Source organism: Phoenix dactylifera, chromosome 18 (genome assembly GCF_051530095.1).
Source record: "Phoenix dactylifera cultivar Ajwa chromosome 18, Ajwa_hap1_PhDact_Kaust_v1.1, whole genome shotgun sequence".
Classification (NCBI taxonomy): Eukaryota; Viridiplantae; Streptophyta; class Magnoliopsida; order Arecales; family Arecaceae; genus Phoenix; species Phoenix dactylifera.
The window spans coordinates 18,762,965-18,834,389 of record NC_143207.1 but is presented as its reverse complement, the minus strand read 5'-3'; the positions used below and the strand labels follow the sequence as shown (position 1 = coordinate 18,834,389).

Here is a 71,425-nt window from a genome sequence, read left to right as displayed (position 1 = left end):
TCATTTCTAAGCCCTTATATCTTTATGCTTTTCAAAGATAAACAGAATCTCTGTAGCTACAAAGTAAAATAGTGTATGACATATTGTTGATTGAAGTGAGGACAACATTAACGGCAAAGTGGAAAAATAAAGACACATTTAAACAAGTCTAAAAAGTACTTACATATTAGGAAGTTTCACATCATCATAAACATGATCTAACAATAACATAGTTTACTGTACTTCAAGCAGTTTTAATGGTTTTCAAGAGAAAGTAAATAAAAATGTAAGATTAGAAATATGGCAAGTGGAAACCCAACAATGCCACACAAATTCATAGTCTGTCAAGCTGTATTTTAATGAAATTACTAAAATTATTTCTTTTAAAAAATAGATGTGGTAATGCAAACCATGAAAACTATGCAAGAATTATTCTACATGTTTCCCATGCTAGTGAAAAATTGGGGGAAAATATATCCATACAAAATACCCCTGTGAAGATTCAGAAAGGTATTGCAGTTCCTCCACTTACCACATAATCATCGTCCAATCTAAAGAGGTAACTACTACCGATTCCCATCTTTTCGTATTGACGTTCACGTATATCTGATACCTGCAGGTGTCATAATATTAAGCTGGTGTTCAAAATTAAGAAAGTCAACATACAGAAATGCAGAGGAAAAAGGCTGACCCGGCGACGGATAACTTCGCCTACATATTCAATTACAAAGTCTTCAGCCTCGACAGGCTCAAGGGCCACAAGACCCCAATCATGTATCTTGCTCCTTTGAAAGCGCAATCGTTTTTTCCTTGCCTAAGAAAGAAATAGAATGATAAGCAAAAAAATATGTGAAGAGAACGAAAATTACCTGAACAAAAACTCATATTTCAATTACCGTCAACTGAGTGACTTTTAATAAGTCAGCGCCCTCTGCAGCAGCCAGAAGGTTTCGTAGCTTGACCCTATTTGTTCTTGCAGAAGGGCCTTTAACATTTGAACTTTGAGATGCATTAGACATAGAAGCAAAATAATTCGTTTGAACACGAATTCCTCTCACACGAGCCCTGTCAGATGGAGGTGCATTCCGTGACCATTTATGCCACTCCCATCCATCAATGGAAGTCCGAGCACAGCCATCTGACTTGGGGCATGGAAGCGAGGGTTTCACCCTTCGGCTTGTCAAGTGCTTGCGCCTTCCTTTTTTCACTGAACTCATTGTTGTTAGTTTTGAAACTTTAGATGGGATATCTGATGCTTGATCCATCTCAACTCTCCTTTTCAGACGAGACAGTCTTCTAGCTGTCAAAATGCAACCAATTAAACCAAGAAAAACAGGAAATATAGAATTTAGACAAGTGAAATGACTTAGAACAGTAAGAACACAATAAAACAGGATCTATACTTACATTTTGGAATGTCATTGGAGCAGAATACTTCTGAACCTTTCTGGACACTCAAATCACAATTATTCCCACACACAACCTTCTCATATTTATTTGAATCCTGTTCCAAACTTGAAACTTTCTCCAAGTTGGACTTAAAAACACCTGAGAAAACCACTTTAACTGCATCATGTGACTCTTTACTACAAGTATTTGCATCCCTTGGAGAAGTTGTTGCTTCAGGATTACCAAAACTAGGCAAAGTCTTTTTTCGAATCTTCCGAGTTATTTTCCCTAATTTCCGAGTTCTTTTCCTCGTTAAAGTGCAAACATCCGGTGAGGGCAGAGTTTCAGTCTTCCATTCATCTAACTCTTGAGAAATCACATCCACAGTCCTGGAATCTACTAACTCAGTCATTGATCCAGGCATCCGCTGATCTCCTATGGTGTCCCTAGGTAGCTCTACCGATCCAGCATTCTCCGAGGCAATGCACATGGATGAAGACCCAGCCTTGTTCCTGCCTAATTTTTTCTTCCGAAAGTAAGTGTACTTTCCAATAAGTGAAGAAGTACCAGCCAACTCTGAATTGTTTGAGTGCCTCGATCTTTCTCTAAGTTTCTCTAAAGCTGCAGAGGAATCACCATCATTTTCTTGTTCGACATGATATGCTCCATCCTGAAATGGATGAACTCAAGCATGATTCGGTGCAGGACAAAAAAGAAAGAAAGAAAGAACTATTGGAATCATATAACAGAAACAGGATCAGCTAATCAGCGAAATCAACCACATGGAAGTCATGCAAATAATATGATAAGGGGCGGAAATGAAAGACAATGAGAAAAACATAATGCATACACACATGGAGAGAAGAGTACAAGAGAAGTGTACCCCAAATAAGCGATTCAGGTTTGTTTTGTCACTGTTGACACCTGTGGCATTTAATTCAGAATTCCTTATAGCACCCCAAGAATCAACACATTTGTGAAGAATGCCAGTCATATGAGAGGATTTCCACCCATTAAGAACCTCGTCATGTAACTTCTGTCGGCAAAGTGCCAAAGTAATATATTTCTGAATAACAGGAATATGCCCCTCTAATTTTGAAGGTCGGAACTTGGTTTCTTGAACTACATCCAGAGATGTAGGCCACTCCTCCAGTCCAGGGGGCGGTGGTTCGTCAACATTTACATCATCAGGGCCAGTTGTCATAGGCAGGTCCAGTTTTTCAAAGGCACTTACATAACTTGTAGAGGGCACACTTGGTGGTTCTGTTTAGAAGAATGAAGAAAGCATCTGCTTAGAAATGATATCTTTACTTCTAGGCTGTACTCAAAAAACTAAAGAAAATACTATAATCCAAAGTTACCAGGAGACTCCAACGTTATATCATTATCCATGCCATCTGATTTGGGCAAATCTGTCTGGCAATCAGATTCTCTCACATCAACCTGTTGCTGCAATCAAAAGATATTGCCAATTATGCTAGAAGCTTAACCATGAGGATCAGGTACCTGCAACCGAAGTTTCACACCAACTCTCACCCAAGATGGTGTCAATTTCCAGTATCAGCACACCCTTATTGCATGTCACTCCATTGAAGTGCCATGGAGGCAAGACCTATAGGCAGCATAGGTGTGTGACACTGGAGGCCATGTCATCTTGGATGGAGCTAGGGTGAAGCACTAGATGCAGGTTAATTCCTCTATCATAAGAACAAAGCTATATTAATGAAAATAAGCAAAATTATAAAATATTGCATAATGGGGCATCATGAGCAAAGTTACCTGATTCAAATTATCTTCTAAGGCCAAATAAAACAAATTTGTCATTTCCTCTTTTATAACCTCTTCAAAATATTCAAATAAAGATGCCTTTGCTGATATGTATAAAGCATTCTCTACACTTCGCTGAGTCTTTGTTAGAGCACCAGACAATAAATTGACATGATATATACTGTTTTGCTTTGTCTCGACTTCTTTGGCAATGGAACTAACATCTGAAATTGATGGAGAATGTGCAGAAATATCTGCACTTCCTGTTGCCGGTCCAAACCCAGGAGGAGCACAAGTATCTGCACTTCCCATCACAGGTCCAAGCCCAGAGGGAGCGGATGTATCCCTATTTTCCATTGCAGGTCCAAAACCAGGGGGGAAATCCATGTCATAACCAGAAGTCTGTGGTTCAGAGACGACCTGGGAAACCATGTACAACAAAGAAAAATGTATAAGAGGCAAAGAGAGAAACCATTATTAGGAGCAAAATAGCTTATCTACAAAGATGTGTTCTAAAAAAGGCACACGGTGTCAACTATTTTAATAACCTTTGCTTGCATCTCACTGAGGCTTGGCATATCTTGCTCATCATAAGAAACAGTAACCGGTGAAGGTGAAATTGCAGACCAGCGCTTTCTTTTAAGCCATGCACTGCAGTAATCTGCAACAGGATCGTAGAAGACAGCATTCCACAAAACTTTCATACAATCATAATAAAAGATTTTGCGGACTGCTAACAGTAACTCTAGAGAGTTAACAGAGCTACAAGAGATACAAGCACTTGTAGATGACTCTGCATGAGATGCCTGAAATGAATTTATCTCCTTTGACATGTTAGAGGAAACAGCAACCTTGTTTCCAACTGTGCCGGACTTCCTCTGAATCACAGTGTGAGTCTGTAGAAAACAGAAACCAAAAGAGTTAAAGCCTTTTCATGATATAAAGATCATGGTATGACAGTGTTCTTCCTTCTCAATGGTAGCATTACCCTTTTGTCAGATGAATAACACATCTTAGCATTCTGTTCTGGCCTACAACTTCTCTGAGCTTTCCTCAAAGAAATAAATTCCGGTATGACACCGCTAATTATTTCATCTAGCAACATCCGACGGGCAGCTTTCATTATGCCAGCATGCAACTGATTAGAGACGTCTTCTAAAATGTTAGATATGAAGCTGTTAAAAGAACTGGCATCATCATTGTTGGCGCCCTCTTCTCTTAAATCAGCATCCGACACAGTCTGCATGCTTACTCTGCTCCATTCGTCAATTAAAGATGCAAGAGTGAACGGCCCAAACTTGTTACCAACATGGTGTATCTAACAAAAAAAGAAAGAAAAAAGGAAAATGGAAAATAATTAAGCTAAGATAATGGCACATGACAACCATGAAAAGTCAATTGCTAGGCAGAGCAATACTCAAGCAAGGACTTGCTTAAACCAGAAACATCATAAAGGTTGTGATATATGTATTGACAGCTCAAAACAAGTAGACGACATAAACATGGGGAACCAGCAAAATATTGTCAACGCAACCGGTAATTTTCTCCTGATTACTTTGGAGTGTGCACATAATATATCTTTTGACATCCCAATTTAAAGAACATTTTTGAGATAATTAAGTATTGAAATGTTTGCTTTTTTGTGGGCAAATTACCAAGAACGAATAAAAAAACTTAAAAAATTCTCTCTGCAAATTGCACACATTCCCATTGCAGAAGGCCACTCTATTTAGTATAAAATTACAGAAGCATAGTTCTTCTAATGCAAAAAGTATGTTCAGGATTATGTCCTCAAATACTTAAATGATGCTAACAGCTGCAATCCATGGAGAGGATGGATCTTATCAGGAAAGGAAGAAAGAAAAAAACAAGCCGCATATAACAACAGCTAATGGACAAAAATATCACCATCGCAAACACATTATCAGGTTGCTTGAAAACAGCAGCCAATAGTAACCCGTGCCAAAGCTTTTTTTGGAGACAATTATAATTTTATGCTCATAAACCATACCAACTATCTAAATTAGCAGTGTTAAAATGGTATACCTCGCATATGTAAGGGCCTGTTTGGCTATTTCTTCAAGATTGGGCTGAAAATCCTGTAGGATCTGTGAATTAGGCCGTCCATTTAAGCATGGCCATGTATCAACGAAACTCTACCCAGCCCAAATCCTATAGAAAGAATAAAAAAAAAAGACCTCCATAGGTCCATTTTTCTCCCTGCAGCCCAAAAGGATTTGGGATGGGGTTGGATAGGCTTTTATAAAATGGAAGCTAGAAGGGCCAACAAGCCCGATTCCTACAAGATTTTCAGCCCAATCCTATGGAAATATCCAAACAGGCCCTAAGGGTTTTATCACATGAAACATCAGATCATCAAGCTTCGCAAAGGATGCACAAAAGTGCATTGCCATCAAACTACTGTTCTAAACTCCAATGAATCAAAATATTTTACAATGGCACGTTTTAAAATTTTCCTGCTTCGACTAACCTTCTGAGTGAACTTTTTACCTCTAAATCAGTCTGATTCAAGCCAAGCATTACAACATAGAATCAGGAGCCCAGTTTATGCAAATGAAGCCATCAGAAGCAAAGAATGCAAATCCAACAACAAGCATAAGAACAACTTTGCATATAAGCATGCCTTAGACATCTGCCAGCATAACAGCACACATTAGAGGAGCATATCGCATGTGCACATTTTGAGTATTGAAATTGTTTGCAATTGTTATGATTTTCGACTGAATGCTCTTTAGAATAATGTAGATCGTCTGAAAAATTGTATGCAGTATGTTATTAATATTCAAAGGTTTAGGGTTATAGTTCATAAGTTATAGTTCACAAGTCTTTCATAACAAAGAAGAAATCTGCACAACCACCAGGTTTGTGAGAATGAGTTTAACATTTTACTTAAAACAGAAATGTTGGCATAAGAAACTCAGAAATCTTAAATTAGGTTAAAAATATATCAAGTATTCAACATGTTTCTAATCCAACGAAAACCACAACCATTTTCCTCCCAAAATTGGACACCCTCAGATGAAAATAAAGAGAGAATCCCAAGGGAATTTCAGTTTAGAGAGAAGAAATTTGCAATGCAGCCACACTTTTATCCAAAGTTTGCTGTTTTAGTACCAGACCCATACCAGTACCATCCTATTACTGTGTCGATACATCCGGTATGGGGATTGGTCTAGCATACCAACATTCGATAAGCCCCACGTACCCGTTCGGTACTGGTACGGTACCAACTGGTACAGCAAACCTTACTTTTATTAGTAAAAAGTAGATCCAAGATGAATTTGCTCAAAAGAAGTTTTGCTGACGCATGATGAATCAACATCACGAAAAGGTGGTCAAATATTGTTGTATGCTTCACATATTGCTAGGATAAAAATGCTTTAGGACCAGGCTCAGATAGAGCATACATGCACGGAAAAATGAAGACTACAAGCACCAATCCTAAGCCTAGCCAAGGAGGTCCTATCCCCCATCTATCAAGCTTGAACCCAGCCTGAAAATGTAGTAACCAAGCTGAACACTTAGAGCCAGCACCTGCAAATAAAAGAAAACAGAGAGAGGTACTTTGCAAGGAAGAACACCATGTGATGTACAAGTTCTGTTTGATGGAGTAGATAACTTTGGATAAAAGAGAGAACTACTCCATTCAATCAAGCAACAGCTTTCCCTCACCTTAACTAGCAAGACGCCGGGTCCTCACTTTCCCTAGGGGTTGCCAGAGGACAAAAGGACAGATTTATTTTGGTGAGAGATAACCATGACCATGGCCCATCATTGGAAGTTCTTAATTCATATCACAAATTATTTTAAACTTTTCAAGTAACTAGCATTGTTGGAGAATGACTAATCTCAGCTCAAAGTGAATGCACAGATATTGAGATGATCTAACCTTTATTGTATTAAATATTTATTAGCTTGCCTATCCTTAACACAAGTTGATCAAAATAAGTAATCCTGCCTAAAAAAATTATTTTAAGCCTAAACAGCATCGCAATGTGTAGATATTCCAAGCCGGAGAACAGCAAAACACGGTGTTTATAGAAAAAATAAGAGATTGACCAACCAGGTGACCATGATCTATCAATTCTGCATGATTTTCTTACCACCAATGAATCATGAAGATAACTGCTGTGATGCCAATAGTAAAGTTCTGCAAGTGAATGTGGGCCATGCTTTCGACCTTCCTCATCCTCAAACATCCAGCATGACTCTTCACTTGAAAGTGACTGAACCAGAAAGAACCCATCAATCAGACAACAATTATGCAGTGGACAGTCCAAAAAATAAGAAGTATGAAGGAAAAAGAATCATTACTAAATGATGTTGGAAATATAAATAAAGTAAATAAATGAAGCAAAGTTACTAATCGATGTTGGAAATGTAAATAAAGTAAAGATTGCTGCTTCTGGTTTCAGAAGGAAAAGAAGTAAATACCGCTGGAAGCACTGATGATGCACGATTCACTATTCCATCATTTGTATTTTGCACTTCAGAACCATGAGCTTTATATGTAGAAACTGGATCGGATTCTACCTGTTTTTTCGCATGTCCACGAGACCATGACCGGCAGCTTGCAAGGTTGCTAGTTTCACTCGATACTGCAGTTAAAAAATTTAAAGCACCACATGCATTGCTATGAAATTGCTTTAAATATTTCAAGGGCAGCGGATTGATGAGACTTCCATTTACAACAGGATAAACTGGAAGGTCTTCTGGCAAAAACCCTGTAGATAAGCCCTCATATAGCTGTTCTTGAATATATGGCCCACACATTTGCCCATGTTCATTGATGTACATCCATCCGCTCACAGAGAAGTTTTGGGCATATCCACCATAACTTTTGTCCTGGCCCACTAAAACACCTGAGCCATATTGTTGGGAATTCTGACAGCTATTGTTTGTAGACCTAGAACTTCCCTCCATTGCAACATATGAGTCAATTTCTCCAAGTGGATGACAGACACAGAAGGAGCCGTTTTGCTTATCTGAACACCTAAGTGTAAGAGTACATACAAAAAAAAAGGGTAAGATGATAATTTTAAGAAACTGAATGGCCAGAGCAGCAAGCAGCAGCCATACCGATAAGATGAGAACCCTCCACTGTGTCCATGTGACAAATAATCATCAAAAACACCTAAAGAGGCTTGCCCTTCCATGCAAGACAATTCAGTTCCTGATGATTTCAGCCTTTTCCTCGATGCAAAGAGATGACTGCCTTCATACAAGTATGATTCTGCAGTATCAAGCTTGGCATCGCTACTGCAACAAGTAACGGAAACCATGTCTGGCAAAAGTTCCTCGAACATCACCTGAATGGCAAAAGAGTCATCTAGGACATCAGCTTAAGATGTTAAACAAAAGACTGACGCTGGAATTCAGGTTACCACAACACTAGGACAAAATAATTTGTATGAGGGTTTTTAACACATGATATAACTTTAACTTTAGTTCAAACTTGAATGTTAAGAAAAACTAGAATAGCTCATGAACCCTTTATTTCCTTATTACTTTGTCATGAATTGTACGAAATAAAAATTTCCAAACTGAAAATGGTTCATTGCCACAACGAAGAATTACATATCAACATGTATGTAGGCATCAAAGGCAACAATTCCCACAGTAAATACAGGAGTCCAGATACAACAGCAATAGGGTATATGAATATGCAGATAAAAACATAGTCAAAAGCATAAAATAATCTTAGCGTCCTAGCCTCACTGTCCAACTAATATAAATGTCAGACATGCATGTCCACAGAACAGCACAAGCTCCTATGTCCACCAACTCATTGTTGGCCTCACAAATACAAGAAACATAAGTCCCGGGAGCATAAGATATTAACGCTACATGGATTACAAACATAACGCTACATGGATTACAAACACAACGCTACATGGATTACAAAGATATAGAAAAATCGGAACTATAAAATTTATACATGTAATGCAAAAGTAGAAGCATACAGTGTGTAGTCTCAGGTATAATATCCAAATCTTGAATAGCAAATTTCTTACATTTCATGCTCCAGATTTGTATGAATTACATGGTTCATATGGTGGGGTTTGCCAATTAAAATTTTTAATGCTCCCATACCAAACTTTTGTGTTTAAGTCCACATACAGCAATACAGCAGTGATGAAAGACTCAAGCTCCCTCTTATTGGCTGTCGAAATGGTCCAGGTTTTATGTGTGTGCCTCCAAATAACAGCCCCAAGGCCCCAAGGAATAAGCTGTCTACCTTGCATGAGCCTCTTCATGAAATGTATATAGCCCCTTTCATATAAATCTATAATAAACCTAAAGATGCTTATCAAGGGCCTTGCCTCTATGTGCGAGGTGTGGGTAACCTCAGAAAACCCTTTAAAAAATGCAACATATATGGACAGCAAGGCTTAGTTGCAAGACAAAGGGGAGGAAGATTATAATCTAAAAATAAATAACAAAAGAAACAACAACATTTCATGACTGTAACTTAAGAATTTGAGTGCACATAATAGGTTCCCAAGCATGAAGCAGAACAGAAATAGTAGAGACTGCACCAAAGGAAATCCACACATTGTCAGATCTAATAGGAGAAAAGTAGCATATTTCAAAAATACATTACAAAGAAAGAAGAAAAATAAGGGCAACATCTAACTCGTATACCCGATATTATTTCAAAAGTAAGAGGGAGAAAGAATCCAAGGAGAATCAACTATCAGAAACATATTATTTCAAAAAATCATAGAATAGTAGAGACCAGAGTATTTAGAAGCTCATAGAAACTGAACAATAAGCAATAGGAAATAAGGTGAAATATGCTATCCACAGTGATTTTGACAACAAATTATGCTCAACGGCCAAAGAGTAACAAATAAAGTAACAAAACGGAGAGGTAATCTATAGACCAAAGCACACTTATCAGAATAAGGATGCACGGCATTTTGAAATAACCATAATACGGATAAAATGGAGAAAAATGCTTTAAATGTCACCATACAAGGATCACCGCAAGGTGAAAAAATGAGAAAGATCCACAAAAATCAGTATATAGAGGCACAAAAATAACTAAATGCATATACATAAGGATAAAGAGAGATAAGACCATATTTGCATAATTGCATATCATGCAGCAAAGTTATATGAGGATAAAATTAAGCATAACCCTGTAATAATCACAGCACGTGTCTATAACAATGTTCTTTATGGAATGAATGAAAGGTGAATGGTGTTAAGTCGATAGAGGGGGCAATTATCAGGTTTTTGAGCTTCAGCTGACAGAAGCTAAGGCATATCAATACACAGGACGTTGGGGGGTATCGAACAATATATGACATATAGGTCCCCGGCAAGGACAGAGTTTAGGATAACAGCCATAGTTAAAAAGAGGAGTGAAAGCAGCAAGAACTTGGACACAGGTGATGAAGAACAAAGCATGAGCATCACTTATCGCTAGTGAGGTAGGTTACAAAATAAGAGAATAGTTGGAATATAAGGGATTTCAATACACGTCTCATTATGCAAAATTGGCCTTCCCTAGGAGCTAGAGGCAAGACATTTACCAATCCGGCTGCAAATCGTTACATAGCACCTTTAAAGGGCAAATGTAAATGAGGAATAATCAAACATTAGCTGCAGATAACGGTGGCGAGTAAATAAATAAATAAACAATTTTTACTAATCTTTAAAAGCAACATTCCAATCATGCAAATTCTACGCCAATAAGATGAAATTAACGATAATATCAACGTCAAATGACGAAAGAGACCTGAAACCGTCGCCCTAATAGATCCAAAACAATATTTGACAGGTTAAACAAGAAAACTTATCACGATAATCGATGGCGATCTAGGGTTTTTGTGGAAACAGATTCTTTTTCTTCGATATCCCTATATAGGTTACCTTTTATGGCGGACTTTTCCGCTAGATTAATAAACCAAACACATATACACCTTTTTCTCGCAGATACGAAATCAAACCAGCAATTGCATTCAAAACACCAAGAATCGAGAGGAAACTCACCGAAGCCGAGGGGGAGGAGCCGATCTGAGAGTCGCCGTGCGGCCGAGAGAGGCAGATCTGCGGCATCTGGAGATCGAATCGTCCACCGATTCTGAGACGGGGAGGCGATCCCGACGCGCAGCGAGGCAAAAAGGGGGCCTCAAGAAGACATCGGCGTTAGGGTTTGGAGGAGAAAAAGGGATCGGCAGGGACGGGAGCTTCTACTCTGAAAGAGGGTTATTAAGGGGGGCCGGATATAAGCCCATTAATAGCTTAGGACTGGGCGCGGGACACGTGGACCACAAGGGCCTAGCGGCTTGGGGCAGGGTCTTTTTCACATCCGTCCGATGGGAATCAGTCAGAAAACGAGTGGCTGAGATGGGATAGGATGAATCAGTTGATAAACTTACCAACCGGTCCATTGTTTACACTTCTACGCTTGACATTTGCATTCGCAAGAAAAAAATCTGAAAACTCATTAAAAATTCCGAAGTGTTCATCTGAAATTCTGAACCCCGCTGCCAATGATGGGAGCCACAGCTCCTCCACGGTACAAGGAATTCAAGAGCGAACAAAATTCATACAGATAAAACAAATATGCAATGGACTCCCTATTTTATGGTACTTTCTCTTACGCTTATCCGAAAAGAAAAAAAAAAAGAGTTATAATCATTATCTTATGCTTAATTCAAGAGTTCCTGATACATACTACAAATGTATTTAATATACATCTAGTAATAATTCAGTACACATTTTAAAGATAAATCGATATACAGTTTTAAAAGCATATTTTTAGCTAGTATATACTAATGGCTGGATAATACATACAAAATAGATTAATTATTTAAAAAATCAATACACACCTCTAAATAAATTAATATATAATTTTCAAAATATGGCATTCCTTAGTACCGACACAATTTTTTAGCTTTGTCTAACATAAGAAATTATATACATATCATTTCATAGATTTCATGAACTCTTACATGCAAAGATTCTAAAAAAAAGGGAGATTTGAAAGAGGAGAAAGAAACTCGGGAGGAGAAGGAAGATCCGGGCACCCTTCTCCCACCTTTCCCTTCTCTTTTTGTTTTTATTTTTTTTCCATTCCATTTGTTTGTTGAAATGCGTTCTAAATGATTAATGATTTTGAAAAATATATAAATATATGGCAAGTCAGAGTTATAGAGATTGGGGAAGTAATTCTAAATTTGTGTTGAATTAGAGAAATATTTTTTCTTTTGTTAAATATGTTGATATTGTATGTTCTCAAGCAAAGATATAATATTGAGTTTTTTTCCTTTTCCTCTCTCTAACTGTAGGATAGGGGTGTAAACAACAATTAGCTTGAGCTCCCTTTGTTCCATGCAATCTCTAGCTGCTTACATACCAAGACAAGAGATTTAAGTTGTAGGGAAGCTCTATGTAAATCCTTACAACTGATATCAATAGATTGCGATCTTAATCTAATATTGATACTGTATAATTAAATTAAATTACAAGTTATTATTAGCAAATAAAAATTAAATTATATATATTTACATGCTTATTTGAGCTTAATCAAGCTGAGAACAAATGGAGATAGGTTTTTCTCAAGGTTGTCTCATTTACTACTTTAAGCAAGCCCTTATCAAGGAAATATCAGGCTGTTTGGGAATGGCTTTGCTCAGTTGACAAGCTCACTTGGTTAATCCTTTGAAACCATTCACTCTTTGGGAAGACGAGGAAGGAAATACCAGTAAAACTTAGTCGGCACTTCAAACGGCTCATAGGAGACCCTGGAGGCACACCTGGGGTCTCACTTCCTCTGGGACTCATTGATCTATTTGGTGCATTCTTCTTGATATATTGTGACCCAATGCTGGTGAGTTTCATATACTTAAACGACATCATGTCTATATGGAAGCAAGTTCAAACGAACTTTAAGAACTTTGGATATTAAGGACGTTTGTAAAGAAGGAGTCGCATGAGCGGCTTCATGTAGAAAACCAGCCTAGAAGTTATGCTTGAAAATGGAATGAGCATGACCAAAAAAAGAAGAAATGACTCTTTACGACCCTTTCTATTGACCTTGACTAGGGCTGATATAGGTAGAAGGGGTAAAGTGCATAAAGAAGAGATTATAAAAAGAATAATCAAGTCTTTTCGATGTACTTCTGTGTTAGTTGTCAAGGGATTCTGTGATCGAATGCCACGTTTCCTGAAGACTTTGCTCCTTTATCTGCTCTTTTGTTTTCTCAATGCGGTCTTATTCTCCTGCTTGGGCATCCAAATTCCATTTCCTTCATTCATCGTCCGCTCTCTCTGTGACGATTGACAAATATACATGCCTATCTGCCGATTTTGTGAGGAATCACTTTGCAGCAAACAGATTTTCATTTTATTTTTATAAACTACATGTTGTAAATTTTGCTGCAGAATCCCCTTGATGAAGTGTTCTTTATTTTTGTTAAAAAAACGAGGAGAATCGATTTAGCATTGGTTTGTGATTAATAGGAGCTTTCTTGAAACCATCAAGAATTACCTTTTCCCTCAAGCCTCGGTCTATGGTGTCTATTCTTATCTTCTCCATTATTGTGTTTGCTCGCATTGACTGCTTGCCGATTGAAAGGGTTGCATGCCAAAGAAGTCTGCTGAGGGGAACAGGAGGATGTTCTAGATTCCAGTATGTCTTTTTGCTGGATGCCAAAAGAAATGCAGATGATAGGTTCTCTTCATACACTAAGAGGAATGCTAGTTGCTTATGCACAACAGTTAGGATTGTTCTCCTTTTTCACAATGGCATATCTTTGTCTCATATATGTTGTTGGAATGCTTGTAGTCTTTGAGAAGGATGGTGTTAAGAAGCTGGCGATTGACAACATCTCCTATGACTTTGTGAAAGGTGCCACCGTTGATTGTGTCGAAGAATCGATTTGTTCTGCATTCATGGCTGGCCTCCTCTCTTGGTCACCGAATGCACTCTTAGATATATATAATTATTTTACACATCATTTAGTTATAAGCTATATATGCTCCATTTTTGCTACTTCTGCCGATAACCGTTGCATGCAATCGTTGTTAGTTTGAAAAATGGTCACAAAGGAGTTGCGATGCTCATTGCATTTGTTTTATGTGTTGAGGGATTATTAAAAAGAAAAAACAAATCTAAAGCTAAAGTTGATAAGTTTTATTGAATTTCCAAATTCGCTTTTTAAAAAAATTGCATCTAGGAGAAAAATAGCGAAAAAGCAAAAATGTGCACGTAAAGGAAAAGAGAAAGGGAGGAAGAGAAGAAAAAAAGATCTCCCAAATGAGGAGAGAGAGTAGCATGCCAAGAGAAAAGGAAAAGGAAAGGAAAATGGTAAGTATGAAAAGTTAAAATAGAGACCTTTAAGGTCCTTGGGTCCAATGACAATTGCCGAAGTCCCCTAAAGGCCTGCTAGGCTCCACGAGATTCATGATGCACAGGCAAATGGACAGCTAGTAGAGGGTGCTTGGTTGCCCTAGCATTGAAAGATTGAGTAGGTATCAGGTAGAGTGACATAGGGGAAGAAATGAGCAAGCTGAAAACAAATCTTACACTGTTTATTTCAGTCCATAAGCCTTTCTTAAAACTGTAGTTACAGAATAGGTGAGCAGTTGATTCTTCTTGACCTTCACAAAGCACATACTTTGTGTCTGTTTCTACATTTATCCGGGTTAAATTATCCTTTGTGGGTGGATGATTTTGTGTTAAGGCCCAACAGAGAATTCCAACTTTTAGTGGAACTTCAATGCTTTCAGCAAATTGAATTCTGCCTGAGTTTATCATGGCATATGTTGAGGCTTGGGTTGTTAATCCATGGATACAACCAAAATCTAATCTCAGTGAGCCACTTGCCTGCTGATCCAACGGCAAACCTGTAGGTTTCCTGTATCTTGAGTGAAGCTTGATTACTGGGTCCTTCCACAGACTTTCTTTGAAAAGATTGTTAGGTACTTGATGATTCTCAGTGACAATTTGTTGCCTTGCTAAGCAAAAAAGGTGGAAAGCCCGTTCATTTTACTTTTCTAAAAAAGATGGCAAATATGTATTGTTTAGGCCAACTCAATGGTGCATCAGAAATGAAAACCTATGGGATGGTGATCGAGTTAGATATTAATGAAACAAACTTGAGGGCGACTCAACATTCAGCTAGTAAAACGATGACATTTAATGCGATAGCCTACAAGGTAGAATCCTATAAAATTTGAGGGTTGAATCATCATTTATTGCTGAGGAAATTTATCATATAGTTATTTCAACTCATATCATTCTCCTATTTAAATTTTAAGGTAGGTGACTAGTACCATATTTCTTGTGCTTTCTGATCCTTAAGAAAACGTGAACTCACGGAGTTTATGGTTAAGACATTGATTCTGCTCTCATGCTACATTTCTCCCCATTATTGCACAAACATAAAGCAACTTATGAAGTCCACCAGTTCTATCTCAAAAAATAACATTTGAATGGTTACTATAACTGAATCAATTTTTTTAGATAATAATTTGTTTTCTTTGAACATTTTTATGCCAAATCTACATCCTTACTCTAATTGATCCATGTTGAGCATTAATGCCTAACATGAAATGAAATATTATGGAAGTTAGTTGGCAAAAGATGAACAAAAGAATCAAACGAGTTCATGTTTTATAAAATATTGTTAGACACAAAAAACAATATTACCAACTGGCCTATTTAAAACAAAATTGGTCCAGAGGGACAATGGTATGGAAGCATGCTAATGAGTCTCAAAAAGATTGCCATAGATTTGTACAGAGTCCCTTATAAGTCTAAGATGAAGACACCAGGAAAAAAAAGGGGAAGAAAAATGAATGGAGAGCGAGGGTAATTTTTTCCAGTCTACTCACCTCATACCCCAACTCCAATTCCAAACAGTTAGTAGGTGACCTCGACTTCCAGTCTATCAACTCAAAAAGTTCAGGTCCATGTCTTCACACGCTCAGTAGGCAAAGCAGCAACAACATCGACAGTTTCATAAACCTTAACTATGGATCAACATGAACAAGCTTGGGCCAGCAAGGATTGTCCATGTCTTTCGCATACACAGTAGGCAAAGCAGCAAAAAACATCAACTGTCTCGTAAAGCTTCACATGATTTCTGTTGTGTTGTTTCAAGCATCATTAATATGAGAGCTAATAGACAATAATGAATGCAGCTTGGTGCTTTTAATCTCCTTTTCCTTGTAACCATTATAGGAGGGAGGATAATTCTTAAGTGTAATTTGTTAGAATGGAGATCCAGCATTAAATTTCTGTTTCTGGTTCATATCATCATTTTTTATGTATGTTGTTTTCTTTGAACTCCCTGTGAATGAATAACTGCTCCTGTAGATACTTTTGTTTACTGTCCTACTTTATCAGAAAATGTACTTAAATGTTCTCTTCCAGTGCATTTTGTCAGCAACAACATTTTCTATCAATCTTACTCCATTGGCTGAACTGTTACAAGCTTTACCTATCCTGTCTTTAGTGCTAATTATATGATATTTGGTTTGTGGGGGATGGTGCATTGCTGCATTGGAGTCTGCATGGAGAAAGTTTCTTGATATATATGTTTAAAACTGCTGCATAGTAGTTGATAAAATTCAGTGTAATGGGCAGGTTGGTAACCAAACCCAAGTGCAGTTGGGGGGCTGCAGCTATGAAAGCTTCTTTATGGTCAAGTAAGTGCTAGGCTCCTGGGGGCAAAACACCTCCTTCCATTGCTGCACATATGTTTTCCACTGCTTTTGACTGAGATGCCATTTCTTTGCTGCTGTTATTGATAATATCAGCATGTTCAATTGAGTTGCGAAAGAAGACCAATCAATCATTCTTTCCTGTGATGTGAATGGTTACATGCTCTTGCCTAGTCTTATGTGGTGATAATTTTGAAGGGGCAGGTTGGATCAAGGTGAGACTCTTCCAAACCCATTTCCATCCTTAATCCCATCAGATTTGCCTGGGCCTATATTATTTACCATTGATAGAAGTCAGAAATGCCAGACTTCTCTCTCATCTTAGGGAATTCTGTGGAATAGCGCCAAAATCAAATTATAATTTTTTTTGCATGTTCTGGTCCTCTGGATGGTAAAGTTAAACATAGAGGTTCTGATCTTTCATTAACAAAACAAAATACTGTCTCGTAAGTGTCAACCAAGATAGTTAGTAAAGCATGTCTAATGCAGGTTACTACTTATGGTAGCCTTCCCTCTCTCTCTTCCTCTTAAGACTCGTTTGATTTGCAAAAAAAATGAACAAAAAAAGTACGATCAATTAAAAAAATGAAGAAATATCTCAAGTTTAATTGGAATTTTTTAAAAAAAAGAGATGAAAAAGTAGCTTTTCTATATAAATAAGATTTCCATATTTCATGTGAAAGAAAAATCTATATGGGATATAATAAAGACTAATTTCCACCAGCTAGAAATTGAGGTATTTTTTTTTCAAAATTACTCTTGAACTTTTGGATAGAATAGGATAAAATCTTTTTCTTTATTAACAGTATAATAGGTATTTTTCATTACTTTTTCCAAAAATTAGATATTCAATCAAATATAAGTAATTCTCCAATATGCCCATCTTTTTATTGTCAACCAAACATACAAAAATTATTTTTCTGAATATCAACTTTCAAAAAAAAATATTTCATCATAAAATAATTTTTTTTATGAACTAAATAAGTCTTTTTTAAAGTAAAAATAAAATTAAAAAAAAACAACCTTTTAATGTAACTACTCTCCCTTGGTGGAAGCTCAGAGGCAGGGGGAACGTCGGTACGATATTTTACCAACTCACCGCGTCGGCACAGGCTGTACTGATCACATGATTACTGACTCTAAGAGTCAATACTCGGACGCAACAACCCGGACTAGGTAAGAGTCGTAAGACGTGATTCAATTGTGTAGCTGATGCAAACAATGCCAGCCTAAGCACAAGCTTTCATCGACCACGGATGCTCTCTATTTTCCCATGAGTTGCATGCTTGTTTTCTTTAAGATCTATGCCTTTCTCATCATGTTTTCAACATCTAACACGCGGCGGAAGTGTCGCCTGAGTTAGATGGCGAGCCCCATCATGGTGACGACTCCCATCGAACTGATTCGCGTGGGATGCCCATGCCTTCCTCTCGAATTCTCTCTTCACCACCCAAAAAAAAAAAAGGCGCGCGCCAGAGAGGCGCATATTTCATTTCGCTCTTCCCGCGGATTCCTGGTCAACCCGCCAGCTGCCGACACTGCCCGCTGCCCGTTTTAAGCTCCCATCCACGAAACCCAACCCCGGAACCAATCAGATCGTGCCACGTGTGTTCCGAGGCGGGATGAGAATTTTCCCTGCATTACATTCGGAACGTGACGTCTCGTGTCCGTACCAACCGGAGGCATTATTTACCATTATCTTGTATAATTTTATAATTTCTTACCAAAAAAAATAATTTTAATTTTATAATCAACTGGGATCGGGAGTCGAGACAAGAGAACAGCGACACGGCCCGTGGAAATTATTTGGTCCGAACTTTTTTTAAACAATAAAAAAATAAAATAATACGAAAAAAAAAACTCCAGGTAAAGCCCGAGTTGTCGGCAGGAAAAGTCCGGATCCTTGCCAGGCTGTAACGAGATTCCGACCGTTGGATTCGTAGATCGGGCGGTCGCTTGCGAACCTTGCTGAGCTGGATACCTCCCGCGGCTGGGGCCCACGTTCGTCCTGCCCTCGCTCCTCTGCCGATTTGTTCTGTGCTGCTTGATATCCTCACGCAACTCTTGTTGTAGATTGTACTCACCTGGGCCCTCAAGAACGGAGGAACGCCGAGGGGAAGAAGCTGCGGTTGGGATGTCAGTGGGCGCGTATATATTTTTGTTCCACCTCTTCTTCCGTATCTTTTAAGACTATTTATTAAAGTCCTTCTTTCCATTCCTCTTCTCTTCCCTGCTTCTACCGAACTTTTATTAAAGCTGAGGGCGGGGTGGCCCTTTCAAGTGCCTCTCCTTGCTCCTCTCTCTCTCTCTTTTCTTTCAGCTTATCAAAGTTGACCTCCTTTAATATCTTTTTCCATGATAACAACAAGTAACAGTAATAAAGATAATAACAAAAGTTCTTATATAAAACATCAATTTGATTTTACGAAGCATTGTATGTATAAAAACATTAGTTTACATTGATTTCAAGGAAACATTTTACTTTATTATATTTGGGAGTGGCAACTTTCTTCAGCAAGAAGTTGTTAACTGCAGTAACTCCAATATTAGATACTTGAATTTGATGATAATAATAGTAATACTAATAATAATAATATTAATAAAATATTTCAGAAAAATAAAAGGCTGAAAAAAGATTAAGTTAATGGAAGATGAGTGGGATTGAGAGGCCGGACCAAGTGAATTAAATGTCTACTAGTCAATATCATGCATGTAGGTTGGGCTTTCAATATCAGCACCTAAAATTGGACTTATATAATTAAGCTTTAAGATGCATTGTTATGAGTAGTAAATCACTACCTAATGATTTCTGACTCATGATCTTTCTCCAATATTTCTTTTCCTAGGTTTCTTCTCCCGGCGGTGGAAACAAGGAGGAGGCTTAAAAAAACTTAGAGGAGGGGTTGTTGTCAACCAAACAAAGAGAAAATAATTAGGGAGGCTTCCATATATAGTTCTATTTGGTAAATAGGTATCACACATAGCATAGGCCATTAAAACTATTATTTTAGAGTTATTTAATGGTAATTAGAAACTTAAAAACATAAAGGTGGCGGCTCAACAGGTGGGGGCGGAGAGAGAGAGATGGAGATGAAGTTTGGGTATGAGAAGAGCTAGCCAGCTACGTTAAACTACGTAGAGGGGTGTATAAAAATAATAAGAAGAAGAAAGAAAAAAGGTTAAGCTAACTTTTAGGCCATTGATTGGAGAATCTTCTTGGGAAACTTCTATCAGTAGTGGGGAATAGCAATTATTGGGGTTCAACAAATCCGCTTTCCTTCTACTAATCCTATAGGCTCTCCTTTGAATACCTTTATCCGTGATTGAATGGCATGGATTGGAGGAGGAAACCCAAGCAAAGAGAATAAACATGGAGCTACCGCTGATAAAAAAAGTGGCACACAAGACTGACATGGGCTAGCAGAAATGTTGGAATGGTTTAGTCGACTAAATTCTAGCTGCCTTGTTCTCTATCTCTGTCTCTCTCTCTCTCACTCTCTCTCTCTCTCTCTCTCTCTTGCTGTGCTGAATAATAAAATGGCAAAGAATCCTCTACAGCTAAGTTGCAAAAAACTTCAATAACTTGGAATGTAGCAGAAATTATGAGCCGAATAAAATTTTTGATAAAAATCTCTTTCTATTTTGATAAAGAAGTTATTATAACAAATATTGTTTTTTTGGTAGTTTATAACAAATATTATTAACTTCTATATATATCTACCATAACTGATGGAAAAGCATAACGGTGCCATGTACTTAAGTCACTGATCATAAAATCATATGTTTTTGATTGCTACTATGTTACAGTTTTTGAAAAAAAAAAAATCTGTGTTGATATTATTTCTCATAAGTGGTCTTATCTTTTTAATATAACAAGCAACAAGAAAGTAAAACAAAGGCCTTTATTAGTTTTTGTACATTATATGAAGGTCGTTCAGTTTTATGCATGTAATACATGCATGGCGAGAGGCCTGAAACTGAAAGGTGGCGATCGATTACTATAGCGTAATTAGGATAGCCGTTACTTGTGATTCTTGCTTGCTACAGTTGAACGGAACTCCCCTGCTTCGAAATGCAATCGTTGCATGTCGCCTTTCTAATAAGCATAAAACACCACAACCAAATAGAAAAGAGAATCTAACACAGTTTCCGAACCTTGCTAATACCATCGATGTCTCTGCCTGGAACTGGCTGTTAGTTAGGACCTGGGAATTGAAGATGGCAGAGACTGCCTTCTGATCTTGCCAAGAATACATGAATTATAAATAAAGTAGAGATGCCATGCAAGCCCAATATTAATTGCTTCACTACTGTTGAAATGTTGCTTTCTACACGATCCAGTTGGAAGCAGCACTATATATAAATCATGCTGCTGCATTAAAAATGTTTTGATTAAAGTCATTGCCGAAGGAAATGGGAGAGGAAAGATCGTAAAAAGAAAGAAAAGTCTTCCATGCTTGTTAATGAGAGCACTCATCCTTTTATCCACCAAAGCATGTGCATATCAAGGGTGGAGTAGCATCTAATCCTAACCTCCTCATTCTTTCCTTTTCTTATTTGACAGCAAAGTTGAGTTCGTTTTACAAAAATCTCCAAACCAAGCACAATGACATGTAAATTAAGAGAGAGAGAGAGAGAGAAGGTTAGCACATATACGTGTCCGCGAGTGCATCATGGTGGTCCTGCATGGGGGCGAGCGCACCATCAAAGAATCCTTCTGCTTTTAAGGGGACGAGTGGAAGACTGGCTACCAACCGAGCCCCCCATTGCCTTGATGTCACCTAACTAGGGGCCATATAAGGAAGCATGAGGGGCATCGAGCATTACTAAAGGGAGATAAGGTCTCATTTGGGTTCCAAGGTACATGAAAAGGCTCCCAAGCTAGTCCGGAGTTGCAGTGCTCTTCTTCAATTGGAGAATATTTAATGAGAAAGCCGCAATAAGATAAACCCCCTCGCCATGACCTTCAGAAGAAATTGCCAAGTACCAACCCCCTTTTGCTCGACATGCATCCTTTTCCTTCTTATAGAGTTGCCCGTCCAAAATCTAGTGATGGCCTGTCCATACTTTACAGTGTCCTAAAATTAGTTTTTGTGGTGGGATGTCTCTCTCTATCTTCCATGGCCCGTTATTTTCTGATGAATAATTGAGCCTTGGGCTACTCATGCAGGTTGATCGATCATGTTCATGGGATTCAAAGACATTGTATGCATGAGCTTGATGGTGCAATCCAACTTGCACTTCAATCCTAAGTAGTCAATCTTCACCTGAGGGGTACTTGGGATCGGCAGAGAGCAGTTAATCTTTGTTATACTTGTTTATTCTCATCCAGCATTCTAGTCTGGCAATGGAGAGCAATGTATGTGCATGCAGTGGCCTGGGAATAATCAAAAGGTTGATGGGGGTAATAATGTACAAATCAGACTTTGATTATGCAGATATTTTGGATACAAAATTAATAAAGATAAAGAATGTCAGATTTTTTTGCTTCTTGTGTATTTATTCATGTGCAATGACCACAAACTTGTATAAATTTTGGATATTCTCTTTACAATATCTGTATATTGATAACTTGGCATGAATTAATCATGAATGATATATAAATAAATTACAATCCATGTGTTTTTGCTTTATTAAAATTCCTCTTCATGATCGATTGTGGCTTAGATCTATTAGAGGATCTTTTTCATACCTCAAGTGAGAGGACTTAATATTGCTAAGTGATTGAGATAAAAAATAAAACATAAGAGACAGCGAAAGAACAAATGGATTTGATTAATATGATTATGATTCAATATATATGCAGGCTAATAAAAGAGACCTGTCCACCATCAAGGAATGCTTCATATCTTAAGATCATAAGAACAGGATGCATAGCGCATGATAAACTCTAGAAGATGTGGAATTGAGGTAGAAGGATGTTCCACATTAATGGAAATACGCAGTATTAAAATAATGTAAGACAAATCTTGAATGAAGCCTCCTTCCCTTTATGACATAGATTGGTAATTATTTCCCATAATAATTACCTTTCTTTATTTTTTTTCACTAAAGAATAAGTAGGTTTCTTGGCAGTTTTTCCATCATAGTAGCTCCCTTTTTGATGGTTACTAGTGATCACCTATATAAATAATTCCCTATTATCCCTATTAACTCATATTAAAAAGTTAATTTCAGTAATCAACTACCCAAATATGCTCTCTTGTATGAATGACAAGTGACAAATTGTAAACTGACCACATCCATGCACGAATAATCAATAAAATTTAGGTTGATGTAAATGTTATTTATTATTACTTCTAGTTTGTCATTCCTATTTTGTTTTCTAAATGTAAACACCATAAATAGATGAAAAGTTATTTATTAATTCATGAAAAGCAGAAATGCTAAGAAAAATATTTGGTCAGCAAAAGTAAAAATAATTTAATGTATTAATGATTTATAAAATATTGTTATTATGATCATATGGGGCATTCATCGATTTAATATATATAAGACATCGGTACCAAATATTTTGCCAACCACAACTAGTTTAGTTTGTGTCCTGATTGAAGCACATCAGGATGCGATTGTATCACCTTGCTTTTTGATTCTGTTGGATTAATTATGTCATCCCTATTCAGCACACTCTAAACGAGGACATGATTGCAAAGGTTAATAAACCAATTTAATGAGGTCAAGCACCAAATCTATATGCAAAATAACAGTTATAATTTTAATTTTATCATGTCAGCCAATGTACCAATATATAATCCCTATCTAGTGTGCACCATGCGAGAACAAGTTTCACAAAGTTCGACATACCATGCCATGGGGCATATGAGAAGATGACTACATGCCATGTTGTTTTCAACTTTCCCTTCAAATTTCACCCCACTGGCCAGTTCACACTGGACGAAGGCATGACTCACAAACGTTAGCGAATCATGACATGATATAAAGGCACGTATAAAGGTGGATGCGTGTCAAGAGAAATCCAACGAGTCCCTTGAAATGCACCTCAAGATTCACCTGCTTAGTGAGTGCACGCTAGATGCGGGCATGACTCCTAAAAGTTGGTGAATTTTGCCATGTTACAGACATGATAAAAGGTGAATGAATACACGTTACGTCATGAGAAATCTAACATCCTTCCGACACGTTGACACGACAGCCACAGCTGGCAAAAGCTATTGGTATTGCTGTGGCAACGCTGTTTGAAGACGATTCTATTATCCGATGGAGGGAATCCATTTCCTGAGAGTAAGATCAGACAGTTCTATCCAGACGAGATGACTCAGGAAGAGTAAGATCCTCACTCGGCCGTGACTCGGTACCAATCGAGGTCTTCTGCCTTGAACCCTAAGAAAGCTAGAGCGAATAGGCGCTTGTGCGCTTGCAGAGTGAGGATCGGGCTGATCCAAGAGTTCTGGTTCCGGTTCGAGAACCACTTCTTCCTCTGCAAACAAAAAATGGGGCACACCAGCCCTGTCAGTGGAAAAGGAAGATGACATAGACTATGCCGTTTATTCAAAAGAGCCATCACAGCTTATGAAAGAGCAGCTTGGAAATGGCTAATTGGCGTGCATCCAACTCCTAATCTGATCAAATTAGAAGGTAGAATCAAAGCAATTTCAGGCTATCTCAATTAGTATGTTTAAGTAGATTTATAACATATCGAAATCTTTTAATCTTTTTACTACTATCTCTATGGTTCTCAAGTTTATTACATATCAATGTACTGATATATCATCCTCAAACAGGATGCTTCAGAAGAGGACACGGCTCACGACTATCAAAAAAACATGACCGGGGGATGTACAGAGACGGCTATTTGCCATGTCGCTTCCAACTTTTCCTTCAAACTCCACCCTCCAGCTGGGGTACATTAGGATGGAGGCATGGCTCATAAAAAAGTTAGTGAATAGCGTCATAATATTGATAGGCCGAAAGATGACTGTATGTCAGAAAAGCATCCTACCCCTCCTTGAGTTTAATCTTTTCCAGTTAATTCGTAGGAGCCGTAAACAGTATTATTGTACACTTTAGTCTCCTGACCCAACCTAATCGGTGGGTTGGATTTTTTTTTTTTTCATCGGGGGCATACTTGACAAAAATATACGCGGCCAATAAAAAAAAAAAAAATCATGCAAGAGCTCAAGCAATGAACACATGATTCACCCTAATAAATTTTCAAAGTACCAAACCGGAAAAAAGCAACTCAATCTGCAGCGTTGTTTGTCTTCCTATAGACATTAAACATGCATGGCTTGAGTGGAGCAGCGACATTTTTCCAGCAGCACATTTCTGATTTCGAACCCACTCGATCACTATAACCGAGTCCTCTTCGAAAAGAATGCGATCAGCACCCATCACCAGCTTCGTATAAGTGATAGTCTTCCATGTAGTTCTAAGCTCGATTCCGAGTTCCGACAGACGTATTAAAGATTCGCCGACCTTCAACCGTCACCAGTCCGGCGTTGTGGTCTCTAAGTCGGATTGTATCTTTCATGTGAAAGAATGGTTCATCTTTGTTTTCCCGCAATATACACTATTGAATCGCATAATAGTCGATATGAGAATAGATGAAAAAAAGAGTTCAAAGTACTTTGAGATTTATACAAGAAGACATGATCCAACCGTCATTCTATTGTATGCGGAAGATACAATCCGAACTCTTAATTATTCAAAGCCATTCCTCTCTCTTCAGTCTGCATTCTAAAATTATCAGCTAGCATTTGCTTTCTTAATGAATTTCTCACTCATCAAACACCAAATCAAATGCCTAAAATTAGCACTTAATCTTTCACTTGCCATATTGGCTAAGACACCGAGATACCTCTCTTCTATTTATCATTCCCCAGCTTTCCATCTTGATGGACATGAGATCCTTTGGCCAAAGACAGCTCTAAAAGATGCGAGCCAAGCCACGCACTTTCCCGCAGGCATGGTGAGCTGGAGGAGGGAGCAAGAGACGGGGTTTGGTGGGACCAGGAACAAAGAGAGAGGAGCAGCGACCCGGAAACAGACGTGACCGCTGGAACCCCAAACGTGCGTGCTGAACTGACCCTTGGGCCTTTCGTAGCAGCAGCAGTAAAAACAGCGGTGGTTTTTTTTTTTTTTATCTCACTTTTATCCCACCCACCACCTCTTTCGCTGGTTTTGGATCTCATATCACGCTCTCCTCTGTGTCTGTTTCTCCATTATTTCGACCTTGCCACCGGCTCTCCTCCTCTTCCTCCTCCTCCTCCTCATCATCCTTTTTCCCATGTCCTTTTTTTTGGGTTTTAACCCGAATAAGTGCGTAGCCGTTTCGGGATTATAGAGTCCACGGGGCAATCTCGGTTTATCTTTTTCCTCTCTCGCAGCTCCACCTCACCCCCTTCTCTCTCTTGGCAGAGGGTTAGTTTTGACTCTATTAGCTGTGTCGGCGGAGGCATTGAGATAAAAGCTCTCAGAGAGGTGCAGGTGAGAGCTGTGTGAGAGAGACAGAGAGAGAGAAAGATAGGGAAAGAATAGAGAGAGAGAGAGAGAGGAGGAGGAGAAAGAGACAGAATATTTATTTAATTTCTTCAATGATTTCGATTAGTTTAGGTTGCTCCTAATCCCAGCTGCTGGTTCTAGTATTATTTCTTGGTTTTTAATTTATTCTTCTCGTTTAGCCTTCCACCTACCGTGCTTTTTTTTTTATTGAATTAAGCATTCTTACCTGTCGTTCCGAGGGGTTGCTCTCGTGTGTTTTTTTTTTTTACTGAAAGTTGGGATTTTTATTGTTTTTTCTTCACCTTGGTCTGTGTCTGTCTTTTTTTTTCCCGTTGGGGGGTGGTAGGAAGCAAGGAATAATAAGAGAGAGAGAGAAGAGAAGAGGGCAGGGGCCTCCTGCCATATCTCCCACAAGGCTTCCCCGTCTTAGGGTTACTTTGATGGGGGAGCTCTGATATCGGCCCTGGGTGCCAAAAGGGAGTTCCTTTCTCCGAATCGAGGGGTAAAAATCGCTTCTTGCTTCGTTCACGCTCCCGTTTCTAAAAAAGTTTGGATCTTGTAGCTCGTTTGCTGGGAAAATCGGTAGATCTAGAGGGAATTTGGGTTATTTTGGAGCGAAAGTGAAGCATCTCTCCGGCACTTTCTGGTTTTCGAGGAAATGGAGGCTAGCGCTGGTCTAGTCGCCGGCTCTCACAACAGGAACGAGCTAGTCGTCATCCGCCGCGAGGGGGAATCGGGGGTAAGTGCGGGTCTTTGTTTGCTTGGGTTTTAGGTTTTTGTAGGGCTGGTGCATTCTTGGGTTTGGGGTTGGATCAAACTGTGGGGATTTCGAAGGTTCTTTTCTTTTGGTCATCCTTCCTTTCTTACTTTCTTTCTGGCTTTGCAGCCGAAGCCGTTGCAGCAGCTCAGTGGCCAAATCTGCCAGATTTGTGGCGATGATGTCGGCCTCACCACCGACGGCGAGCTCTTCGTTGCCTGCAATGAGTGTGCATTTCCTATCTGCCGGACTTGCTATGAGTACGAGCGCCGGGAGGGGAACCAGGTTTGTCCCCAGTGCAAGACCAGACTCAAGCGTCTCAAAGGTAATGCCTTCCTTCGAGATCTTATAGTGTTTAATGAAGTTTTTGATCTCCAACCTTTGATTTCATAAACAAGATTGCTGCTTGTTTGTTTTGGTTTTTTTTTTTTGGCTCAGTCTTTAGGAATTGTTTGTGTTGGCAGGGTGTGCTCGAGTTGCCGGCGATGAGGAAGAGGATGACATCGATGATCTTGAGAACGAGTTTAATTTCACCGGAGGGGATAAGAACGACATGCAGTACATGGCTGAAGCCATGTTGCAGGGCCACATGAGCTATGGCCGAGGGGGTGATGTAGATATGCCTCAAGTTGTTCACACAATGCCTCAAGTCCCTCTGCTCACCAATGGCCAGATGGTGCATAGTTTGTCCCATTCTTTCCATTGACAATTGGTTGGATCTTTTTCTCCTGCTGGGTTACTCATGAAGGGGTTTTCTTCCTTTCAGGTTGATGATATTCCTCCGGAACAGCATGCTCTCGTCCCTTCTTTCATGGGTGGTGGAGGAAAGAGGATTCACCCACTTCCTTTTGCAGATCCCGGTCTTCCAGGTATATGGTTTTTGCAGTCAAAATTGGATCTTTAATTCTTGTTGAAAAAAATTATGACAGATGTGCCATCTTTTGAAGCTCAAGTCCTGATCCATTGCGCATTCTAATTTATAAAGTCCCCATTGGAAAAAAAAAAATCTTTTCTTGCAGTGCAACCCCGATCCATGGATCCTTCTAAGGATCTGGCTGCTTATGGCTATGGAAGTGTGGCATGGAAGGAGAGGATGGAGAGTTGGAAGCAGAAGCAAGAGAAAATGCACGCGAGGAACGATAACCGTGGTAAAGATTGGGATAATGATGGCGATGGGCCAGATCTACCACTGTAAGCTCCTGAAGCTTCTTTGATATCAGTTAACTTGACGAATCACTTTGAGATTAGTTTATAGCAATGGTGTGCTCTTGCCACCAAGTTCAATAACTGTTTTGAGATTATATAGATGATAATGTACATTATTTATTGCTCGACTATAGACCTCAATAGATCTAGAAAGGGCTTACAGAATTGAATAGGTCCTGGAACTATATCTTTCAAGTGTTTCATTCTGTTACAAATGATAATTAAACTGCACTGCATCAACCCTTTCCAATTGATATTTCTTCCCTAGTTATGGACAATCTGATGCACTTCTGTAACCTCTCCATACTTAATTCTCTTGATCACATGGTTATTCTCATGCCAACCATGTGAATTCCTATTGTTTTTGTTGTTTGTGCAGTTATAGTCACTTTCATTGACCTCTAATGGTTCTGGCTTTTCTATGGTCCCGGACTCCTGAAAACCATCTTCATTTTTTTAAATATGATGGATTATATGATAATGTTGGTACAGAAAATATAACATAAGTTAGAAACTTTTCTGCAAAGTGGCAGATATTTATTTTTTCTGGTTCTTTAGTAGGATTGTTAGGGGAATGATGGAATGGGGGTGGACACATTGTTCAGGAGGCAGAATGAACTTGTTCAGTAGGCCAAATTTCTTTGACCAAGACCTGCTGGTTATGTGTAATGAAGCAGTGAGGATAGACCATAGATTTCTTATCATAATTTATGTTATGAACTATTATATGATATTTAGGGCAATGATGATTTTTGATTTTGCTATTTTCTTTTGTCAAAAATTTAGTCGAACTAATTTATGTTTCATGCTCGATCAGCTATAATATTTTTTTTTCCTTTTTCTCATTTAAGCTATATTTCCTGATGCTGAATTATTGGTCTTGATATGTTGCTTGTCTAGAATGGATGAAGCTAGACAACCATTATCAAGAAAGCTACCCCTTCCTTCCAGCCAAATCAACCCATACAGAATGATTATCATAATCCGGCTGGTAGTCCTGGGCTTCTTCTTTCATTACCGAATCACGAATCCTACTCCTGATGCATATCCATTGTGGCTCACATCTGTGATCTGTGAAATCTGGTTTGCTATTTCATGGATTCTTGACCAATTCCCAAAGTGGATCCCAATTGAAAGGGAAACTTATCTTGACAGACTGTCATTAAGGTTAGTTGCAGTTACCAACTTTAATTATTCTTGTTGTTTTAGGTGGCTGATTGAGCTATTTGCCTAATTCGTTTCCTTTCTCTTCAGGTATGAGAAGGAAGGCCAGCCTTCCCAACTAGCTGCAATTGACATATTCGTGAGTACAGTGGATCCTCTGAAGGAGCCGCCTCTGGTCACAGCAAATACTGTTCTCTCCATTCTTGCAGTTGACTACCCAGTTGACAAAGTATCTTGCTATGTTTCTGATGATGGGGCTGCGATGCTGACATTTGAAGCATTATCAGAGACATCTGAATTTGCGAAGAAATGGGTCCCTTTCTGTAAGAAATTCAATATTGAGCCTCGTGCACCAGAATGGTATTTCCAGCAGAAGATAGATTATCTGAAGGATAAAGTCTTACCATCATTTGTTAAGGAACGGAGAGCAATGAAGGTGCAAGAAAGCAGAGTGATCCTTCAATTTTTTCTGTTGCAATTGTGCAACAATTCGTGTGATTGACATGCAAACTGAATGTTATTCTGACTGCAGAGAGAATATGAGGAATTCAAGGTACGAATCAATGCTTTGGTTGCGAAAGCTCAAAAGGTTCCTGAAGAAGGGTGGACAATGCAGGATGGAACTCTTTGGCCTGGAAATAATGTTCGTGATCATCCAGGAATGATTCAGGTATGCAGTTTATAGGTTCTAGCGTTCTGCTTCTCAAATAACAACAATTCTTGCTCCTTTCATTGCAGTTTCAATTGAACATTTCATTGCTATATGAACTACCAGGTCTTTTTGGGCCAAAGTGGTGGGCATGATATGGAAGGAAACGAATTACCACGCTTGGTTTACGTCTCTAGAGAAAAAAGGCCAGGGTTCAATCACCACAAGAAGGCTGGTGCTATGAATGCTCTGGTAAAAATCTATCCATCAGACTCTTATTTTTCTTTATCTGACTGATTTCCTGATGATAATTTTCTCTTTTTGCTGTCATTGGTCTCGACAGGTTAGAGTCTCTGCTGTACTCACAAATGCACCTTATTTGTTGAACTTGGATTGCGACCATTACATCAACAACAGCAAGGCCCTAAGAGAGTCAATGTGTTTCATGATGGATCCTTTAGTGGGAAAGAAAGTATGTTATGTGCAATTCCCACAGAGGTTCGATGGTATTGATCGACACGATCGCTATGCTAACCGAAACATAGTGTTCTTTGATGTAAGCATGATTATTGCAGCTCATGAATATTTCAGCTCTTTGAACATGTGTTGTTTTCTCTGTTGAATTTTCAGTTTCTGTTTTCATATTTATAGACCAGCTATCCATGGATGAATAACACCAAGCTTTGTGATATAGATCAATATGAAAGGTCTGGATGGTATTCAAGGGCCAATTTATGTCGGAACTGGATGTGTTTTCAGAAGACTGTCACTTTATGGTTATGATGCTCCAAAATCCAAGAAGCCACCAACAAGGACTTGCAACTGCTGGCCAAAGTGGTGCTGCTGTGGGTGCTGTTGCTCTGGAAGGAGGAAGAAGAAGAGCACGAAAGCTAAACAGGAAAAGAAAAAGAAGGGTTTATTTAGGAGAAGAGACAATCAAGCACCTGCATTTTCTTTGGAGGGAATTGAAGAGGGAATTGAAGGTAGGGTTGCTGTTGTTTTTTTAACCAATTAATTGCTGTACATTTTGTTATTTCCGATGAATGCTTCTTTGCAGTAACACTTAATCATATACTAGTGACGTGCTGGATTCTCTAGTTATCTGATGCGCCCTTTTAGATTTCTAGTAATCACGGTTCCTAAATAACTCTGTACATACAGCATTTTAATGGACTCTACTTGGTCTCGCAGTTACTATTCAGGAAAAAAAAGAGAAAATTCTCTAGCAGTTAGACAATATTATATAACAATTAGAATTGAATTGTCTGTAAAAGAATTTTTATGGAATTCTTAGAGAATGAACTTGAAGTAGATAAGCCTAGCATGTTCCAAATCACAAGTGAAAGGCTGCTTTATGCATCTACCCTTGCTTTTAAGTTGCATGGAGAGGACCATCATGCTCTGACAGATTAATTTTTAGACCATATTGACTACGAAGTTCTGAAAGTGCATTGAGTTAAGAATAAGCTGTCTTGTCTAACGCTTTTTTTCTGATGGTTATTCTTTATTCCCTTTTTGTGTAATAGGGATCCATGTAAATCGCATAATGATGTTGTGTCCACTGTTTGTCTAACATATGGAAGTTTGTCCCTGGTTTTTGATTCATAAATTTCAACTTCTTAACTTTCAAAATAATATTTCTCACAGGAATCGAGAGTGAAAAATCAATTCTGTCTGAACAAAAGTTGGAGAAGAAGTTTGGACAGTCTCCCGTTTTTGTAGCTTCCACTCTCCTTGAGAATGGTGGGACACTGAAAAGTGCTACTCCAGCATCACTACTGAAGGAAGCTATCCATGTCATTAGCTGTGGCTATGAAGACAAAACAGACTGGGGAAAAGAGGTAATTCTTCTGAATGGACTTATTAATTCTTTGATGGTGATCTCCAAATGTCTCAAAGTGTGTTCTTAATCAACTGCCCTGCTATCTCTTTAGGTTGGCTGGATCTATGGCTCAGTCACAGAAGATATATTGACTGGCTTTAAAATGCACTGTCATGGATGGCGGTCGATCTACTGCGTACCAGACAGACCTGCATTTAAAGGTTCTGCGCCCCTCAATCTTTCTGATCGTCTTCACCAAGTTCTTAGGTGGGCCCTTGGGTCTGTGGAAATTTTCTTGAGCAGACATTGCCCTCTCTGGTATGGATATGGGGGTGGGTTAAAATGGCTGGAGCGCCTATCATACATAAATGCAACTGTTTATCCTTGGACATCAATCCCCCTTCTGGCTTACTGTACCTTACCCGCCGTCTGCTTGCTTACCGGGAAATTTATCACTGCAGAGGTACAATTTTTTGACAAATAATTTATGAAACATAACCCCCTGGTTTGGTATCTGCTTTCCATTCTCACACTCTTGCTGTTCCCTGCAGCTTAGCAATGTTGCTAGCCTGTGGTTTCTGTCGCTTTTCATATGCATCTTTGCAACAAGCATCCTGGAAATGAGGTGGAGTGGTATTGGCATTGCCGACTGGTGGAGAAATGAGCAGTTTTGGGTTATTGGAGGCGTTTCTTCGCATCTCTTCGCTGTGTTCCAGGGTCTTTTGAAGGTCCTTGCTGGTATAGATACCAACTTCACGGTGACATCGAAGGCTGGTGATGATGAACAGTTTTCAGAGCTCTACACATTTAAATGGACCACACTGCTTATCCCTCCTACCACGCTTCTTATCGTAAACATCATTGGTGTGGTAGCTGGTGTCTCAAATGCGATAAACAATGGATACGAATCTTGGGGACCTCTATTTGGCAAGCTCTTCTTCGCATTCTGGGTGATTGTCCACCTTTATCCTTTCCTCAAAGGTCTGGTTGGTCGGCAAAACAGAACGCCTACAATAATCATTGTCTGGTCCATTCTCCTTGCTTCCATCTTCTCTCTATTGTGGGTCCGGATTGATCCATTCCTGGCGAAGTCAGATGGCCCTGTTCTGGAGGAGTGTGGATTAGACTGTAACTAAGCACGCAGAATGGTTGCATTCGGATGGCCATGACCTGCAGCTTTTCTCGTCGCCAAAGCACATACGGAAAGGTATACGTCCCCTTGAGTTTTCCCCAAGTACGTGAATGAATTCTGTGTTCAGTTGTAGATAGAAACACCGGTTGTGCCGCATTTTTTCGTTTTTCCTTCATAGTTGAGTCCAGCTCTTGACTCCAGACCTCCAGTTGGGAATCAGGAAGTTGGCGTCACCTTGTGTAGTTTGTTCGTGGAAGATAGGCAGTCTGCAGCTTTAATTCTTTATTAGTTGGACGAAATGCAAGTGGAGGAAGGGTCAACATTGTCCATGTACTATTGCAGTTGATCTCTATATATTGATTCTTCACAATAAGGGCAGGCCTTGCCTGCTATCTGAACATGATGAAAGTTTTTTTTTAAAAAAGGGTGTTCAGTTGATTCTATTTATACCATTTTGGGCTGTATGTTCATTCCTGCTATCTGGAGCGATACATTTGCAGCAATTGGAAAGCAAGGCGTTCGAAATTGTAATGCATCAATTGGAAGCCTCCATGTGTTCTCCCTTGAGATGCTTTCTGGGTGTGTGTAATAATAGCGTCGTCGTCCTTGTTCAGGAGATACTTTTCTAATGATATATTAATCTTATGTTCCTTCATTTTGTTTCAACTTTGGTATTATGCTGCTCTCATTCATCTTTGCTGCAATGACAACATTGAATCAAAACTGTTAGTTTTCATCCCACTTGCCATTGCTGGCTGTTTCTTTTTAGTTCTTTATAACTTGGTGCTTTTTATGCTGTAATCCTCCTTTGTCGATGAGAGAAGGGTGAGACACCCTTTGTTTGTTTATTTGGTGTGTTGTGGCATTATCTTTACAGGCGAGGCCTGGCTGTCTGGGACCGTTGGTTGGATGCAGGACATGGCGGTAATGAACTGAGGGTTCTACTGTTGAGCTGTAGTAGTAGTACTGGTGGATTCCCTCTTCCTTTAAGAAGAGCAAAGGGCCAAGCGTATGCGACCGGGGCCATCAGCCTGCCAGTGTCCTCTATTATGTCTCATGCCCTGCTCTGTCTGGCCCCCCAGCTCGGGCCGCTGCTTTATATTCTTTGCTTCTCTCTGCATGTTTTGTTCTGCAATCTTACAAGTAACCCGTGAACAGGGCGTCAAATGCTGGGGTTTTGCTTTCTTTCTTTCTTTCCTTGTTTTTTTTTTGTTGTTTCTGCCAGTGATCATGGGAACTCAATGGAGCCCAACTCAACACCCACACCATCCTGTCACGCAGTGGTCTCTTGATGATGACTCTGGGTCATGCCTTCAGGCCCCTACGTGAGACCTTTGCATCATCTGAATCATGTTAAAATATGTGCTTCCAAGCATTACGTCATCTTCTAGTTTCTTGTGAATTTATACTTATAATCTTGGAAATTACTTTTCCCATCATGTATTGAGGAATGGCTTGTGATTTAAGCAAGGTACTTAGGTACATAACATACTCTGTATGATGCTGTTCTTGCCATATATATATATATATATATATATATATGGAGGATGATATGAAACTTTCTTTAAAAATGTAATCTCGATTTATACACCCATCTTTGAAGACAAAAGTTTTAAAAAATTATAGAAAAACGCCAAACATAACTTTTGAAGAATATTTTATGCTTTTTGTTTCTAATATCCACCAATAGCATAAGCAAGCAATGCTATCCTTCTCTTTGTTTTCATTATTATATTACTATTATTTTTGTTCCTTTCTAATATCTACAAACCAGCAGAAGTACGCAACCAGATCCTACTGTTTGTTATCATTTTATCATATCAAGATTTTTTGGTCCTTTCCCAGGTCAAGTGACCCGTGGGTTCGCGCATTAAACCGCGGGGAGATGCAGTACTCGATGTTTACGTACCGTGCTCTCGTGCAGGCACGTCCTTGGTCAGGGCGAGGCCATTCTGGGGGGGCGGTGAGAGGGGAAGAATGGAGTTACGGCTTTTTCCTCGCACTGTCATATAAAAAAAGAAGGAAAGGTCGGTGGTGGCCAGGCGTCCCATGTGAGGTGGGGAATTAATTAATCAACCAATTACATAAGGAAAAGAGGAGATAGAGAGGGAAAAAACAAAGGAGAAAAAGAACGAAAGCAAAACGAGGGGAGTGGGTGTAAGTCCAAGGCTCCACAAAAAATTATATGCAGCAATAAATGATCCAAGGTCATGGGCCTCCCCCCCTTAGATTCCATTTCTTCAGCTCCAAGGAGAGGGTAAAAGGAGAGAGAAGCTGGCTTTGGAGTTTCCAAAGCAATCCACCATCCCTATCTCCGTCACAATCTTTATAAAAACAATATAAACCAAACTAGGGACCAAAGAGGTAGAGAGAAAAGAGAGAATAAACAGAAAGTAAAAATACAGCCGGCAAAGCACGTAAAGACAGTGCATGACCTGGAAGTATTTAGTCACCTATCCATGTCCTTGCCAGCTTTTCAATCATGAAACGAGGGACCCGGTCCACTGTCGCAGGCCAAAGTATATCTTGCATGTACTAAAACAGATAATAACACAATGCCTATCATGTGTGACAAATTTGCACGGAGAAGGTGCTTTAATATTACTTTGGCGTTGCACCAGGGATCTGTGAATGAATTAAACTTCATCGAACAGGTCAAATGGAAGATCTACAAGCTATATGAAAGTTGGTTTCTTCCCTGCAACGGCAAGGAACTCTAAAGTTCTGCAAAATTGGCTGGAAAACTGTTCAACAGGCGATTTTGAACTTCTTTTTTGGTTCTGTTCAACAGGAAGCTATGATAGCTTTGGTTATTATGTTGAACTTCCTGAATTTCTCTTGGTGGTTGCAGACCAACGTCTGCAAGCTATGATGGTTTTCTTCCTATCGTTCTTTTTGAAAAGAATTCATGTAAATCCAACTTCTGTAAATTTAATTTTTATAATAAAGCTTCGGGTGGCTCTTAGCCTCCCTTAAAATAAAAAAAAAGGGAATTAAACTTCATCGAAGCTGAGAATCTATGGTAAAAGGTTTGCATGCATGCACTTGTAGACCTCAATTTTTTAACGCGTTTCATCTACATAACCACCCAATGAAAAAAGGTTTGCATGCACTTGGCCACCAAGTGAAGGGATGTCCTACCTAATTCCTGGGGTTTTATGCAGTCATCAAGGCAGCCGAAGTGACTTGACTTGGTGCACAAAGGGGCCCAGAGACAGCTAGCTCTGCTCAAATATCCTCCAGCGACGTCGGCATCATCCCAAGCACATACCAAAATCCTGCATGCATTCATGCATGGATCTTAAGACATGCGTCATCGCATGAAGAACTGCACATACATCAAAGATGGAGCATTGATGAGATGTGGTGATAACCATGGCCGAAGACTAATTACTTGAGCTTTGCTGCCAGTACTGCAATCACATGCAACGCCTGAAATGTAGGCCACCAGAACGGGAACATAAATAAACGACCGCAAGCTGTGCTTGTGCACGCACTCATTTAACAAATAGTTAAGTGCTGGACCAAACCCTTTGATGGTAGGTCCCAGGAGAATGCCAGCTCCCATGGCTCTGCCAAACATTACATTGCTTTGGGCTCCAGTCACTTCAACAAGCATGGTCATGAGAAGATGCATCATAACATGTGTTGATAGCTGTTTCAACTCTCTGGAGATTACAGCTCAGCAGTGCTCAACAACTATCTTGCTCTAATAAAAGACTTGGATCCAAAGTCCACTCAGAATACTACTTTGGAGTTATTGTCATCACCAACTTAGTTCGGTGTCAACTAGATCTTGGTATGTGATTCATTTGCAGAACTTGGATAGAAATAATAATCTGTAATTCAGAAGAGCACACATGGTTATGACCAACCAAGAGGCCAATACTTTATGGCACCATTCACAGCTGCTGAAGTTTACTTTCAACTTAAGATGGCAAAAGAAAAGATGCCTTCAATAGAGAAATGACAAATATTGCTAGTCTATGAGAGAGCATTGCCAAGCATCTAACCTTGTTGAAGGGAAGTTTGAGCCAGTATTTTTATCCAAAGGTACACATGGACTTCTTGGAAAAAGAAAAAAAGGGAGGATATCTTGACCAACATTTTAACTTGTGGGTGAGCACATCGAGCAGGAATTAATGGGCATTAACAAGTCTCGACCAACATGCTAAATATGAAACATCGTGATCAGTTTGTTAAGGAGCAATCAGCGGCAGAATTTTGTGGTCGGCCTCCGGAAACAGCTTGCATCTGAACTGATTCTTTAGTTGCTGAGAAATTTTTTAGTTGCTGCAGTGTTGGATAGCATAACAATAAGAAACAAGAAAACCACAAACAATAGATCACTTTCTGCTTTTATGGTCGCAAAATTTATAAGACTTAGTACATCTCCCTCCCTCCCTCCCTCTCTCCCTGAATGTCCATTATGCCATGGAAACCACTGGGGTTGATCAGGAAAACTACCTGCAGCCACTGCTGATCCATTCATTCCCCATCTGGCAGACAAACGAAACCTCCTCTTTTGTGTCTGTTTATGTGCTCCAAGACTAGGGGAACTGAGTCACCCCATGTGTATCCATGATCCTTTCAGCAGTAAGAAGGGCCATACCAGGGGTTGCTGTCCATGCTTCACACTTATTTCATTTGAGGTGGCAGATGGGAGATGACAGAATCCTGTCTACCTGGTAATTAACAACATCAATTGAGTATTTGGGGCAGAGAGAGATGCTTCCATGCATCTGACCGTAAGGTATACCTAACATAGCACAAGAATTTCATACCGTATGACAGTATGAGCATGGAGCACGGCTAGTTTAGATGGCAACAATGCAATCAACTGAAGAAATGTGGAGCTACTGTTGATCTTTTATCATTTCCTTTCTTGTTTGTTGTTTATATAGAACCCTTCTGATGGTCACAACCTGAAAAAATATGGATCCTAACAGGGAACTGTTTGGACTACACTCTCTAATAAACAACCAGCAATGGAGCCACCGGATCTAATCCAAGTTGCATTTTACCATTTTTGAACTCCTAAGAGAGCCATGGCATGAAGGTAAAAGACATCAACAAAATCCAGTTCTCACCACCTTATGTTTTAATTTTCATCCGAGGTTCCATCTAATTACATGTCTCTTGTGGGAGACCTTGAGGTAGGCCTCAACTGATGTGCAGATCTCGGAATGTAAGAGTACTCGGGAACTAAAATAACACATCGAATCCAGACAGCACCACCAAATTCTAGTTCACATGCAAGCAAGTTCTGAAGCGAATCCTTCCAGCATTGGAGGTCAAACAGGGCCACAATCTCTACACATCTCAATACCTTCAAATTTCCATGTCCATCATTACATCGTGTCCTCGATGCAGTGAAAACAGTTCAAATTTTCACGCAAAGAAATTATTGGTCAAATTTTATTCTGAACAATACATACATACTTGTGTCATGGAAATCAAATATAGGATGGTCGCATATAACAAGGATCTCCTCAATTGATTTAGAATCAAGCCCAAGAAGTTAACAGGGCAACTTTTAGCAAGGAGGAATGGCCTGCTAATAATTTTACTGATGTAAAAACTCATGACAGATTACTAAGAGAGCATGCTTCTCTGGAGATGTGAATAAATGGCTCATATCAAGTATAGTGGATGTTGAGGACATGCTAGAGAGAGCAATGCCAAGCATAGGACCCTACTCGTGCATAGAACACAATAAGCCTTTTCCAGAAAACATGCAATCCTTGCCTTCTCAAAATTGCTGCAAACACAAATAACATTTGACACCAAGAGGCATTTCCTTGGTGCATGTTACATGCATATAATAGTGTTTTTTCTTTTCTTGAGAAAAGTAAAATGTGACAATAAAACTAAAATCTGAAAGGGTAAATGCCGACGATTTAATTGGACTAAATCTATCCGAGAGAGAGGGAGAGAGAGGGAGGGAGAGAGAGAGAGAGAGAGAGAGAGAGAGAGAGGGGGGGGTCACGTTGGTCCAGCACAATTGACAGAACTCATGAACTCGAACGTATCGAATGCAGCTTTTCTAACATAAGCTTGCTTCCCCGCAAGCATGAGAGTGACAGCTTCCACTGTTGAAGTGCTCGTCAAGACAGCAGCATACTTTGTTTTCTGAGACTGTCAGATTCTCTGCCAAATTTCCATGGATAATTAACTTCCTGGCTTTCATACAGTGGTGGGTCTTTATGCCATTGACTGTTGCCTTTTACTTTGAAGTTGTCCTCTGCAGCATCTCTTTTCTAATTTTGGCTAGATGAGATCCATACAAACCTACAGCTCCAAGCAATGGTAGAACCATGCGAGCATTATGTTAAGATCCTATCTAAAAACATGGGCATTTAGATAGGTGGGTCCAAAAATATATAAGCACCACAAGAGTTTTCAACCTGTCTAATGCGGGACTATCATTAATAGATGGATACCCCTTGTTTCTATCTAAAAATTCGAGCAATTAAATGGACGGGCTCAAAAGTATGTAAGTACTATAAGAGTCTCAACCTATCCGATATGAGACTTGGAAGACCATGCATAAATTGGCAGAGCCAGGATGTTTGCACAAGGTGGGCGACGATGAATCAAAAGAAACTCCTCGTTCTTATCCATCACTACATATAAAATAAATATTTATTACTAAAAAAATTAAGATATCAAAGTTTTGAGAAATATAGAGTGAAAAAGAAAAATATATACACGAGTGAGAAATATAGAGCTGCGGCGGCTGCTGCTCTTACTAAGCTTCTTAATAGTGGGGTGAGCAGCAGGGCGGCCCAAAGCCATCCTCGTTCAAATGTTCACAGGAGTGATAGCACTTGTTTATTTATATACAGGGGAAGAGGATTTTTCCTTTTTCTTTTTTTTTTTTACTCTCTTTTCCTTCAGAGAAAGAAATAAAAGAGTGGAGATGGGGGATAAGGCGATGATGATTAAACTTCTAGTACAGTATGGTGATTAATTAATGGACTTCGGCGTGTGGTGAATGCATGGTTGATATTTGCTGGGTTTGGCATTTATTTTTTGATGAACCAAGAAAAAGAGGACCCCTGTCCAATTAACAACCAATTTCTAGGTTTGTTTTAGAAAAAAAAAGCAATAATATTTTTTGTTTTTCTCGTATTTGATAATAATTGCATATTATAGCATAAATTTTAGACAGACAATCGACTCTCCACTCTTTTCTTATAAAAAGGATTTTACTATTGTAAAAAAAATAAATACTGTGTTTTTCATTAAATTGAGAAAAAATTAAAAAAAGTGAGATCTTTTGGTAGGCAAAAGTTTTTTTTTGTAATCTATGCGTGAAATTTTTACGAAGACTAATCTTTTTATCTCTGGTGCAGCTATCAGCATCTTTCATGGATGGGGTCATGTTACGTGGATGATGGTTTTTCATGATAAGAAAAATCCATAAAATTACTATATACATTAAGTATTACTTTACTTATTATGCAAAAATACAATCTATAATACTAAGACTTATATTTAATTAATAAAACAACAAATTATACAAGGAAAAAGGCTTATAATTCCGAGAGATGTATTTTCTTGTTTTTCCTCAAAGTGACTCTTTCTCCAATCATCATATTAGAATACTTATTTTCTGGTTATTAATGTATTATAGAGTTTCAAATAAGATTCTTAGACAAGTTATATAAAAGGGGGAAAAGCAAAAATACCACACGAGGAAGTATTAATTAACTACACTTGTACGATCGAGCCGATTATAAACACAACACACACAATTGTAATTTGAGCAATAATATTCAATATTTGCAGCAACGTTTATATTATAGTCTAATTTATCTTGAGCCTCGTTGCGAAGTATAAATTACTTTATATATCATGTAGCTCTGAAGGTGCTTGCGTCGTTAAGAGTACCTGCATTACTGCAAATGATATCTTACAAAATATAGAGAACCTGAACTGCTAGATGGACGTAATCGACGTAATTTTTTGTTAGAACTACTAGTGAATCAGAGAAAAGTAATCTAATCTGATTGCAAGAATTCTTCTTTTGAGATCCAAATTTGGTCTAAGCTGGAGTACATGACTCAAATAACGCGACCCAAACCCGAACAAAATAAAGAACTCCCAACCAAACAAGTTTAGGCGTTCAGTCAGCTTTTGCTACCAAATGAAAGCAAATGGAAGTGTTTTGAGGCCCGTGTCACCTGTGCACAGTCGGGAAAGAACCCCGGAAGAGTAGGGATAGGGAGAGAGACCTGGCCCGGTCCATGATCCGATTTCCTCTCCTCATAGACCGGATATTGGTGGCCGGAGGTGCACACGTAGTAAGCGAGCAATCTTCTCACCGCATGCATGCTATATATACAGGAGGCCCGCAACCTCATCGACCTGCACCATTCTGCTTCAGCTGATACTTTGAAGGTTTAGACATTTCAAAGGTATTAGGAAACACATACAGAGAGAGAGAAGAGATCATGGATGATTTACTTCTACGAGGGACCGAGAGGCGTCTGCTGATGACTCCAGCAGGGGCTGGCACTCTTCATTCATCAGAGACGCTGTTTGGGAGGCTGGACCAGATCGACCTCCGAGTGCGTGCATGAATGCAGATAGATGCTCTTTCTGTCCTCTTCCAAAGCCCTTGAATTATAAAGATTTTTACATGCGGAACGAATGTTAGCATAAGTATACAATCCACCTGACTTGGGGTATTTCTGTTTTTGATTCTGAATGCATGCAGCTAAGGCAGCTGGAGGAGAAGCACTGGCAACCTGAGAGCTACTTCGCTGCAGACCTGCGGCAGGCCGCTGCAAGGCCTGGCCATCACCAGTGCATGTCCTTGCCGTCGGCCCTGCATGATGTCCATCTCAAGGGGTCCCTCATGGATCGCCTTCAGTTACTTGAGAGCAGGATCCGACAGGTACTTGTTAAGAAAGAATTTTGGAAACAAAAAAAGAAGCCAAAAGCAACACCAAGCAGACCAAACCTTTTATCACCAAATGCAGTTGCAATCTGACATCCTTCCTCTGCCCTTCCTTTCTGCCTGTGATTCGCAGCTGAGCTTCGAATTGGATAAGGGCAGTGGAGTTTATGCGAGCACATCCACAACGAAACAAATGAATGAGAACGGATGGAGCGAACCCATTCTACTAGAGAAGAAGCAACCTGTGATGCTGGAGAAGAAGCAGGACAACAGTCTGAGCTCGAGCAGGGTTGCCGGCGGGGCCTGGAGGACTGGAGAGATCATTCAGAGGGGCTCTCGTGACCTCCAAGGCCAGAAGACTAAAATGAAGGTTGGCTGGATGATTTTGAGGTGCTAGATTTTCTCTGCTGAGGACTCATATTTGTGTTCCCCATCTGCTTTATAGGTCAAGGAGCCAAAAGAAGCCATTAGTGATGTAGAGAAGAGGAGTTCCATGTACCAGAATGAGAAGAGGAAGCTGGAGCGCACCCGGCTTTACAGAAGATGGTTTCCAGTTGGATGCTGAAAGATGCTTCCATCCTCCTATGCAGTCTTCTAAAATTCCTGAATGTATGTCCACCTGCAACCATCGATATCGAAGTTACATGGTCAAAAATTGCTATTATTTATGTATAATGCTGTTCCTGTGCGAATGGTATATGAGCCTTTCTCTAGAGGAATTTCTGAACTATGCTCTTGAAATGTTTTCTTGATCCAGCCATGGCAAATCAGCTTAGTTCCTCGTGCTTCCATTTTTTGATCTGAATGAAAACATTCTGCATTAGCTTAATGTAATTGCACATGTGAAATCATGGCAGCGAGAGACACGACCAATGCGGTTTCAACAATAACTACGTGAATTAACCCAGAACAATGAACAGACCAACATTACATACCACATATCCTCACAATAAAATCCATATAAAATCAATCGACAGCTAGAATTAATATAATATACGGCTGAATTCTAGAATTGCACTGCATAAGAAGCTTCTGAGCAAAACTACAGAGAGCGAAAGATATGCCATATAAGATTTGATCTTGAATGTTTTATTGAGATTCTGATATGTGCAAATCATCCAGAGCATTACAGTCTAAGCTTAATGAAATTATAGTTACAAAGTGACTCAACTAGAAAATTAAACGGGCAAAAAAGAAAGACGCCCAAACTCAAATATAAACAAATAAGAAGAATAAAAAAATCTCAAGCTGCTTCAGATCTTGATTTAAGAAACAAAAGGACTTGCTCATGCTAACAAAAAAATGCCTAGAAAAAAATTGGTCGCAACTGAAAATGATTGGACTCTGATCTACTTTTGAAGAAAAGTTCCATTCACTCTGGCAAGTCTAGAACGTCGCACTTCAGACTGGATGTCGATATTACCAGCTACAGTGGTCACCCACTGGCTACAGGTACTTTTAAAGATGAAGCCATTTCAGCTAAATGCTGACCTCCAAGATCGGCAACACACGTTATGGAAACAAAACAATCCAATGTCTCCTCCTTGTCTTCTGATTCAAGGTGATAGGCTTCTTGAAGCTCCCTTGCCTTGCATTCTGTGCTTTCAGCCTCCTCGAGTAATATGTCGCGTTCTTTATCATCACCTGTTTCAAGAGCTGCTGCTCTCTCTGCCCTACCACCAGCAGCAGCTACCAATTGGAGCCTCTTAAAACTTGTCATAGCTGCCTCTTTTTGTTTCTTTGAAATTAGCATTTCGCTCTCCTGTATTTTGTTAAGGACACCTTTGATATCCTCCTCTAACTTCTTCAGGTCTAAAACAGCCTTCTCCCTTTTAATTCGTAAGTCTTCCTTTTCAATATTCAGTGCCTTCACCTCAGCAGCTATTCGCCCTGCTTCCATGAAATTTCTTGCAGCAGCAGCAACTTTCTTTTCAGCCTCCAGCTCGGGCCTCTTTTGTCAATAAAGTCTATTCTCTGCTTAAATGAAACGATTTCTACCTCGATGATTGCCCTTGATGATAATAGTTCCTACAGAATAATAATAAAAAAAAAGAGCAGTTAAGGGAAGGCATCACGGTCCACTGACAGAAAGCAAAGGTTATGTAAGCATGCGCCCATGTGGAAGATGCACAATGCATTTTCGTGTATGATATGATTGACAACATAGGGAGGACGCATTTTGATAGTATTAAAGGGAAAGAAGATTTTTCTTCTGCTACGAAAAACAAGAGAATTTCTCTCTTTCTGGGCTTTTCCTGACCTCCTCGTTGAGTATAGATACAAATGCAGTCATCGCTAATGTTGATATGAGGAACTCAATCTCTCCAAACTTAGAACATAATAGGCTGATCAAGAGAATCTCTAAGAATTAAAATATTCAAAATTGTCGAAAAGCACATGGTTTCATTTAATTTACAAAGTCTACAAATACTTCATAAAAACATATATTTCCAGCTATGCATAAATAGATTCAATCTCCACTAACAAATCCTGACTTGAAACCACATGTACTGCAGATAAGGGATCGCATTATCCCAGATGCTAGTCATGCATGTGCCCTTAATTGAGCGAAGGTGGTCCAAAGCACAAGCAACTGCTTACACAAAGGGAACAAAATTGGAACGGCCAATATCACTTCTATGACTCAATTGTCACATGTCAAAATGGATAAGATCTGCTGCTTTCATGCATGGGACATTTTTCGTATTTGGTCTATATCCATAATTACAATGGGCTCTAGTTTAATGATTCAGTACAAAAAGTCTAATTATTTGGGGTTTTTGAACCTGATTCTGGACTAATCTCTTTCATGCAGTCAATGGGACTCTTTGTTTATCTACAAGATCTATTTGTGCGCTTGTCTCAATCCAGTTAACAATGAACTTCATGAAGTTCGATTTGGCCTCAGGTAGCCATACTTCAACAATGTGCAACAATGGTGATGAGGTAAGTTAGTAGGCAAGTAAAAGTGGTATTCGTGGGAAAAAAACAAAAGAAAATTACATGGACTCAGCCATCTTGGAAGTAGTGGCACCAAGGTCCCACAAGGTCACGAAACACAAGCTAAAATGATGGTGATCTAGAGATCCACTAGACCAGTGACATTGTCAAAAGACAATTGCAAGGTGAAGAGAAAGCCATCAGCTGAATATATTCTACCAGTTCTTTTTTAGTCAAACCATGCCCAAAATATTCTACATCATCTAAGGTAATCTCAGAGTATCTTTTTAATTTAAACATCGTGTTTGTTGTTTAGTATCTTAATATTATTTTTCTTTTGGGATTTGTGGCATAAATTTGACCCAACAATAAACATGATCTGTTTTATGGTCAGCTATCCTTCAAGATGTGTGCATTACATGATCCTGAGAAGTTCTAAGCTAATCAGATGCATGTCAATGGCTTTAGTGTCCCCTTACGGTCATGGAAAGACTCTTGTGCAGTTGGTAGACTTGCACAAAACTCCAGAACTAAGTCTTGCACTCAGTAGGGCATTCAAACAATGTTTTCAGTTACAAGCCTCATGCCAACTGAGTATGTTACTAGAAAAGGATTCATGTGGATAGAAGCTTCATATACAATAAACGCTAAAACTAATATAAATAAGTATAAAACAACACATCTGTAGACATGAAGCAGAAGAGATTTTAGTTGTAATTTTAATTCAAATAATGTAGTAGGGTTCCTATACTTACTATACTGATAATCTCTACCAATCTGAACAAAAGTCTCTTTCTGTATATACATAACTTGATTGAGTAATTAGTTACCCAATCCAATGTAACCAATTAACTCATGATTTCAAAGGGCAAGGTTATCATGAGCCAAAGTGATCCAGCTTTCAAATGTACAAGACATACAAGTGTTTATTAGTTAAGCCAAGCTAAATTGGGTATAGAATGCAAGCAGAAGATGTTAAGAGGCATGCACCATACCTTCGCAAACTGCTCCAGCAGAGCCACACTTTCCTCCTCTGCCGCTATCCGCGACTCCAGCACCTCCTGCATCTTTGACTCCACAGAATCGCACTCCAACTCCACTTGCTTCAATCTGACCAGCAGCTCATCCTTCTCCTTCTCGAATGCCGCCAGGCTCTCGCTGACCCTCTCTGCCCGCTCAAAACCCTCAGCCTCACAGGCCCCCTCGAGCTCCCTATATCTCCCCGATGCCAAATTCACACTCTCAATGGCTTTCCTCCGCCTCCTCGCCAGCTCCTTCCTCCCCGCTGTCACCGAAGCCACCTTTTGCTTAAGCAAATCCAGCCTTTTGGATACCGCGTTCTCAGTTCTCACCAGCTCCAGTTCCCCTCAATTGATCCAAAGGCGTCATCTTTTGTCAATGCCCCGTCTGCCAGAGGAACCATTTCTTCTTCGACCGACCGAGAATCATCGTCCTGATCCCTGTTTTCTTCAACAACCGAATCCGAGCTCTTGTCATCTGATTCTCCTCTGTGTTGATCGGGAAATTCCGGAATTGCGTGATGCGAATTGGAATCGGCTTCAAGCGAGAGGATGGCGGCGATTCGGCCGGCCACGGGGTGGTGGTGATCACGGCGGCGTCGACGGAGTAGGAGAGGGAGGGGGGGGGGGGGGCGGGGGGGGGGAGGCGTCACGGGCGTATCCGATCCGGACGGCGCGCCTCTTGTTGCGGGAGTTCTGGCGGGAAGGGGGAGGGTGGTGGGGATCGGAGGCGAGGGGATGGGGGGCTTGGAGAGTGAGATCGGAGAAGAGATCTTCGTCGAGGGGCTGGGAGTGGGGGGGGGGGGGGGGGGGGAGGCGGCGGCGACGAGGAACAGGTCGGAGGGGGTGAAGAGGACCATGCCCTCGAAGAGGGAGCCGTCGGAGTCGCCTTCGCCCCCGCCCAACTCCAACGTCATCTTAGCGAACGAACGATAACGATCCTGATTAGAGAATTATACGACCGACAGCGATAATGACAGAGGAGGACAAATTTGTTCGAAAAAAGAAGCAGCAGGGCACGTGATCTATACGCAACCCTCGAGGGTGTTTTTGAAAGATGGGGGTGGGGGACTGCAAGTAGTTTCTAAAAATATTTCTTTTCTAAAATAATAGTTATCGATATAGGGCAGGGTGAATTCTGCACATTTATTATTGCAAAATAAAAATTTGTATAGCATGTATAAAAAATAAATAGAGCGGCTTGTATTTTTTATTGCTAAGCATTCTGACGGCTTTTATGGGACAGCTACAAGATAATTCCTCTCTTCTGAACTGCCTTTTAGTTTTTGTTTTTATTAGTAAAAAAAAGAAAATCCTACTGCTAAGCCTTATAAACTCTATGATCTTTTTTTTTAAGAAGAGGAGAGAATGATGAAATTATTAGCAATAACGAAAGGAAGAAACAAACATAATTTTTTGCTCAGGGAGTCGAAAGGTAATAAATTTGAATCTTCTAAGCAGAAAAAAAGCAGAAATAGTAAATCAATTTATGCCTCCAAATTACTCTTGACTACATTATGAATTACTATTTTTTATTAATTTATTTGTCAAGTAAATTTTCAAAAAATTTAGTCAAAGAAATATTGAAAATAATTTAGTAATTTTTAATGATTCAAAAAATATAATTACCCTGCTTATGATGTAAAAAAAAAAAGAAGTAGAATGAAGAATATTTGTAGAACTTGTAAGCATACTAAAAGGGGGCGTTTAGTAACCCTAACAGGATAACCACGATGATTGAAAATCTCCAGTGATCCGAATGCTGGAATGATTTGATCTTCAGTGATCTAAGATCACTGTGTTTGGTAGGCCATGGTCCAGTGATTAAAAATCTCTAGGTATCCATGAGTAACTTGTTTGGTATGGTACGGAGATCCAAGATCACCAACCACATAATACCACAAATACCTCTGATATATCTTAGATAGATTTTTTATATATTTTTAATTCTCATGAATAAAAAATGTAAGTCAATATATTAATTCCTAAAATAGCTCTATAATTTTGTCACATATTCTACTTTTAGTAGCCCTTATCACAAGAAAATCAGACCATATTTTCATTCTAACAACAATACTCTTCATGACGTCGAGCTTGAACAAATTGAATTATAGTTAAATTGTTACAATATCCAACATGTTCTTATTATTCTATTAAGACTATCATGACTCGGCCCAAATACGGTAATCTCATTACCTCCACCCAATATCACCTTTGATTTTTAGGACGATCACTCCAAACCAAACGCCCCCAAAACTTTTCTCAAACCTACTAATAATGCTTGGAAGTAAAATATTTGACTATCCTTGTGTATCGCATCAAATCATCTATGATTAAACCCATTTTCTCGAACCATGGGGTAAGAGCTTTTAATATGCACGACGTGGGCATCCACTAGCAATGCTTAAACTATGACCATCATACTCGGTGCCATATGTCAAGCAATTGTCTAAATGAGAATGATCTAGACAAGCCAAAAGGTCTACTAGTCTGGTTTAAATGAAAAAAAAAAGACCATGAAAGAGGCATCATTGGCCACGGTGGATTGACCAAATGGCCAAGCAATCATGTCATTGAACTTAGATTATAGTAGCTATGTTCATATTTAATTCATATGTCATTATCTTTAAACTTTATACATAACATTAGATGGTCAAGATTTTATTCTTTCTCAGCGCTCCTCTCCATCTAATAAAACGTAGTATTAGAATGCAAGTCAAAGTTCCATCGATCGCGAGCTGGGTGTCATACATGTCGAAGTTTTTGATTTATGCGTAAGGCATTTGATGCTGGGAGGTATGTTCAAAAGTGCATTAGAATCTGACATATTTGATCACTTCAAATCTCTGATATCAAAGTTCTACATGCATTGAACTCATCCATACTATGATGCAGTGTGCTTCTATTTTGAGCTAAATTGATGATTGCACTTTTAAATGATTCCTTTGATTTAGCTGCATAGATTTCTCTGTTTTCTATCCAAATCAGAGAGATGGTAAACCTAAAAGTGTAATCGTAGGAAGTGAGAGTCATAGCAAATGGAATCACGCCTGTAATTCATAGCTGGATCTACCTCTTGGCAAGTAAGTGTTGCATCCTCGTCAATTCCATGAAAACCAATTTGATTACACAGAAAAATTAGTCCTAGCACGGGTGCAGGCAGAGACTTCCAAAGCAAAGTCCGACCTCTAGATTTTTATTGTTGATGGCTCCCTATAGACCATAACTGGCTAGAAAAGATCAAACCGCAAGAGAATTCAAGATGAGAGAAAATTAATTTAGAGAAAATTTCTTCTCCATATCTCTTCCAAGCTAGGAGGATAACTGATCTGAAATTAAAGTTACAAGATTAAATCCCATCAAGGGTTCAAGAATAACAGGTATCTTTCTATACAAAAAATAACAAACAAAGACCTTTCATGGCCTTTGGAAATCCAGTTCTGTTTTCCTGTTTTCCTTATCCTTTAGAACTGAAAAAAAGAAAAAAGAAAAAAGAGAGGAAGGAATTAGCAAGAGCAGGACCATTAGCAACCCTAGTGGTGATGGTGGTGGCGAGGCTTGTCATGGTGGCCACCGGCGCCGGCAGAGGCATGGAACTTGTCCATGAGATCCCGAAGCTCCATGTAGTGGACAGAAGGGTTGCTGCTTCTGAGAAGATCGAGGAGGTGGAGGAAGAGGTCGGTCTCGCATGCGATGCGGAGCGCTCCCTCGTACGAGTACCCGAACTCCGGCACCGACAACCTGAGCAGGTCCTCAAACAGTGGATGATTGAGATAGTTTGCCTCCAGCTCGAACCTCTGCGCCTTCTCATCCCGGCCGACGCACACCCAGATGCGTCCCTCCGGGAGCTCCGTCGTCGCCAAGCTCTTGGCACCGCAGAACAAAAGCTTCTTCACCAGCCCTGTCATGGCGAATGCCTCCTTCCTCTCCAGGCTCCTTACTGTTCTACCTGATCTATATCACTTAACTATGTTCCTATAGCTAGTTTCTTGTTTCTTTTTTTCCTTCTAGGATGCTATATTTATATAGGCGAATGGGTTGCTGCTGATTTAAGTTGATGTGCATGGACAAAGGAAGCCATGGTTATCGGATGGTGGGAGGAAAGTGCTGAGGAGGGGGGCTGCTCTTGATGCAAGCATCCGGGGCCACATGCTGTGGTTTTCACGGCCCCAGGGGTCTCTGTTTCACCGTCAACTTGAAGACCACGAGACAGCAACCCGTCTTAGCCGTTGCATTTGAACTCGCTTCCTCGACGCATGGTTTGGCCACCTTAACTCACTTTCATTGAAGAAGACACTTGGAATCGCGCTTGGCATTAGCCGTCAAATTTTACTGCTGAAGTGTCATCTTTTTTTTCTTTTTGAACACAAATCCACAATGGCTTCCCAGTCAAATTCAGGACCTTGTCCGATCTTCCTTGCCGACTTGTTTTTCAGATTTGCTTGCGGGGACCAAGTATAATTTTTGTTTCCTACGCGAATACTTAATGTGGAAAGCAAGAGAGAGAATCGTCATGAGGTTAACTGGATCACGACTCCTGGGATCATCCGCTTTGTGAAAGCAGAGTAGGTCTTCAAATTTCTGGTTAGAAAGATCATGCTTTTTGCGAAGGAAGCAGACCTTCTACAGCCCGAGTTGGCTACATTTAGTAAGATAAAATCTTCTTCCATGTAAGTCAAAATATGTCGAAAACTTTTGACATTATGTATACTTTGATTGCAGAAATTTCCAACAACTAAGGGAAATATTTGTACAATTTTTGCATGGGATTTTCAGAGTGTTTCAGATATTTTACATACCTTTTTTGAGAAAATTCTATGAAGCCATATTCTTGAAAAACAAATATATATATATAGTTAATTACCCATGATGATCACTTGCATTGCAGGTGGAAGTGGAATTAGATCATTTGGTCCCAATAAATTATTGGAAAAAGGTCTAAATGGTAAAAAAAAAAAAGGATTGTCATGCAATTCCACCCAAGAAGGGTATGGAAGGAAGATACTCTGCACCGCAGTTGCACAGAGGTGATGCTCATTTTCTAATGGCATAATAACCTCGACAAACTTATACTCTTATATATTCACAGCCATATTAAAGTCCCCGGAGAAAGGTCAAATAGTGGAACGTGGCAACAAATGCATGCGACCGAGTAGAAGTGAACTGGTACTCTCCAACGTTGCAATATGAAACGTATCATCCTCGACTCCGGCTGCCTGCAACTACTTGTAGTGTGCCAACGGTCCAATCACTGGTATTTGTATTTAAATTCCGATCCTCCAGCTCATACCATGTCCTATACGAGAGATCCCGCTTCATCGAAGGACTAAAATTAAAAATTATTTGGTCATCTTTCTTCCAGGAAGAAGCAAAATATAATTAATTTGAATTCAGGACAGCTATTCGGTCGCAAACCAAGCTTCAAATTTGACGGCCTCCTTTTGAGTGAAAAAAAAAACATTCACTAGCGAGTCCTCTAAGGATTTAGACCATAAACTAGAAAACAAGCTTGTGTATGAACAGACTTAATTATGTCGGCTGGTTGGTACCTATCTCTTCTTCCAAAAAGAGGTACCATGTATGGGGCGTCATCTTGGATGGTAGCAAATGAAATATGATCGATAAATCTAATTCTAGTATCTACCCCTCGTAGGATTGTAGGTTGAAATCAATATTATAACCTATTACTTTACTTTAAAAAAAACTAGTATTTTACTTTGCAGTAAAATTTATACTCGTGCGATCCATGTAGAAAGCTTTGCGAGTTAGATAATTCAAACCCGGTTGCTTTGTTGTCGAAACCTTTCATTTGTTCTCTTCTTATTCTAAAAGTAAGAAAAAAAGAAGGCAAAAAATATTGTTGCAGCCATTTACAGCCAATACAATGGAAAATAATAAAAATAATAATTGTTTTTCGCATTCGAAATATACATGATTAATTTTTTTTAGTTGACATAGAAATGCTAATTTCTGAAATCTTAATATTAAGAAATGAACTGAAATATATTCAACAATGGTCATTATTCCATTTAGAAATGGTTATTATTTAAATTGTTATGTGTTACAGAACTCAAGAATTCAGTCAGTCTCAGATATTATTGTAATAGCTATTGCACAAATATGACAGACGGAATTCACTCCAAGCCGTGTGATTGCTGCAGTATGAAAAGAATGCAACGAGAGGGAGGAGGAAAGAAAGGCACCACCGCCATCCAACAGGTTCCTACATACGTACATTGGACGTCCATGCCAAGGACATAATAATTGAGTGTCGATGAGGAGATAACAGAGAAGCAGTACAGTTTCAGTCATGCCATGGAAACAGAGAGAGGGAGAGAGAGATGACCATGGTCATGTGCTTGCCTTTTGGTCTCCTACGGCTTCGGTGCACAGGTCCTCGCCCAGATAACACGGCACCATTTATTCTGGGTTTGGTCCCACAGAGACCCCATAGGGTGCATGCACCTATTCCTGTTTGCTGTAAAGGCCATGGCAGCTGAGTCTCCATGGAATAATGCCGCGAGCCATGCACATGGGAATTCAGGAGCCTCGGAGACAAAGGAAGGAGGCAAGTGAAGTCAGCTGAGGGAGAACCGCGTTCACTTCATGCTTCGTTAATGGAATGATGGGTGAGAGGAGATATTGTATTCGATAATGTAGCTAGGATGGAACATGGCGCATTAAAAGAGGGAATCCGTTGCCGCTGCCGGAGGTCATGTGGAAGGTGAGGCCGGAGGAGGTTGCTTCGGTTTGGTCATTGGTGCAGCGTGAAACATAACAAGGAAGTTTTGCCGGAAAAGAACAAAATAATGAGTCAACTGAAAGAGTCCTTAGCCACATCATGTCATGTGGTATCATATGGTCTTTTCCTCTGACCGTCGGTGGAAATGTGGAAAAATATCAAGAACAAAATGCAGGTGTAGGGTATGGATTTGGTGTAAGAGGCGTCAAGACATCATACATATGCACTTATATATATATATATATATATATATATATATATATATATATATATATATATATATATATATATATATATATATATAATAAATTAAAAAAATTATATTTTTTTATTTTTTAAAAAAATTATTCTTAATAATTTTATTCTAATACATACATAAATATGGTCCTGATTAAGCTACTAGCTAGGTTATAGAATTTCCTGCCAAAAGCTCCAATGCATAATTTGGAGATTGCACTCCACCCAAGTAGACAATCCTTCCAAAACTATATATTGTTTTGAGTTAATTCCATACATGCTAGTGGGCAGCAAGATAATCAAGCAACTTTTGGCACTTGATTACTGTTCATGAAATCAGATAATACTGGATGACAACTTTACACTCACGAGGTTTATTTATTCATTGATTTATTTATTTTTGCTGAAGAATTTGCTCAGGGGCTTCTCATGACTTAAATTGGTACAAGCAAGGCAAATTATGAGGCTACATTTGGATGCTAAATACTTAATCACTCCCATGATTAGTGGGATTAATATATGAAAAAAAGTGAAAGAAGAAGAGAGGGGGGGAGAGCTTTGCATGGTTGAAGTTATTTCACTCCTCTGCTCGAATAAATTTATCCAAGTATAGTATTTGTTTTGGAACTTTGACCAAATAAATTTATTCATCACCTTTAGGGTGAAGCTTGGCCGGTTAACCAGATATTATCCATCCATCAACCATCATCCAAACCCAAAATGAGTCAACCTAAGAGATCTTTCGCTTGCCCGAAAAGGTCTAAATAAAGATATGATTTAGTTTGAGTTCTCTGAATTCATCATTCCAGGCGGCGGGTGGGATGTTGTCAAATTAAACCAAATCTTTGACGAGGACCTTGTTCCTAGGATCATCTCCATGCCTATTGGTCCTCACATGGATGACCAGTTGTCACTACAAGAAAATACACTTTCAGCGACCACTTTTGGCGACTATATGAATCGTGGTCGCGGCAAATAAGGCTATTTGAGACCACTATCCTTGTTAGTTACTGAATGATTGTCCTACACCGGTGGAGGTAAACCTTTTGGCGACTAACGTTTGGTCGCGAAAAATAAGGCTATCTGCGACCAACATTCTTGTTAGTTACAGAATAATTATCCTACACTGACGAACTGCATATTTGGTCGCGGAAAAGCAAAACCAAGTTGGCGGATGGAGGTAAAACTTTTGGCGACAGAAAATGCTACAATATTCACAGAAATTGGAGGCACCATATGAAATTGCATTACAAGCATCTTAAGAACGTCTTACATGTGAACCCTTATAGTCATCCATACGAACATGTGACTCAAGAGGATTGGCGCCACTTAATTGACGATGTGTGGAAAAGCAAAGAACACAAGGTAACTTACATATTTAGTGCTTCAGAGTTTATAAGTAAAATATTTGATCATAATGTTTTCTTTAGATTTTTAATTTGTATTTTTTTTGAAGGTGAGATCAAAAGCTGGCAAAAAAAATAGGAAAAAGGTTGAGTACAATCATTGTTCAGGATCTCGGTCATTTGTTGCAACAATGACTATACAGGTAATATGTTTTTGAGTATGTACTGGCTATATTTTTAGTGAATTGCCTGTGAAACAATCTATGGGATATTTTTGGCTATTGTAAAATAGACAATTTGCTGCAAGTAGATTTTTTATTCTAGTTTGCTGCAAGTATATTTTTGGAATCCTTTTATGCAAGTAGATCTGACAGTTATTCTAGTTTTCTTATTATGTAGTGGCTATATGCTAATCTAAATTACACTTTGCAGCTGGAGTTTAATGGTTCTGAAAACCTTGAATTTCCAGAATTCTATAAGAAAACTCATACCAAGAAGAACAAAAAGTGGATTGATCCTATTTGCGCCGTGAAACATGTAGGTATCTAAAATCTTAATAATCATTTAAATCACTTTCTGCTTTTGCAAGATTATATATACATTTAATTCTGTTGTTACCTTTGCATTGACAGTCAAAGATGTTGAGCTTGCGAGAAGAATCTTTCCAATCCGGTATGCAATTAACATCAGAGGAGATGTCTAGGCAGGCACTTGGAAAAAGGAAGAGATACATTCTTGGATTTGGGGATGGGCCGAAGCTCTCTTCATCTTCTTCCACACCTAGTCGTGTGTCACAAGATCATGTTGGGGAGTTGCAGAAACTTAAAGCTGAGATGGAGGAGATGAAGATGGAGCGTGAGGAGCTGCGGAGGCAATTGGAGCAGGAGAGGAGAGAGCGAGAGGAGGAAAAGAAAGAGCGAGAGGAAGAACAGAAGCAAATTGCACATCTTACAAGTTTGGTGACAGAGTTCTTAAAGGAAAAGACTCAAACGCACAAGTCATCTATCCATCATGATGGGGCCATGTATTCAACTGGTGGCACAAATACTCGTTGGTATGTATTCTCATTTATATTACATAGGTTATTTAGAGATTTGGACCAAATTAAGCGAAATGTCATTGTGAACTTATACTTGAATTTTAGTTTATTATTTTTCACATGTGGTTATTGATTGTGTATTCTTTTTTGCTTTCTCAGATACATGGTGGAGTTATGAGCATGTGAAATCTAGTTTCTGGTACATGGATAGCTTTTGTTCAGATGATCATGGTGGAGTTGTCTACAAGCAGAATCCAGTTTTTGGTTTATTCATATTTTTGTCTACATGATGGTTGTTTGGATGAATAGCAAGATCAGATATTTTGGGATTTTTAATTTACATTTTGATGTGTTTGGTGATGATTATCACCTTAACATATGGTATGGATGAAACATTTTGATGAATGGTTAATAGGTTTGTTTGACTTTAGACTTATAGATGATGATATTTATAATGAATGATTATGGATTCTCCAACATTGTGTATACTTGTATTTGGATGAGCAAATGTATTGTGCAATATGGATAATGGATAGGCTGTGTTGGTTGTACAGAATTTGGAACGAGCCCCAAAATAAATATTAAGCTTATAATTTGAATTATTAATTAAATACAGGTTAATACTTTCGGCCACCAAAAAATGTTTGTTGCCAATGCATTCCAATACATTCTACGACCAAACTATTGGTGGGGAAAGATAGACATTCAGTGACCATTTTTTTGGTAGCGGAAGACAAACATTCCATGACCAACTATTTGGTCGGCGTTGGAATTAGCAACAACAAATTTGGTCGCTGAAAAGTTTCTTCGACAACCAAACATTGGTCGTTGTTGGTGTACCTCAGGTGACCACACAATATTGGTCGCCAAAACCTTTTAGTGACTAGGGTTCGGCGACGAAGAGTATTCTAGTCGCGAAAAGGTTTCGGCGACCAAATATGATTATTCGGTGACTAGAATCTAAGTCGCTGAATACGTATTTTCTTGTAGTGTGTGTTGAGAAAGTGGTTGCTAAAGATACCAAACAGGATTTAAAAAACAGGAATCCGAGAACAAATAACTATTTTGCACCAATCCTGCTTACTCATGAATTATAGGAGAGTACTATAATATTATACTTGAAATAAGACCAATTCCTGTCTGCATTTCTTATTAGTGAAGACAAACACCGTTGGCCCTGCAACTATTCCCGTATAGAGATAAAAGGCTTTAGTCAGAGAAAAACAGAAATTACTATTCCTTTGCCATTCTTCACAAGATCAACAACTCAAACTTCAGAGATGTATAGTTGAATTGTACTTCTACTGCTGATAAACCAATCGCAGCCTCTTCAATTACACTATTAAACACCTATAATTGAATTACAGTGCATTGACTACATTCTGATGATCAGACCAACCTATGGTGACAAGTTAACTCGCTAGATTCATTTGACAGTAGAAAAAGCCCTGTAACGACTCCCACAGGCACTGTAAACTTGATGCAAAGAACTTGTGAAAGTTCTCGCCACTTGAAAATAGCACCTGGCAACACTTTGTATTCATACAGCAACATTCCAGACAGGAGCTTGATTCATGCTCGCCACAGTTCGCACAAATCAAAGATCAAATATTCAAAACATGGTAGTACAAAGCTCGGGCTTCCCTGGAAGGCAACCATGCCCTACCAGGGAACATCTTAACACAACACAATTAGAAACAAAAACCAGATCATAGAACATCATTCATTTCAACATCGAAATGAACAAATTTAATTTAATAAAAAAGATTTGCTAAATGTCATTCTATGAAGATAAATATTACTGTGTTTCCATAGGATACTCTATCCTACCTTGGAAACCATGCATGAGAAAACAAATAAAATGGAGTGTTATGCAGCCTAGGATACTATGGTAGTAACGAACACAACCTTTAGATCTCCACCTTCTGATGCTGGCAAACTACCCCTATTACAAAGAATTTTAACAATATAAGAAGGGGCTGACCTTTCATGGCCTGAATCCCTCAAGGCTCAACCATACCCAGCCCAATATTGGATGCTTCATTAAACCACAAGCTACAATTAGGCCTTTGTTTCCCCAAGCTCTACATCTTTTGCAGGTGCAATGTCCACTCCATCTTTCAAAAGGCGGATTTCATCTTCGGTTAGGCTAGTTTTGGTGAGAGCAATCTTAGCATTTGCTTGCTTCTCCAACTCCACAGCCCAGCTGTAGATAACCATCCCCACAATAGCTATCACCATTCCCATTATATTTTTCAGTGTCAGCTGAGAATCAAACAATAACCAACCAAGCATGAGCACGCAGATGGTTTTCATATGACCCAGAACCTGGAATGAGGTTGCTGAGAAACGGCCAATGCAGAGGTACTGGCTCATGTTGCAGAATACGGCAAGTGCACATGAGAGAAGTATGAAAAACTGCATGATTTAGTTCAAGTGTTATGTTTCATTCCCTTATGGATCAGAATAACAACAATAATAATAACAAAGACAGGTATATTGGAACTTACAATAGCACCAGAAGAAAAGTTGTATTTTATTATAGATTTGCCATTAAGGTAGTAATCTATGAGAGGTCCAAGAAGCAGAAGAGAAATAGCTTGTATTGGGGCCGTCTTACTCAGCAGTTCAAAAGAACCGATTGAATACTTCTTCTGCAAGGAACCAATTGACTGCACAGAAAATACAGTAGACCCAAATATGAGCTGACAGGAATCAGAAAAGCCAAAATCCTAGCCAATAGACAACAGTTATTCTTCTTAATATTTATTAGGTCATTTCAGAAAACAATTAGGCTATGCACTTGGCTACTATCAATCAGAAGTCTGTACCAAGGTGAAACTCCATACCAAAAGGATTAGACAAACCTACAAGGATATTCCAAAGGCACCAAAGGTATAATTGCCTACCCTTGCAGAAGTAAAAGTTTGATTAAAAGAAACTGCAAGTTCCTAAGACATTATTAAAATATAAGAAAAAGAGGGATGTGCAATGGGAACTCTACCAAAATCTGGATGGTAAAGCTTCAAAAATACAAAACAAACAAGATATATACGTTTCAAGAAATGCAAGTCCTTTCTTGGCAAAGAGTAGATTCACCATTTGATTTACTCTGGTTGCTCTTAAAATAAAAGCTATTTACTCTGCTTTTTATAATCATAACAATAATTCTCAATACACTATTTGTAATGTTCAAAATTTTGAATCTCCACTAACATTCCTGTCAAAACCAATGTGCATATCCTCCATCAAACTGGACCATCATCATAGTTATTCTCCAGTTAATTCATTGGCCACCTTTTCTTACAAGATTCTTTGACTCATCTGCCTAGCAATTACCTTCCTCAAGTCATTTTACATACTATCAGCCGACCCCTTAAGCAAATGAAAGAGATCAGTCCGCAACCGGAAAAAGAAAAACTCGATAAATAAAATCAAAGTCCACCTGTTTAGACTAAGCCATAGCCATAAATTGTAGTTTTTTACCTTGAGAAGGAATGCGTGATTTTGAAGACGTGAAACACAAGAAGAGATAATGTAAAACATATCCACTTCATCCCTTTCCAAACATGGTTCTGATCGTCATCAGAATAGGAACATGGTGGCCTCCGAACTACCACAAATTGCAATATCAAGCAACTAAAACAACAGGATCCCCACCTTAAATCATGAAAATCAGGTGTATGTCCCTAGCTTCCACCACATCAAAAATCCACCTTTTGTGTTGGAGAGAGGAATGGCTCGTGCATCCCTACTAGATTCAATTTCCCTTGTTTATAGTGATATATTTATTGGTGCCTTCTGAATGACCTAAATTTAACTATTCAGTTCATCATCCTAAAACAGAATGGATATACTTAATTTTTTTTTGAAGGAAAAGAGCAAAAATCATCAGGAACATGTCCGAAACATCCTTCAATTTACCTGCAAGTCTGCCCTCTCTGGTAAAATGAGCAGTAGGCCATTCTCATGATTACCATCTTTCGAATAGCTATGGACAACTATTTATTAGCCAACATTCAAAACCGAACAACATTTATAGCTCTATTACTGCTATTAAAGTCTTACAGAAAGTTCTGCAAAAATGATGACTATTAAATCATCCAACAAGTTACACTGACTTTATGATTACAGAGTGCAGTAAAAGTGCATTTTTAGAAATATCCACCCCATCCTTTATTCAGTAATAACATCCACCCTCTCTTAACAGTATTGAAAACATCACCATCCATTTACTCCTCTTATATCCTGTGGCAATAACTTAGTTACATATTGAGGTTTCTCTTGAATATCAATCTAGACTAAAACTTTGTCTACATGTATATCCACAAAAATTGCCAAATCATGTTGCATTATATATGTCAATTGATTTATAATGTGTTATATGTACAAAAGAACTCGGCATTGTTGAAGCGGTCACTCCCGCCACTTAAAAAGAGGATTGTCTTGGTTCAGGCCTTGGGTGATGAATCCCAAGATACTTGAACCTAGGTGATACACATCAGGTAAGCCTCCCTCCTTTCTCTCAAATCATGTCATTGTTTTTACTCTCATCCAGATGAATAATAATAACTAAATTATGACTGAAGTGATACATTATATTGTCTCACGTTTCACGTATTCAGAAAATCCTTCCAAGTGTTAGAAGCAGGTCCACCATGACATTTTAACTAATTCCGACAGTGATCTAAGCTCTGATATAGAATAGTTCTCCTCTTCAATTAACATGCTTCAAAATCCTCTTGGCAAACATATCAACGTTCTGAATACACAACTTATAATATATATACTTGTCCCACAAAACAGTCTATTATTTCTTAATTCACAACTAAAGTCAAATAAATACACATAATTCTAACACCCTAACCTCCATACCATAAAAATGCTCTATACCTGAGGGCATAACAGTTATAACTATATGCAGGCATTCTTATGAGAAAAACCGTATCTTGCAATTTCTGAAAAATGTGTCTCGGACATGGCTTTTGGTTCTCCATGGGGGCACAAACATGCAGGAAGGCATGAAATGGATGCATAAAGTAAACCAGCAGGAAATTTCATCAAAAGATCATAAAAGTACTAGGAATGAGCAGCAGGATGATGCTTCAGATCAGTTTCTCAATGGTTCTATGGTTTTTAGTGTGTTTCCTATAAGTTTCTGACCTTTTTTCATATATTGTTTCATGATTCCACTTCAGAAATATTATCTAACCATATTTCCCATCTCAATTTCCCACAATCAGGACTACAATCAAAAAATGCGACAGAGTTCAAGTATCTAGAGCTCCAGGAAACAATCGCGATACTGGTTTTACCCCAAAAAAGTATGTAATTAGTTGTTTATAAATGGAATTAACATTTAATGGCTTATGCAAGAGTTAAGAATGGTCGAAAAGTCTTGAACCTTGTAAATTAGTTGTAAATTAGCAGAAAGTGTGAGATCTTGCACTGGTACTGACAGCAACTACAAAATGATAAGAAAACCCTATTGCATGAACCTAGCATAAGTGTAGATATCTAGAGACTCATCAATTGTTTTAAGATGCAAGTCAGCCTCCAGAAGGTACTACAGCCTATCTGATGGAATTTTCTTGGTGTTGGCATGTTCTTGTTGCAATATCAGATTCCTATGGTGCTAAAAATCTTGTGTCGATCCCTGAATATGAAGAAGTATCATGACATAAATAAATAGCAGCTGTTGTCTAACCTAAAATAAATAATAATAGCATAAGTAGATGTTGTTGCCAAACCTAAAATCAATCAAGCTGTGAATGATATTTGTAACAACTCAAGATCTCACCTAAAAAACTAGCTGAAAGATATTATTTGGGTTTCCTGATCCTATATGACTACCTAAGATCTACCTAGTGCATAGCCGATGTAGGACTAAACACATGCTTGCACAGATTCTCACATACTCCTCCCGTTTTAGCCCTGGCGTCATCGCTAGGCTAAGAGTACAAATCCATTCAAATCTAATTACAAGTACCATGAATCCAATCTAAACTCGTCCTGCAATATCCCTTGGTTTACATAGGCAATGAGCCGAGTTCGCTCAGATATCATTTGTAATAATCTAAGACCTCACCCAAAAAGGCTAGTCAAAAATATAATATTTGGGTTCTTTGGTCCAGTATAAATATCCAAGATCTACCTAGTGCATAGTCGATGGGGAGTAAACATACTCGCACGGGTCCTCACAATATCCCTCCATTTTGGGTCTACATTATTTAGGTAAAGACAAGACAAAGGCAACCATGTAAATTAGATAGATAATAATATGCAAACAAGCAAGGTGATTTTGCCGGCCCTAGTTTTTACGTCTCCAAATACTTGCACTTGCAATGCTTCCTAGTTTGCAATGCAATGAAGTTACAATATGCTTCAAGCCAACAACTTTTGGAAATTGAAGATTTTCTTTACAAGCTGCAGTCAAAATTAAACAATATTCATCACATTCTTACCTACTTCATGCTACTTCTGCCAAAATTTTCTAGCAGATTTCAACGCAAATGCATAGATGACCCATCTATTCCTCAAGCATAGGACAATCTTCATACTAATAGCCTTATTTCAAGTAGTGGGACTACCATAGAAAAGAAAGAAATCGAACTCAAAAATGAGCATATAAGTTGTTGTCGAGGAAAATAGAACATGTTGCATTTAAGGATTGCATGGACAAAATCGTTCATGAATCCACAAAGCTAAAGAGATCATGTTCTCCTACAAGGGCTGGCAGGGCTGTAAATTGGCGAGTCAATTAAGATTGAACCATATTGAAGCCCTCCAAGACTTCACTCTTGCCATTCTCTTAAACAGATCATTCATGAACAGCTCAAACCCAGCTCTTATTTAATGACCTAGTCCAAAGTCAACTTGATTGCCTCAATATCTCTTGCCAATAACAAGAAGATTTTGAAGGGATGAAGATGAATGATGGAAACCAATATACAAATCTCCAACTCAACAATAATGGTTCAGCAAGGCGCACATGCTGTTGTTGAGCATGAAACCCCTATTGACCCACCAAATCCACATATTCTAACCCAATAATCCAAATATTTGGTCAAGTACCTCGACCTTTACTAGCACAATAAGATAAGGCCTTCTAGCAAACTATCACCTACACATGTTTCTGCCAAAGGCATCAGAAGTGATCATTATATTCCAAGTGTTAACGTCACCCATAGACTGAAAACAAATATGGGAAGCATATCCAAGGAATAGAATCTAGATGAGACAACAAGAAACTTCCATCGCTTACCCTGTATCACTATGGTCCTCTCTAAGTACAGGGTTTCACATAACACAATCTACTAAGGGAAAGTACTACGCAACACTAGTAACTTTATTCCTAGTAAATTAGTTCAAATTTTGTAGGCTCCAGAAAAAAACACTTCCAACCACTGGTCATATCAAACACCTAAATTTCAAAGGTTCATTTGGTTTTAATATTCTCACTATGTCATTTTAGAACAAGAAAACATCACTATACCAAAATAAGTATCCAATTCCTCCACTAGCATACTTCTATATCAGGGTATAGAGCCAAAAGAATAGTCCTGTTTGCTGGACTTCTATTAAGATAGTCTTCAGCACCTCCACCTATCCCACTTATACATCCTACTAATCCATGAAAAAGAAAATCCCTAGCTAAGATCTCTGAAATGCACATTAGATCAGCTTGGTAACCTTTCACATATGCCATAACCAACCTCCATGTTGAATAAATGATTTCAATTACTGAAAAAACATTACAAGGACATGTAGCTTAGATCTTGATACAAAGAGAAGCAAACTTCATTAAAGCAACTAACATCATCTAGATACCAATGTTGAAAGACACAAAAGTGGACCTCTATGGCATATTCAATTCCCATGGGATGGAAAGAAAAGGCACATTTCTATTTTGAAATCCTCATTCCAGACAAGTAATAACTTATCATTCCACTGCCACAATAATAAAATCAGCCAAATAAACAAAAAGAGTAACCACAGGGCAAACAAATTGAGTGATGAAGCAATTAGAAGCATTCACTTTGCATCACTCTGACATGCTTGTTCTTTTACTCCCTCTGAGTCATAAACATCTAAGCGAGAATTTTCAAATTCTGGTAAACAGTTAGAACCTAGCGAACAAGAGAGCAGGGAATTGTCAAAATTATAGATCACACAAGGTGAAATTAGAAGCAACAAGAAATAACTCACAATTTGTTGCAAGGATGTTGACAATACTGCAACACAAGCACACAGAAACCCTTTAGCATTAACTTTCACATCCGTCACCGTGCAGACACCAACACCAACAACAACTGCCACCACAGCCATCTTCACTTCTTTAGAGTAGTTTTTACTATGAAGGATCCACTCCATCACACAGACAACTGGAATCATACTCAACTTCGAGATCTACAGCACAACAAGAGAAATACCACTCATTCGATGCCATGATTTATGTAATTTTATCAGATTGGAGAAGACGAGACTCTATAGCACCTGATAAAATCCAACAGAGTTGAGCATGAGACTCAAGTTCATCCCAGTGATGGATGTGTTGGCAACAATAGAAAACCAGAGAAGTTCCCACAGAGGAACATGCTTTGCAGAAGAAAATCCGGCAGCATTCGACACAAAACCCACAAATGCAGTTACGCCAAAGTGGAACCCAGTTAGCGTTGTGGCTGAAGATAACCCAAAAAAAAAAAAACACACACACACACACAATAAACATTAATAAAGGCAGAGGAAAAAAAAAAAAAAGAAAGAAGAAGATACATCAAATTGACAAGGACATACGAAAGAAACCTGTTCAATTAACTGCTACCAAAAATAAAAAATTCCCTTAAAATAAACACCGGTTTGAACCAAAACGTTAGGCGGCCAAGAACATTTTTAAATGCGAACCGATACCAAAAGAAACTAAAAGTGAATTCAGGAGATATAGGACCAGATCGGGCTTCATCTCCACATACAACCAGATGGATGAGTACGCAGCACAAGAAAGGGAAGCAACCTCCATTAAAGCGACATTAATCCTAACAAATCAACCGGTTGGGAATAAAGCTCAGAGAGCAAAAGAATGGAAGGACAGATCTGATTGAAAAATGGTTCCATCGACCGCTGATGAGGGGAACGGTGGTGAGCGGGGGGTGGAGGCGATACTGACCGAAGTAGAAGGCGTAGCCGGCGGAGGACATGAGCTGCTTGTTGGCCATGATGAGGCCCACCGAGCTGACGACGTTCATGGCCCACGCCCCCACATCTGACACCGCCGACTTCTTCCCCTCCTCCATCTCCCCTCCCCTCTCTCTCTCTCTCTCTCTTTCTTTCTTTATTCCCTCTTTTTCCAAGCACCGGCAAAAGAGGAAGAGAGGGAAGAGCCCTAGAAAAGGAAGGCGGTCGGTGAGACGGTGACAACCGACGAGCGACAACAGATGTCTGCAAAAGGAAAGGCCTGGCGATAAACTGATGAGAGAGGGGATTCAAAAATAAATTCGCTTCTCAAGATATAATTACTCCTCCTTTGTCCGTTTCTTCCTCCTCTCTATTTCTATTACTTTTCCTTCCCATTTTTATTCATCATTCCCGGCCATTGCTCTTCCCTCCCCTCCCCTCCCTCTCTCACTTTTCTATTTAAGAAACAAGAAATTTATCTGGTCCCAGAAATCAAGAATGGCAACAAGAGAGGGGGATAAGAGGGAGAATGGGAGGAGCGAAGCGGACGAAGTAGCGTTGGCTTGTAGCCTTTCCTCTCCTCTCCTCTCGAGAGGAAGGGGCCAACGGAGGAGATGGGAAAACAGGGGACGCATAGAGCCAGGGCTGGCGAGATTTAAAGTAGCCGGCGGAAATGCCCACGGGCTTTACAGAACTTTGCGTCCCCTTTACTGCTAATCCTGCACGGCAATAGTCTCAAATTATTTTTATTCTTTTAAATTACCGTTCTACATAATAATAAATTATTTATTCGATATCTAAAATAACTCTATAATAATAATTTCGAGCTAAAATTTTACAATAACAATATATTTAATAATAATTTTAAATCATAGTTGAAATATATTATTATAATTTATATTTATATTATAATTCTATAATCACATTTAATATATCTTTATAAAAATATATTAATAAATATATTAATATTTTATTGTAATATATTTTTTATAATTAATAAATATTATATGGTTAATGATTTTAGATTCTCCAGTAACATTAAATAAATTACTTATAGATATCCAAAAATAATAGCAGGATAAGGAACTAAAATCATCTTGGTCAATCACCAAATATCATTTAATCAATAGTTAAGTTGCTTAGATTTGAACTTTTTATTATAAGTTTTTTTAAGTTGTACGTAGTAAATTTGATGGCGAGCTGTACCGTAATCCGTTGATGTATAGTAAAATACAGAGTTTTATGTTTATTGGACAAATTGTTAATATTTCTTCCTCCATTTTTATTTTATTTTTATTTTTTCTGTGTTCAAACATTTTTTTTTACCAGTTTTTTTTCTATTTTTTTCTTTTTTCCTTTTTTTTTTACTCCTTTCCTCTTTTTGGTAAAATTCCTCTCTTCCTCTTTTTTTTTTCGTTTTTTTCTCCGGCCCTTTCTTTGTTCCTTCTTATTCTCTCTCTTTCTCAGCCTCGCCTACCTCGGTCCCGTTTTGTCTAAGATGGCACCCGTCCTTTTAAAACATGGACCAGAAAGATATCGTTTTGATGCGTCTGTGCAAACAACAATTATGGATTGATCAGAAGTAAGCGGCGGACTGAAAAACTAGGTGCTGGTGAGAGTAAAACAGCAAATCAAAATATGATCTATATTTTTACTTTAGAATGCGTTTGGCTTGGGATTGAACCGAAATAGTTATTTTCTTCATATATTTGTTTCGCAATTAAAATTTTAAATCAGAATCAAAAACCAATTAAATAACAAAATAATTTTAAAAAAATCAATCACACAGAAAAATATTTTTAAAAAATAATTTTTTAAATGGATTGGGATTTGAATACTGAACAAAAAATAGAATAGATTTTGGTGGATTGAGTATTCCCATTACCCATAGAATAGAAATAGAACTCCACCGACCAAATATATCCAAAACTTAGAGCATATCAAAACAGTATACCAAAGTACGGTTCACTTTTATTGGCAGGAGGTTTAGGTTTTGATGAACTTTAACTAATTATAAGAATGGGAGGACGCATGGCGTTTTCTTCTATACTAGTTGGGCTGATTTCCAACTATTTTTACAGGCAAAGTTAGGGAGGTCGAAGGTTTGGCATCAAATATACTGCAGAAATACCGAACTTTGGAAAGACGGCCCAATATTTACTATCCTTGAAATATTCTATTTCTTAGGCAAGTGGTAAAGCACAATGCTGTTCTCACTGGAATGCATGGAGAAGTGGATGGGCTTCAAACTTGTCTCCAGTGTCAACCGTCAAAGATCATGACGTCGATTCATAGACATAGCGCCATCATAAGGAAATTGGGGATGACTTTTTCCCAAAAGTGACAGCATACGCGGGCAATTGGGATGGCTTCACTTGCATGGAAATTTCATTACATGTGTTAAGAAAATATCCTTCTTTAGAGCGCCAAAAGTCAATTTGTGATCGGAATTGAAATCAGAATTAGAATGGGCATATTTTTTGCTGCGTCTGGTTTGTAATTTTAATCAGAATTATAATCGGAAGTTTTTAATAATTTTTTAGAAAGTTAATTAAATAAAAAGGTATTTTTGAAAAATTAATTTTTAATATAAATTGGTGGAATGAGATTTAAATAATAGGAGGACAGCCGAGATTGGGTCATTTCTGCCCGTATCGAATATTCTCCTGGCGAGATGGGGGTCCAGTGAGGGCTGCTACGCGGGGGTGGGCTTGTCCCTTCCTTCCCTTTCCCCTTTTTGTTTAGCAAAAAAAACAAAAAAAAAGATTGGAGCACATTCCTGATGAGAATTAGATTTACCCTAGCCACTTATTCATATTCTTATTCCAAGATCCAACTTCCTCCAATTAAATAGGGTCCAAAAATTAACCATTCAATTTTTTTTGAGATTTGGCCACCCTAATTGTCAATAAGTCCTATATGGTTAAGATCAGCATTAGCCCTTGAAACAACCTAAGAGCATCTATTCATTTTATGTGGCTAAAGCAAAGAAGTTTTGTTGGATTCATTGAAAGGGTCACAATAAACTCCTGCACATGGAAAATTTGGAGGCTTCATAGACAATTTTTTTATCAAGGCATTTACTTGATCAGCTGTATAGCTTGACAAGTTCCTCATAATATCATAGACTTTGTAGCACCCTATCATATATGCACATGTGCTTGTTACCAAAGACCATGTTTGTGAAAAAACAAAAAATTTTGAAATGAAGCTCATGCTTCTATTTTGTCTCCCCTGCATTTTTTTTTATTGTTTGATGCTTTGGTTTGTACTTACATCCGTTGTATGTGAGCGGCTAATGCACCAAAAAAAAAAAAAAAGAGACCATGTTTGTGAAAAAACAAAAATTTTTGAAATGAAGCTCACTATTGTTTAGGATCAAAGCCATAGAAGGAGCCCACCATAGAATATTAGTCTCTTTTTTTTTTTTTTTTTGGCGCGGGGGGGGGGGGGGGGGGGGGGGGGGGGGTTGTAAGTGAATATCCCACTTCAGTGTTATCAATGTAATACTTGTGGAAATCTTGAAATGTCAAAGCATGTAGAAGTGTTACAGAGTACTTAAATTATAGATTTTAGCTTTTTCTTTCTGTCTGCAGAAATGGATCTTGCATGTTTATCTCAATATTAACAAGGAGATAGATAATAGCAAAAATGAGAGCAATATGATAATCTAAAAGCGCCAATAAATTGCAACTCAGTCTCCTTCTAGTTTCAATATATCCCATTTTCATTGTATCTTGAGTCACTTTGTCCTCTATTTCCTTCCCTATAACACTCTTTTTGAAGAAATCTCTTTCACACTTTTTGGTAAGTTGTAGAGATACTTTACCTATGAAAAGTCTTTAGAACCTGTTTTGCTACACCAAACCCTCTCTTTGCTTTTTTTTTGGATGAATCCTGAGGTCAATTATTTAAAAATTTAATGTATGACGTTGCTTACATATGGAATTCAAAGAAGTGCATATGTTGCTTTTTTAAAAGATTTTTTTAAAGATCTCTTTCATAATAATACATATTCACCTCTTGTTTGACTTTAAGAAATCCACAAAAAGATTACCATTATTATTTCGACAATCATAACATAGTGCAAAAGAGTTTATTCCAACTGACCATTAAAAAATCTCCATAAATTTAGACAAGTAATTATTCATTCAAAGCACAGTTCTGCTTTTCTTTATAAGTAGAATCTCTATTTTTTTTTAAAAAAAATAAATCTAAAGAAATATTAGAACAAATTATTCTCTATCTCGTGTGCTTTAATTAGCTTGTTTCCTTGCATGTTCAATGAATTTATTCAGTCTTCAAATCTTCATCATTCAAAGCAGTCAAGCAGATCTGCGTCGACTAGAAGCATGCCTCCAAAAGTAAGTTTTCACTCCAAGAAACTGACCTCTCTTTCAAGCGAGCAATCTTTTCAGTTTGTCAAGTAAAGTGCCGCTTGCATTGCTTGAGAATTGCATTTAGATCTCATAGTCAACTCCTGAAGTCTACTCTTTGGTTGCATGCTGATAGCCTCTGGCTTCAAATGAGGCGACTAAATTTATCAAGAATCTATGTGAGCCATGCCATTTTATTAATGGTGGAAACCATAGAGCGGTGTGGTGGGGACAAAGAGGAGGAACATGCACTTGGCCTTGGCTGGCTTCGCTAATTGGTATCCACAAGCTACGGTGGATGAGAGCGATGGAATGAAATGGAATGGAATCAATGTACAATATTTAATATGATCCTTGGGGAAGACTCTTACTTCCTCCAAACATCTCAAAAAAAGAAATGGAATGGAATGAGTGGGTGCCACCACTGGTTAGGGTTGTATACAGGATTTACCTTCCTTCGCACGAATCGACCGTTAGATCACCAACTAGTTGTTTTGAGATCTGCGCAGGTGGATAAATAGCAGAGACTGGTGTGCTTTGAGATCTGCAGGGTGGGCAATCCAATAGTGGATTGGCGCAAAGGAAGGTGAATCCTTCTCTTGTATGAAAGATATGACTCATTTCCTAGTACCATCAAATGTTTTCGAGGACCTCACACCAAGAGAAAAGAAGGTGCTTGGTGGGGACTATAGGTTCCACAGTTAACAACTCTATAGGTGTGGATCATATAAAGAGCATGTGATCTCATAATTCTTTATTTTCTTTCCAACCGAAGTAATGGCCCCATGGAATCAATTCAAATCCATGCCTCCTGCCTTGTGGATGGCCGGGAGTTGAGTTTCTAATAAGCAATCTCCAAATGAGGTGAGGCACTTTCCGGACAAGGGGAAGGCTACAAATATAATACATGCTCTTCAAAAGATTTTAAATGATTCAAATTTGGGATAGTTATAATGTTTTTCTAAATACAATATCCCAAGTAACATGTGCTGCTCGAGCGCGATTTAGGTCTATTATGAAGTGGAACTTTAGTTATTAATTCATATCGACTTGCGATACACATTAACCTTTTGAGATTTGGAAAAGCCAATCCTCTTGAATTTTCATGCAAGGCACCAACCATATGTATTACTTTTGAATCTCAAAGTCTACTGTGCATAGCAGGCACTCCTCAACTAAACTAAATTTCCATTTGGTAGCAGACCTAAACTGCATCTATATGCTAGCTCTTCTTTTACTGTAGCCAATTTTCCATTGCTTGTTCTAGATTAATAACATAGATCCCTTGTAGTTCAAGTGAGAAACAAAGTTATTCCCTCGACGCTCCGATAACATGCGTCAATGAATGAGACTAGGTTAGCCACAACTCGATGCAATAAAAAAGGATAGCAAATTAGTAGGCATCAGCTTGTGCTATCCTATGATAGCTTAACCCAATTGCACATAGACCTTATTCGGATACTGATTATTTGCTCATTAAGGCATGGTTAGTAGTTTAACTAGTCAAACAAGAGTTCAAAATGTCATGTGGTAACTTTAATTGGACAACACCTCAGAAAGTAGATTAACTTGGTTAAATTTATGTCAGGGGAAAGGGTGAAATGATGTTAATCTCTAGAGCTCCCCCTCTCTTTCTCTTATTCGCTTATGCTATAATTTATCCTGCTAATTCCAAGGAATATCAACCCAAACAATGGATAATCTTAGTTGGTGTTTAGCTAATTTGGAGGTGCTTATCAATGACTAAATATATCTATACTCTTGGTTAGCTGGAAGCTTGAACCATGAGCAGGGGTTGCTGTGAAACGGTTGGCGCGGATGAAGGTAGTGTCTTTGGAATTTTGGGTTCAAAGGATAGAAGTGACATCTTGCACCGAAACAAAAGATAAAAGTGACGACGGAGGTCAGACTAAAGTCGATAAGCTTTCCTCAATGCTTGTTAAGTGTGATGCAAGCAGGAGGAACTGCTTTCATACTGATGTAAACATGCATGCGTTGGGTTTGGAGGTGTTAGAAATGAATGGATGCTTTCCAGCTAATGCTCGAAGGCCGATCGAGACACGAAATGGAAGATATGGGGAGAATGTGGCCTTGATCTAACTTTGGTTCCTATGATGCCAAAAGCGAGATATATAGTACTCTGCATTTGGTTGAGGTCATAAGAGGAAGGATGGATAGCTAACTCACCAATTTGGATCTTTCTAATTTGGAAGGATGCATGAAAGGATGTGAGCGGCGAATTTCTATATTGACAAAATTATCCTTCATTAAATTTTCTATTATATAAATATTATATAAATATTATCCACCGTTCTTTTCCTTTCTTCTATATACTAAATAGAGGAGGGAATCACCGCCATCCTTCCATATGTCACCAAATATATGGAAAAATGTATGGAACTTTCTCATCCACTTTTTCTCCATCCATCCCTCCTCGAATCTCTCTTTCGTACCAAGTAGAGGATTAAATGTGCACATCGGACCTAAGCTTCATCCTTATTGAGCTAGCCCAAGCCAAGCCCAGTCCATGCTAGGCCTAACATGCGCAACCTAAATCCATCCTATTAAGCTATGATTTAGCCCATGCAAAATCAAGCTAGCCCAAGTTAGCAA

At 38.7% G+C, this 71,425-nt stretch overlaps 5 protein-coding genes and 1 pseudogene across 13 annotated transcripts in view; 2 read left to right on the top strand and 4 right to left on the bottom strand.

Moving 5' to 3' along the window:
* The window catches only part of SDG25 (SET domain protein 25), a 22,355-nt gene extending 10,980 nt beyond the window's left edge, over nt 1-11,375 (bottom strand). For 5 of the 8 annotated variants that reach the window (XM_039131377.3, XM_039131378.3, XM_008798231.6 and 2 more), the window contains exons 1-13: nt 11,158-11,370; nt 8,236-8,465; nt 7,591-8,149; nt 7,260-7,382; nt 4,124-4,453; nt 3,684-4,031; nt 3,148-3,555; nt 2,730-2,817; nt 2,252-2,631; nt 1,387-2,038; nt 876-1,279; nt 671-793; nt 512-592 (exon numbers count right to left, since the gene is read on the bottom strand). In XM_039131377.3, the coding sequence (XP_038987305.3) occupies nt 512-592; nt 671-793; nt 876-1,279; nt 1,387-2,038; nt 2,252-2,631; nt 2,730-2,817; nt 3,148-3,555; nt 3,684-4,031; nt 4,124-4,453; nt 7,260-7,382; nt 7,591-8,149; nt 8,236-8,465; nt 11,158-11,223 (3,792 nt within the window). In that variant the 5' untranslated portion in view covers nt 11,224-11,370. Of the gene's footprint in view, nt 1-511; nt 593-670; nt 794-875; nt 1,280-1,386; nt 2,039-2,251; nt 2,632-2,729; nt 2,818-3,147; nt 3,556-3,683; nt 4,032-4,123; nt 4,454-7,259; nt 7,383-7,590; nt 8,150-8,235; nt 8,466-11,157 lie in introns of all 8 variants that reach the window. The other 3 variants (XM_008798233.6, XM_088714294.2, XM_088714295.2) reach the window with 2 other exon arrangements.
* Nucleotides 11,376-25,759: 14,384 nt separating this feature from the next.
* LOC103711912 (putative cellulose synthase A catalytic subunit 5 [UDP-forming]) lies at nt 25,760-33,697 on the top strand. Its single transcript, XM_008798234.6, has 14 exons — nt 25,760-27,040; nt 27,188-27,383; nt 27,523-27,734; nt 27,825-27,927; nt 28,078-28,249; nt 29,165-29,431; nt 29,519-29,864; nt 29,961-30,098; nt 30,204-30,329; nt 30,421-30,633; nt 30,772-31,060; nt 31,725-31,918; nt 32,012-32,362; nt 32,451-33,697. The coding sequence occupies exons 1-14, from the start codon at nt 26,960-26,962 to the stop codon at nt 33,033-33,035; spliced, it is 3,273 nt and encodes a 1,090-aa protein (XP_008796456.4). The 5' UTR covers nt 25,760-26,959; the 3' UTR covers nt 33,036-33,697.
* Nucleotides 33,698-41,038: 7,341 nt separating this feature from the next.
* On the bottom strand, nt 41,039-46,858 carry LOC103711914 (uncharacterized; annotated as a pseudogene). The gene is made up of 5 exons (XR_015974604.2): nt 45,875-46,858; nt 43,431-43,967; nt 42,468-42,739; nt 42,003-42,373; nt 41,039-41,915 (listed from the first exon to the last, which is right to left on the bottom strand). The product of XR_015974604.2 is annotated as an uncharacterized LOC103711914 (transcript).
* A 2,573-nt stretch (nt 46,859-49,431) lies between these two features.
* LOC103711915 (SAUR-like auxin-responsive protein family) lies at nt 49,432-49,806 on the bottom strand. The gene has a single exon (XM_089928419.1). It carries the CDS (start codon nt 49,804-49,806, stop codon nt 49,432-49,434), a length of 375 nt encoding a protein of 124 aa, XP_089784545.1.
* Nucleotides 49,807-54,113: 4,307 nt separating this feature from the next.
* LOC149750972 (uncharacterized) lies at nt 54,114-55,625 on the top strand. The gene is made up of 5 exons (XM_089928418.1): nt 54,114-54,242; nt 54,334-54,426; nt 54,656-54,760; nt 54,856-55,277; nt 55,422-55,625. Coding segments are annotated over exons 1-5 (750 nt in total). The 3' UTR covers nt 55,423-55,625.
* A 1,349-nt stretch (nt 55,626-56,974) lies between these two features.
* Nucleotides 56,975-65,157, bottom strand: LOC103711916 (UDP-rhamnose/UDP-galactose transporter 1). The gene is made up of 5 exons (XM_008798236.6): nt 64,429-65,157; nt 63,759-63,943; nt 63,471-63,671; nt 57,773-57,934; nt 56,975-57,680 (listed from the first exon to the last, which is right to left on the bottom strand). The coding sequence occupies exons 1-5, from the start codon at nt 64,553-64,555 to the stop codon at nt 57,324-57,326; spliced, it is 1,032 nt and encodes a 343-aa protein (XP_008796458.4). The 5' UTR covers nt 64,556-65,157; the 3' UTR covers nt 56,975-57,323.
* Nucleotides 65,158-71,425: the final 6,268 nt, after the last annotated feature.

Bases quoted from the DNA above. Each gene is read 5' to 3' on its own strand.
- LOC103711916 (XM_008798236.6), bottom strand. From the start codon at position 64,555: ATGGAGGAGGGGAAGAAGTCGGCGGTGTCAGATGTGGGGGCGTGGGCC. The intron at 63,672-63,758 runs GTGCTATAGAGT...GTTGTGCTGTAG, and splicing joins ACTCTGTTGGATTTTATCAG to ATCTCGAAGTTGAGTATGAT. The intron at 57,681-57,772 runs GTAAGTTCCAAT...TAAATCATGCAG, and splicing joins ACTTTTCTTCTGGTGCTATT to TTTTTCATACTTCTCTCATG.
- LOC149750972 (XM_089928418.1), top strand. From the start codon at position 54,114: ATGAAATTGCATTACAAGCATCTTAAGAACGTCTTACATGTGAACCCT. The intron at 54,243-54,333 runs GTAACTTACATA...TTTTTTTTGAAG, and splicing joins GGAAAAGCAAAGAACACAAG to GTGAGATCAAAAGCTGGCAA. The intron at 54,427-54,655 runs GTAATATGTTTT...TACACTTTGCAG, and splicing joins TTGCAACAATGACTATACAG to CTGGAGTTTAATGGTTCTGA.
- LOC103711915 (XM_089928419.1), bottom strand. From the start codon at position 49,806: ATGACAGGGCTGGTGAAGAAGCTTTTGTTCTGCGGTGCCAAGAGCTTG.
- LOC103711912 (XM_008798234.6), top strand. From the start codon at position 26,960: ATGGAGGCTAGCGCTGGTCTAGTCGCCGGCTCTCACAACAGGAACGAG. The intron at 30,099-30,203 runs GTATGCAGTTTA...ATGAACTACCAG, and splicing joins ATCATCCAGGAATGATTCAG to GTCTTTTTGGGCCAAAGTGG. The intron at 31,061-31,724 runs GTAGGGTTGCTG...TATTTCTCACAG, and splicing joins AATTGAAGAGGGAATTGAAG to GAATCGAGAGTGAAAAATCA.